This window comes from Phoca vitulina, unplaced genomic scaffold, assembly GCF_004348235.1.
Source record: "Phoca vitulina isolate PV1807 unplaced genomic scaffold, GSC_HSeal_1.0 scaffold30, whole genome shotgun sequence".
Taxonomy (NCBI): domain Eukaryota; kingdom Metazoa; phylum Chordata; class Mammalia; order Carnivora; family Phocidae; genus Phoca; species Phoca vitulina.
In genome coordinates, this window is record NW_022589733.1 from 12,081,407 (window position 1) to 12,153,495 (window position 72,089).

Here is a 72,089-nt window from a genome sequence, read left to right on the forward strand (position 1 = left end):
TATTTTGAGGGTGGTCACAAAAATGTCCTGAACTCTCCTAGCATAGCTCTCTCAATGACATCAGGAAACACGTGACTTTTTATTTTGAATGAAGGATTCTGTGTAAAAATCTAGACACCTAACTTCTCTATAGATTCTCAATTTACATGGTAGAATAACTCAATAGCAAAACTTGCTCCTAGGGAAATCTGAGCCTCTGGCCATAGACAAATTGAAAACTTACTTGTTCTTCTGTATTTCTCATTGACTGACCCTGCAGCTTGTGGGTTTTTTGGTTGTTGTTGTTTGGGGTTTTTTTTGGTTCATTTTTGGTTTGCATTTGAACTGAATAATTCCATGAGCTTAAATTTGTATTAATGGTATGATTATTACTGTTGTCATATTTATTTAGTACAACATATTTCTAACATGAATAGTTAATAGCTGAATTGACATTTTTGAAAATATCCTTAAGAGAAGACAGCCTTTTATGAAGGAGAGAGGATCATTCTGTTATATCACAGTAATAAAAATTCCTTGAGAATGTAATGTGATACTCTACTTTTTATGACATCCTTAACACCCTTTCTTGCTGAGGCTTTTGCAGGGAAGAGGGAATAGAGAGAAGACTAAGGTGAAGGTTAGGCATACAGGGGAGTCACCCAGTGAGCATGAATTAGAGAAAAGATGGAATCACAAACAGTGGCGTGCTTCCAACTGTGAATGGTCAGGATTATTGGATACCAAGTCACTGAATACACCTAATTCATTGATCAAAAAAGCAATTGGTCTTTGCAACCTTGTGAATATCAGAAATGGGATTTTAAAAGTGATTGCTGTGTGTATTCTGTGGCCCGACTCAAAATTCATTTAACATAAACTTCCTGAGGATCCTTTAACGTCCAAGAACAGTGCTAAGGCTGAGCAGACAAAGAGAGAAGTCAGGCTTACAAGCAGCTCAGTTTGGTGAGGTCAACAACATAAATAAGTATCTGAGAGATGTATGTTGTAAAAAGGAACCAATCCAAAAACATATTTTCTCCTTTATGGAAATCAAGGTGGAAAAAGCTAATGCCTAAGTAGCTTTTTTAAAGGGGAAGTAGAATTCCGTGTAGGTGAGCAAGATGGGACAAAATGTCTTTGACATTATGGACATTGTATGGCAAATAGTCCTTCAGGTATCCAGGGAATTATTAAAGATAAAGAGAGGTTCTCAAAATGAATATAGCAATCCTCATATGGCAGAAGTAGACCTCTACTTCTGGACTTTAGTTTCTGGGCTTGGGTCATCCGTACCCTGCTTCTTCCTTATCCTCAATGTCCAGGTTCTAAACCATCATTTCTATCTTGATAAGCTTACATTTTCCATGCTGATTGTAAGTGCATGAATTTGAGCATAAGATCTTCCAAAATGCCCAGCAGAGCACCCCAGATATTTACTGGGTACCACATCTAATTGTGCATTTTATAGATTTTGTATTTGATTTGAGAGCTTTTTTCTGAAAGTGGTAGTAGATGGTCTTGAGAAATGAGTGCCTTATTTTTTTTAAGTCCCAAAGTAGTCTATAGGTGAGGATGTCCTTGCCAAGATTCCTCACAATCCAAGGAAGAAGCTATACCATCAAGAAACTCCAGGTCAAAAATCACACTGGGGAAAAGACATGTCAATATCGTCGGCCGGTGTGAGAAATACGCTTGGCTTCATTAGGGTAGGAAATTTATGTCTCCTGAGTAAATCCCTGCTCTGTTTTGGCCACCTTGTAAAGACTGTCAGAGCCGCTTTCACCTCAGGGTTTGTCTTGTGTTTACTTGTGGATACACTCCACATAATCACCATCAGCTGCTGTCTCCGTCTTACCGCAGGCGGCCTCCAGAGGAAAATGCAGCCGTTTCCCCTTATCCGCAGTTTCGCTTTCCGGAAGCCAATGATCCTCCTTCTGACGAATCACCAGAAGGTGGATAGCAGCCTGACTCTACCCACAATTCCTGGGTCTCTCCCCACGCCTGGTCTCCTCAAGCGGGCGTTTCATTATCTGCCAACCTCAGACCAACGAGCGGTGAGTACAGCGCCGTGAGATATTCTGAGAGAGACCACATTCACATAACTTTTATTGTAGTACAGTGGACCTTTGAACATGGAGGTTAGGGGCACCGACTCTCGGCGCAGCCAAAAATCTGCCCATAACTTCTGACTCGCCTCAAACTTTACTAATAACCTCCTGTTGACCAGAAGCCTCACCGGTAATGTGAGTCGATTAACACGTATTTTGTATGTTATATGTTTTATATACCACAGTCTTACATTAGGTAAGCTAGAGAAAAAATGTAATTGAGAAAATCTTAAGAGAAAATACACTTACTATACTGTAAAAAAATTCATGTATAAATGGACCCATGCAATTCAAACCCGTGTTGTTTAAGGGCCAGCTGTATATCGTTATAATTGCTCTATTTTATTATGTTTTTGTTGTTAATCTCTTACTGTTCCTAATACATAAATTAAATTTTATCCTAGGCATATATGGGAAAAACAGTACATATGGGGGTACTATCCATGGTTTCAGGCATCCACGGGGGGTTTTGGAAGGTATCCCCCATGGATAATAACTGTATAGCATTGGTCTGAACGCCTTGCTTGAATCCATTTTTGTCTGGCACTCCGTATTGTCTTTGTTCATTCCTCCTGACAAAACATTTTTTGCTCTCCCTTTTTAACTCCTACCTCAATATTCAGACTTTTATTTGACATTATCTTCCCAGGTATATACAACCTCAGCTGCCCTCTGAATGTGAGTTTTCTTCTAGCAGGTCTACCGCGTATTTCCTCCCACCATTTAATCAAGGTTTATAAGCAGAAATTGGGCTGCTGCCACAGATGTAACTATCCAGGGACCAAAATGCCTTCCAGGTGGAGCCATTTAACGTTAGAGAACATGGGTATTGTTATTGACTATTGATCTCTATACGAAAGGAAATATTTTTGCCTTGACCAAGCTAGCATAAGTGGGTTTAGGCCCTGGTTGGAGCTGGGCATGCAAACTCGCAAACCTTCAAGGGATGATGTGATGATTTTTAAAGGATATTTGTAATGATATACAATGTCGTCAAGATCTGGTCCCCATTATTTGTGTTGGTTTTTCTTTTTATTCTTCTGTGCATTCATCTACCCCTCTTGGTCCTGCTTTTAGATGCTATTATTTCCTGGAAGAACTATCACTTAGATCAAAATATTTGAATTCTTTATGATATTCCTAATCATTCTCAGAACAAGCATGAAAGCCTGGTTATGCTCCCTTTTCTAGTGGAATACAGCGGCTGGTACCCGCGAGAAATACAAAGCCTAGACCATCAAGATTGGGACAGGATGCATTCATGTGACAGTCACATAATGAGTTGTGAAATCAGGATTTTTAATGAAACTCCATTGTCTGCTATACAGATTAGAGTATGTCATCCTCCTGAACAAGCAGAAACATTTCCAGATTGATTGAGCCGTCTTTACTGAAGCAGTATCTCCATTTATTTTGCTGGGGCCTTTAACCCCTAAGAATAGTAGCTGATTGTAATTGCATAAATGGCATAATATTTTAGAGACCTCTGGAGAACTTGTGTGGAACTGAAGCCTTTTTTGAGCACAGCCTGTCATTGTACGTAGTTTTTATTCATTTTCCCGATTTCATTAGTAAGGATATTTGTATGGAAATGGATTAAGGTTTATAGGTTTATTTTATTGTGCTGTAGATTCTGCTGTAATTATACCATTGATGGATTATATTAAACTGCTTTGTGGGAAGCTTTCAAAACACATCAGACTCCGGAAGTGCTTTTGATCTACAAAATCTGCTTTTTTGTCCCACCTGGAGTTACTGAGAGTCTGCTCCTACTTAGCTCGCCCACACCTTCCAACTCCTATCATTTTTAGGCTTAAAGGGTGCTAACTTAGCTGTGGTAAATATACTTGAAAGACCCTCCAATCCCAAGGGTATAAATGTTCATAAAAAAACAAGCAAAATTGAATAAGGAGAAAAAGAATGAATAACAAGTTTAGTGAGTCTTACTGTATTTTTTTATACTTACCTATGACATTTTGAATATAAAATTTTCTGGGATGTAGAAGCATTTTCATGAATGTTTGAATCACAGAGGGGTAAAGGTGTTGCTGTGAATTCTGCTTAATTTTTTTCCTAAGGTAGAAATGACAGAGGACAATTTGAACAAATATTTTTTACCAAGGAGTTACTTAACTGGACTCTAGGTCATCCATGTATATCATCAGATTCTAACTTTGCAGCTTCAAAATGCAGAGTTTCTTCCCTGTTTTTCCTTAGTTTAGAAGACTGGGGCATAAATGTTTATCAGCCCATAAGTTTTTAAAATCTAGGACCAGACTTTTAGGATATCTGAACATAAGGGTCCAAGTCTCTGGACAGTGTTTTATTAAAAAGGAAGTGAGCCTACAGTCTTACTAGTGAGGCAAAGTAGAATTCAATAGCAAAGAGTCCTCTCTGAGCACTGAATTCTATATCCATTGCCTATCCCATATTTCCACGTAGATATCACATACGCATCTGACACTTAACCAGTTCAAAAACAATGAAAGTATCTTGGTTTCTGCACAAAGACCTCCTACCTTTATAACCCCCAAATAGTTTCTTGTCAGGTTTGTCCCATCTTAAGGGGATCACCATATCTCACGCCAAAAACACACAAGCATCTTTTGTCACTCAGATATTTTATCCAATCCAAAATCAAGTCCTCTCAATTTGCTCTAATTTAAAAATTGATCTCAAATTGAGCAAGTTTCCCAGCTTCAGAATAAACACCCTAGTCTAAGCAACAATGATTTTCCTCTTGGATTACTGAAACAACATCCTTCCTAGCATGTCTTCCTACCTTTACTCTTGTATGTCTCTGGTACATTCTCCACCTGGAAGCCAGAATGATCTTTTAAAATTGAAAATCAAAACATATCAGTCTCCATTCAAAGCTTTCTAGTGGTGTGCCATGATAGTCAAAATTTATTCCAGACCTTGCCCTGGAGCCTGTTCACCTCCATTATCTTTTTGCCCTGCCTCCCTTCCTGACCACATCCTCAACCCTTCTCTCCTTTGCTTATTGTTCCTCAGAAACACTGGACTTCTTGCCATTGCTAGCACACGCTCAACTCATCTGTGTCATAGCAGTTTATATATTCTTTTCTCTCTCCCTGGAATGTTATTTCTCGACATCTGTGTCTTGCTTCCCATTCATTCATGTCCCTCTGCAAATATCTTCTGCTCACAAGTGTCTTTTATAATCACCCTATCTAAAATGACTGCTTCTCTCCTCCTTTTATCTTATTCCCTATTTTTTACTTCACAACAATGACCTCTGTCTATTTCATTTCACATTTAGTCATGTCCTTTTTATTCCTATTTCTCATACTAAATTGTAAAATTCTGGGAAGATGGAGATTTTTCCCTTTATTCACTGGTGTTTGCTGGTTTGTAGCATAGTGTCTGGCACATGACAGGCGCTCAATAAGCGTTTGATGACTTTATGACCAAATGAATGAATGAAACAGAGGTTAAGATTGAGTCCTGAGGAATTTGAGGAAAGGTAAATAAAGAGGAAGGGCTAGGAAGATCTGAGAAAAAACCTGGAGAGCTACTAAACGTGGTAGACCCTTGACTTCTTTTCCATGAATATGTATTCCAGTGAGATATTCAGTGCTTCTTAGAAAAACAAACAAGTCATCAAACTGGCATCTGGGACGGGAATGGGGGGAAAAGCAAAGGAGAAGTGGAATCATTTAGAAGCTGCAGACTGTTCCTTTAGCAAATGACTGAATGCTAAATTTAATTGGATGTGCTCCACTAGAGAAAATAGTCTACTCATTAAAACATCAATACTTGAAGTTCCAAGCAATCTGGCATCTTTTTTGAATTACAATATGTGCAAAAGAAAGACTCCTACAATATTTTATCCTAATAATAGTTTTTATCCATAATTTGTATTGGGTGTGCAATCTGTGGAGATGAGAATTTTCTAGACATTGATCATCTGATTTTGAATCAATGTTATAAGCACATTCATATTTGTAAAACTGATAGATTGTTATATTCTAATCCCCTGAGTTTAAATTAATTCCAAACACACAAGCTTTCATATACTTTTTATTTTGATTTGGAACTCAAAGGAAAAGATTAGCTTTGTATAGTGGAAAGAATGTAAGCAGTCCAAAACCCTGAGATTTTATCCTAGATTTAAACTTCAGTAACTCCTTAACCATAGGCTAGTTCTTCAAGCTCAGTTTCCCCATATACAGTTTAGAGATTATTCCCACGTCTGTTTTGAATATCAAATGATACAACATTTATGCCTGAATTTTATAAATTTAAAAATATCATTAGGAATATCATAACAACAAATATTAAAGTTAATACAGAAGTAATCTTAATAACTTTGATTTAATAGATTTTTTTATTTATATGCCAGTTTGGCAGTAAAATGTAAACTTCATCCTATGGTCTTCAACATCCTATACAACAGGGCTCCTGACTGACTCTTACCCACAAAACACTGAACTTGTCTCATTCGTCTTGCCTTCCTTCTAACATGCCAGGCTCATTCCACCTTGAAGTTTCCCATTTGTTGTTCCTTTTTCCTGGAAGTTTCTTCCTCCAGATCGCTTGGTCCTTTGCCACATATAGGATACATTTCAAATGATAGTCCCCAGAAAGACCTTACTTGACAACTCCATGTAAAGAACCAGCTTCTTTTATATGTACCTTCACAAATAGTTGCTTCCTAGCAAATTTCCAAGTTGTCTTGACTTAACAGCTCTTATACACTAAATGAATTTATGTATTTGTGTATTTATTGATTTTCTCATTCTGCCATGCCTTACTTCCTTTTATAAAGAAATATAAGTTTCATGAGAGCAGGAACTATTGTTCATTAGTCTTAGATCCATGGTTATAGAAGGAAGGAAGAAAAGAGGGAAGGAAGAGAGAAGGAAGAAATGGGAAGAATGAAAAAAAAAAAAACTTTAAATTGGAAAATCTTTATGAAGACTTTATGACTTTATTTGGCATATCGTGAATCCCTAATAAGTGATAGTTGTAATGGTTATGGCTGTTTTTGCCACTGTTGTTAGCATTGCATACATTCAGTCCTCAGGAGATCGGAAATATATATATACACATACATATTTTTTTTTTTTAGAGAGGAAGATCTTAAGATTTAGCGAGGGCATCATTGTTCCTAGAAAATTCATAATGCCATATTTAGCACTTAGCTGTTGCCCATTTACCAGTGGACTCATCAGCAGTTTCATGGGAAACATTATCAGAAGCACTTGGGGGACTTAATAACCTGAAATTTGATGAAGAAAATTAATTTGTAAAACCTAGGTTTTCTGAACCGTTAAGTCAAGGTATAACCCTTTGACTTTGAAAATTTCAAAATGTATTTGTTCTGTTAAGCATTTCATGGCTTATATATTCCAAATAGATATTGAGATTATTGAGGCATTTTGGTTAGAGAAAGATCTATTAATATTCTCTATTAATATTCAATTGTCAGTGAGATTGACCATTAATCCCCTAGGTGTCACCATGGATGTTGAAAAAAGAAGTTTAAAAAATTGTTTTACTAGACATAAATTCTACATCATTTATCCTATGAATAAGGCATCATAAGATTTATGGCAAAACAATTTTTAAAATTAATTTGTGGGGATGCCTGGGTGGCTAAGTCAGTTAAGCATCTGCCTTCAGCTCAGGTCATGATCCCAGGGTCCTGGGATCCAGTCCCACATCTGGGTTCTTGCTCAGCGGTGAGCCTGCTTCTACCTTTGCCTGCTGCTTCCCCTGCTTGTGTTCTTTCTTTCTTACTGACAAATAAATAAATAAAATCTTAAAAAAATAAAAGTAATTTGTAGAAGGATGATAAAATAATAGAAGAAAAACCCCAAAATAAGAATCTAGCTTTAACATAATAACAATGATAATAATAATCATTAAAAAATAATAATTACCATTATAGTTATTATTCATGTTGTTTTGGAAAATTGAAACTATTGATCAGGGAGAGATTTGATAGCAAGAATGTTCCTGCTTCTTATGTAATCCTCCATGTTCTAGGCATGCATGACAGGCAGAAAATAGCATTAAAAATTAAGAATAAAATAAATACTTCATTTTCAACATTGCTTTATTCAAAACCTCTCTTTGTCTTAACAGGTTAGGTTTTCCTGATGGCTCAGTATAGGCTGAGCAATTGGAAGAGGTTCAAGATGTATTTTAATAGGGCATGTCTGAGAAGTAGCAATTTACAAATGAAATACTTATTGTAAGTATTAGGAGGTTTAATTTGAAAGGAAACTATTCTTAAGAGAATCATCTTGAATCATTATCTTGTAGTGCTAAGTGTACTGTGCTATATATATTTTCAAGCTAAGTAATAACCCAATTAATATTTGAAATTCTTGAAAACCGTTCTGGTGACTGCACTCAAAATGTGGCCCATGCAGGAAGTAATTCCGGTGAAGTCAGAGGAAGACATTGCTTTGTGACCTGTTTTTACTAAGCTTTAGGTGCTTTGTATTCTACTGATTTGGTAGTTAATCATTCATCTTCTCTTTTGCCAATTACCTCCATAATTATTTTTTTCCTTTATAAGCCTCCTTCTTTTATCAGCTTCTCCATTCCAAAGATTTCATATATTTTCAGAAAATCATCCTTGAATAAAGCCTGTAGGAGATCCTTAAGCCACTCTTTCACTTGGGCTGATTTTTATTGTGTTTTTCTCATTAGCAGTCTTCCTTGAAGGATTAGAGTGAAAGAACCAGGTGTATTATTTCATATGACCTCATTTGTTGGAATTTGGTATTTGCATAATTACATTTGACTTATAGATAGAACTTTTGTTTATGGTTTTGAGACTTAGAGTTTTTTTTTTTTATTCCTTTTATTTTCTTTAGCCCCTATTCAAAAGTTAAAGACTAAGACATTACAGAGACAAAATGGACACTTTCTAGATTTCCATTAGAAATAAACAAGGACTTTGAATTACACAAAAGTTAACCTAAGCAGTCATTGGAAATCAAACCCAAAGTAAAACCTATTGTTTCGGATTGCAAAACGTTTAGTTAGAGGATGGTAAGTTTGTAAGTTTGAGCTTTTCTGTACTTCGTGATATGCATTTCTTGAAGCCTTAACATCTCTTTGTTCTTGGAACCCCTATATAAAAACAGTTATCAGTGCTATATGGTTGCCTGTTACTTTTTTTTGCAATAAATAAGTTTATAAAAGATTTGGGCATATGTATTTATTTATGGATTCTTCCCATGCGTGAATTTACCTGATGAGATAAAAATAAGGTCTCTGGCAGTCATTGGTGATACATATTTACACTACTGAAAGACATTTGGACCAGTTTGTAAATGTACACCTGACCATTTGTACATAGATGTATTCACTGCTATGAGAAATACTAAGTGTTTTGTGAACAAGTAACATGAATCCAGAATAGTCCATGGAAATAAGGAACGATCTGTGTTAAAATGGAGTTGAATACGTAGGATTATAGTAGTGGGGAAGAGGGGCATTTTGAACAATTTGGAAGGGTTTGTGATCTGCATAAAGCCTTGAGATAATACTTCAATAACTGGAAATAAGAAGGATGGAAAGATAACCAGGCTGAGGGAATGATATCAACAAAGGCACAGGGTATGAAACAAGCCCTTCCTTGAAATGTCACAAGTGGGAAATGAAGAAGCAATTGTTCCCAGCTAATATCATAAAGTTGGCACACTTTAACACCGTTTCTACAATCTATTATTTTAATTTGTTCTTCTTGTTCTTTGCTTTGTCAACTAAGAGTGTTATTACTGTTTTATGCATTTAATGGTTGCTTCAATTTGCTAACACACATTTGTAACTTACTATCTGAGACTTATCTGGAGTCTCTTTCCTTCTGCTTAAAGAACTTGCTTTACAATTTCTATTAGTGAAGTTCTGATGTGATGCATCGTCTGTTTTTGTCTGTTATGCCTTTTTTTTTTTATTATTCTTTATTCCTTAATTGGAGGAGTTTGTGTATTTATAATTTATAGAATCATTAATCTATTTGGGTATTTTCTGCTTTCTATTTATTCCTCCTATTGCAGCTTTTTACTCTTTCTGTCCTCCTACCCTCTCTAGCTCTCTCATTGAGAATGGCTTCAATCAGTTTTTCCCCTTACGAGTGTGGCATTAATGCCCACTGAATGACTAATCTAGAAATTACATATGCATCCTTAACTCACCAAATTGTAATGTCAATCAAGGCCAATATTTTCTCTTCTGAATAACAGAGAAATTCTCTAAAATTTACATATTTTACTCTCCTCCTAAATTATACGGTATTTCTTTTGTGTATTTTAATTAACTTAAACCCCACCAAATATTATTTTTGCTGTATACAATGTTTATATACACATTGATTGTCTGATCTTTATTCCATTATGTAACTCTATCTGGGATCATTTCCCATCTAACACATATCCTTTAGGGATTTACCTTTAGTGTAGGCCTGGGGATGGAGACTTCTCTTTTTCTGTGTCTATGTCTTAAATGCCTTTACTTCTGAAGAATATTTTCACTGAAAATTGAATCAGTGAAACAAGTGGGCTCTTGTTTTTTTTGCTTTTTGTGTTTTTTCACATTGAAGATATTCCACTTTCTCAGGCTTGCATTGTTCCTATGGAGAGGTTAGGTGTCAAACTTCTCCTTTGAAAGTAGTGTTTTATTTTTCTCCTGTTCTTTTTAAAAAAATTTGCGCTTTGTCTGCTTCATATACTGGTTTACTCTGATGTGTCAGGTCGTGGATTTATTTTGAATTATTTGGTTTGGAAAATTTTGAGGTTTTTGAAACTGAAAGTTAATTTTGTTTTTCTTTTTGCTCTGGAAAATTATCAGCTGTAATCTTTTCAGGATTTCTTCTGCTTTTATTTCCCACCCCCCTTTTCCTTCTAGTATTGTCCAACTTTTTTCACTGTTTTCTATGTCTCTTTCTATGTGTCTTGTCTTTCCATGCTGACATCCAGATACTTTTGACCTACTATATTCCATTTTACTAATTATGTTTTCTGCTCTACCTAACCTACCATCAGACATGTCCAGTGAATTATTAAATTTAATTATTTTTCATTTCTTAAATTTCTGTTTGCTATTTCACCTCTTATATTTTCCTGCCTCTGCACATATTTTCAGCTTTGTTGTTTATTTGTTTAAGTATAATTATCTTTTTTTTATAATGTTAGTTTGATGTTTTCAGTATTTAAACTGCAGTGTGAATCTCCTTTTGCTCTATTATTTTTCTTCTGGTTTTGCTCATATTGTCTTATTTCCTTTGTGACTGGTTAAGCTTTGTATGTTGGTCCTTGCCTTCAAAAACGTGTGCCAATTTCCTGAGGTCCAGAATAAATATCCTTTTTACAGAGAGAGGAAGTGTTTGATTCTGCTTGGTGTCTAGGAGACTGCCATTTTGGAGACTCTCTAAAATCAGGTTTATGGCTTGAGGTTCCCCTGCTCCACCTAGATTAGGTGTAAGCGTAATGAAAGCCATACTGTAGCTGACAGTTCTCAGGAACATTTTGTTTTCTTTCTGTTCAAGCTGGGCTCAACACCCAAGTACTTTTTTCCTTGGTTACTTATTTTTTTTTTAAGGAGGGAAGGAGAAGCATGGTTATTATGCTTGCCCATGCTGAAAGTTCAAGTTAATGCAAGGGAGGGTATTCTGTAAGTCTCCTACTTTTGATGAGGCTGGCCCTCAGCTTAGTGTTTCTCAGTACCTACGGATAGCACCTGGAAGTCCAGAGTGTGATACTGGCAGATGCCACCAGGCAAACATGGCTTTGTGCTTTAATGCTTTAGCTTACTATCTTTTCAGATCTCTAAATCTTTTAGGAGATGATTATATTTTTTATTCTAACGTTTGTGTTATTTTCATAGCAAGATGATTAAGACAGTTTTACCTTTACAGTTTTGCACTATAATTTTTTCTGACTTCTTACTCTTCCATTTCTGACCACCATTTCCTCAATTATTATTGCATGTTCTCAAATACTATGATGTGTCCTTTTACTTGAGGCTCATAGATTCTTTGCAAAAAATTAAAACAAAATAATGAGTTCTGTTGAATAACTATATTTTTAACTTTCTTATCATTTTGTATTTTGTCATTATTTCCTTTCCTCTTTTATCAGTGAAATGATACTAGTTCTTATGGTTTAATAAGCATTTCTTTCTACTACGTTATCTGTCCTTCCATGAGTTAGGGCATATTTGTGTGACTTATAATTTTTCACTGGCCAACAACTTATAATTTTCATACATGTATTTGTTTTAGAGCACTAAAATTGTTATATGCATATAGTAGGAAATCGGAGCAGTAGATAAAAAATAACCTATGATATTTTGGCACAACTCTTGTTACCATGTAGGAGTATTTCTTTTCACTTTAGCTGAGTAGACTTTTTATTATAAAGCTGTTAAGCATAATAAAGTGATACATCTCTCTAGTTAACATGGGCAAATGCTCATTTAGTAATGTTATCTCAACTGGTTTATTGCTGACATTTATTCGTGAGTGTGTAATATTGCATTAACTGGTAGGCTCGAGTTACAAGCTAATACTTTTGAGGATAGCTCATCTGTGTTTGACTTCTAGATCACCGTTATACCAGAGCAGTTTTCTCAAAGTGTTCCGAAGTCATGAATTCAGTAACGGTAATAACAGTAGGGCTTATTACATTACATAATACATATAAAACACTTAGACATGTTTCTGGAACATAGCCAGCACTCTGATGATGTTTGCCGTTTTTCATACTCAAATTTCAAATAAGCTGTGATATAATAATACACATAGTTGGAATGTTATATGCATTATTATTTCCCAGAAGTTTTAGGTAAGCAATATAGAAAACTAATAACACAAACCAGTTGACGTTCTTCCTTTTCTGGTATTTTAAGACTCATCAGATTAATAAAGTTAGACTTTGGGCGTTTAGAGCAGAATTATGTTTTGTGTGTATGGGAGGTATTTTCTTACTACAGCACAATTTTATCTGTTTTTCATAGTTTCTCAACACTGGTTCAGCTGAGAATCAGAAACTTCCTTTTCTTTTTAAAAAATGTTGTACATAAAATCTACGGTGATAATTAACTGCATCATCACACATTCCTATTTCTACTCTAAATTAAATTGATTCTTTTTTTCCGTATGTGGATGTGGTATATCTGTAGTTGTCTCAGTACACGCTCTGTGGACAGATTGATCACTTCTAAAGCCTCTTTTCTCACAGAAAGTACCTGCTCTGTAGATACTTGAAGTTTTTCAGTTTGCTGAATGGGCAACACAAGGTGGCGCCAGGGGAGCCTCTCCCACATTTATAGAGCATAGACAGTCCCACCTGGAAAGCATCTTAGAGGCCACTTTGTTTTTCAGGTAATGAAATGGAACCCCTGAGATTGTTCCCCCTATCACACCAAGTGACAGCACAGAGCTAGTCCCCTCCATCATCTGGAAGAGTCAGTCAGCCCCTATCTTGACAATTTTAGTTTGGTTATTTCATGTGTCTCATTGGGCTGTCTCATCAGTGATTCAAAGGACTCCTATAATCTCCCTGGATCTTGAATTCTGAATCATAATGACTTTCCCACAGTACTTACCCCTTTGAAGAGCTGTTCAAGTTTTTCTAAATTCTTCTTAGATTTTCTGCTACATTTACAGACACTTATTCTTATTTCCATTATTCATGAAGGCATGCAAACAGTTGGAAAATCTCAAAATGTGAGCCCAGTGATTTCTTTATTTTTAATTCCTGAGCATATTTGGATTAAATCCACCTTGAAATGCCCTCTAGACATTAATTTTCAGTAGTTGTCTTATAAAGGCTTTATTTTGCTTTTGTTCACAAACGGCGCAGATGTGAAATTTGGCTGGACCAATTAGAAAGACTTTGGCACCTAGAAGCAGAAATTCACTATTCAAATTGACTTAGATGAAAATGGAATATATTACCTCACAAAGCAATGAGTCTTGTTGAAGCATGACATATTAGGTGGGTATAGGTTAAGCTACAATAAAAACGAGACTCCAAAATACATGGTTAAACAAGATGGGAGATTCTGTTTATCAAGATGCAGGTGGACCATACCCAGGGGCTATTCAGGGCAGGTATGTGGTTCTGCTCTATGAAGTCATTCCCCCAAAAAGTTTTGGTTGTTGTTTTTCCAGCATCCTATATGATGTTATCATCATTCTTCTCATTTGACTCCCTATATATGTTCTAGCCCATAGGAGAGGGGAATAAGAAGGAAAAGAAGCCATTTCCTTTTAAAGGAGTGACATAGAAGTTGAGAACTGGTCAGTTGTGTTCACATTCTGTTTCCAAGGACTCATTCTCAAGATCATATCTAGCTGTGAAAATGATTGGCCTAATAAAATTAAAGTGAATTTTATTACTAAAAGGAAGGAGGGGAGAGTGGATACTGCAGAGGTTGGGGGTGGGAAGAATTAGCAGCACCAGCCACAAGCAGGTTTCCTGGTGTATTGATTTAGTAGCTCAGTTGTGTCAACTTTGTCCTTTTGAACTTTTCTACCATCAACAATGTGTCAGTTTTCCCTTATACCAGTTCCGCCCACTGTTCCAAGAAAGCCAGAGATGATCCAACTTCCCAGATATTCAGGGGCAAAAGGGGCTATTCTTTTCCTAGGATTTTATATCTGGAGTGATTTACCCTTGCCCAGAAGTCCTTCAGCAGACTCAAGGTTACATGCCCACTGATGGATCCACAAAGAGAATGAAAGCACTGTTTTTATTTAGAACAGCCAGTATTAACTGCTGAGCTGGGAGTAGTAGGTCATGACCCTGAAGCCACAGAGGTGAGAGAGATGTGTGAAAAAACCTGGAGTTCTAATGTCAAGGAAGAAGAGGGAGGGTGGATAGAAAGTAACCACTGCTTACTGAACAACTATGTTGTTGAGACCAATGAAAAGTACAGCTTTCCAGCTTAAAGTGGTTCCAGGAATCTTAAAATCACCACCCCCCACTCCGAACCAAACAAATAAAGAAATTAAAGTCCAGATAGTTTAAAGGACTTATGCAAGGTCATATGGCAAACTAATGATTGAACTGTATAATGTCATTCTTCCAAAAGCTCCCAAACAAACAAATGTGCATATAAATAAACAAAGCAACCCATTTTTCCACATATGTTTATGTTGATAAAGCAACAGCTATATAAATTTGTACACATGAATGAACAACTAGAATCCATTGTAACACTTTCTCAGAGGGGCTTTAAAAATAACAACTGTCTACAAATTGTAATTTTCCACTTCTGGTCTTCAAGAAAAGCAAATGCTCTTCCTCTGTGTGACTTCCATGAGGTCCAGACATTTGAAAGGTATGGTGATTTAAATCAAGCAGCCTTGATGCTGCAATTATTATGTAACAAGTTCTGTGTAGAAGAATGAAAGTGGAGGGGGGAGAAAATATTAGAAACAAGAATTCTACAGGAGGAAAATGAAGCCATAAAGTTAATATGGTTGCTGGAGAAACATGAGGAGGCAGAATAGATATTAGGGACTGTAGTGTAGAAAATATTTATGGGGACACCTGGGTGGCTCAGATGGTTAAGCGTCTGCCTTCGGCTCAGGTCATGATCCCAGGGTCCTGGGATCGAGTCCCGCATCGGGCTCCCTGCTAGGCAGGGAGCCTGCTTCTCCCTCTGCCGCTGCCTCTCTCTATCTCTCTCTCTGACGCTCATAAATAAATAAATAAAACAAAAAAAAAAATTAAAAAAAAATATTTATGAAGTAGATGGGTTTAGGTTTCCAGTTTGTACAGTCTGAATATCAGAATAGATATCAGAATATCAGAATAGAGCTGTCACTGTGGAGTGCTCAGCATGACAAGGACAAAGACAGGAGGACATTAAGACAGAGAGCAGTGAGAAGAAAGGACGCTGGCTCTAGGAGATGAACCAGAGAGCTAGACAATGGTACACAGGGACCCCACGGGACTCATCAAGTCAGTCTCTCAGATTTCTCTCTGAAGAGTGAGGGATACCTTTAGGAGATTTTTAGTAGGGGATGAAAATTAGATCATTAAAAAAGATGAATTGGACATGTGTGTGAATGATAAATTAGCAGGTGGAAAGAATGAAGTCAATGAAACCAATTAAGGAACCATTGCAGTAACCAAGGGGCAAGTTTTTGTTTTGTTTTGTTTTGTTTGCTTTTTAGTAAAGATTTAGAGGACTCTGACAGGCACAAGGGGGAAATAGAACACAAAGGAGCACATACTTAAAAGGTGGAAGTAGTAGGTCATACAATATATCTCCAGAGGTCAAAATTTGAAGAGATGTATGGACACATTTCAACTCAATATTTAAGACAGAACTCTCTCATACCTAGAGCTTTCCAAAACTGCAGTAAAGCTACCTAATTGGGTAATCTCCCTCATCACTGAAAGTTGTCAACCCAAGGTTGAAGGATACCTGGAAAAAGAAGTATTATCTTAACTTCTGTATCCAGTGTGATTGGGCAGAAAGGTAATCAAAATCTTTCATGTTAATCATGCAGATATTTCATGACTGCATTCTGGAAGTGTGTCCTTAGATGGAGAGCTTAATAAACACAGAAAAAATATTAACAAGAATCTATAAGAAAACACCCTGCAAGTTTACTAAACTTGAGAGAGAGAGAGAGGGAAGGAGAGAATGAGAGAGAAAGACTATAAGCTAGATGTAATGCGTGTATTTTAAATCAGTGGTTTTAATTGAGGACATTTTTTATTCCTTAGGGGTCATTAATTAATGTCTGGAGACATTTTTGCTTTTCACAACTGGGGAGGTGTTACTAACATCTGAGAGGAAGAGGCAAGAGAGTCCCCCAGTCCTCACGCCAGAGGAAAAGAAAAGCATTATCTGGCCTCGGATGTTAGCAGTACTAAGGTGAGAAACCCTGCTTTAAGTGAAAAGGTACACAGCCACTCAATCAACATTCTTGTTTGGTTTGAAATTTTGTATGCTGTTGGTCATATATTGTGCTGATTTACTGGTCCACGTGCAAGGGATGCAGGAGCTAGGTTATTTCCCCAGTGCATGTGGTAAGTAAAGCATCAGAAATAAAATGTGTCTAAGAGATTAGAATAAGACTACATTCTTCTCGCTGTGAATGACTTTTTATTCTATTTCATTATTAAAATAGGTTGTTCTTCTCAGAGGCATAATATTACTTAGTGTGACATCTCATTTAAAATTGTCCTTGAGAACTGCAGATAATAATATTGTACCTGGCTTCCTAATTTGACTCAGAAGCTAAAAACCAACTGCATTTGTTAAGCATTTTATTTAAAATTGGTTAATGTGTGAAAAAGTCATAAATTAGAGTGACACCTTTCAAAAAGGCCTATTTAAATCACACCACAATAAAAGTATGCCTTACGTTCACCAGCAAATGTGTTATTAATATAAACCTTGTCGACTATTCCCTAAGAACGACTTTCTGACTGAACATTGTCAAGCACCTAGAAATGATTGTGTAGCAAAGGAGAGACTTTCCCTGTGGTACAGTCATTAGAAAAGACCTTAGAAATTGCCCAGTTTTGAATGATGAACTAGAGCTCAAGAAGGGGAGTCTAAAGACTCTTATTTGGTATGAGCAGTTTATTTGTAGACTAGAATCCAGGCATTCTGACTCCCAGCCTGCTACAGTCCTGCCAGGACTTCAGGATATCTCCATTTAAGAAGAGAACCTGTGTTTCAAGGGATTATCTAATGCACATTCTCCCCAGCGTGGCATTTGTAGTCACTGGAACTGAATGATGGTGAAGAAGAAAAAAAATTGCCATGACCCAAATAAGGCTTGGAAATATTGCATGCTCAAGAGTATATTTGCTTCACAATTGCACATCTAAATTCATTTTAATCAAAAGCATAGTTAACTTAAGAGACACTCAACTTTGTCTACAGTAAATTGACTATGGAACTACAAGTTCATTGATCATCAGCTAATGTCCCATGGTCCGCAGCTTCATGCGAAACATAAAAACTGGCCAAACTCTAATGTTTTACACTTGGTCACTCTGTCTGACTTGACCTTCCCTTCTTTCCTTCGTGGTCTAGCCCCCACTTTCCCTGCAAGATCTCATATTGAGGCATATCCTCTGAGAAGCTTCCCTGTTCTTCCTCTGGTTTAGGTGACATTTCTCTACTTTTAACTATCCTGTGAAAATATCTATTACAAGACATTTCACACTATAATTTGTAATTGTGTTTTTTGTCCCACTAAAGGATATGGTCCTTGAATTGTTTTTCATCCCCAGCTTAGTGTCAATACTAAAGTAGATCCTTAATGAATGCAGTCTCAGTAAATAAAATTTGTAGTTTCTCTTCTAATATCTTTAAAAAAAGTACATTCCAAGCCTCCTTTGCAAATCTTATCTTTCCTTTCAGAAAATATTTCATTTTATTGTATTTAGGCCTTTCTGTTATTCTGTCAAAATTATGTTCAATTAATTGCACCATAGAATTTTTATCTGATGTCTTTCATATATACATTTACATATATGCATACACACAGATGCGTGCGTGCACACGCACACACACGCACGCACACACACACACACGGGCACACAGTAGATTGGGACAGAAGAGGCCATGCTGTTCATAGGTTATTACATTTGGTCAGGTTCAATGTATCACTAATAAATATGTGAAACTCTGAAGAAAGATGATGATAATTGGTATTGTGGACAGAATGTCTACTTTGTGCCAAGCAGTATCCAGACATTTACAGATTTTTACCCCCAGGTCTTATAACCATCTTAAAAGTTAGCCAAATAGTGAAGAACAAGTTCTTTGAATTTGGATCTTTGCTTTGAATTTTTGACCTTCGAATTTATATTCTGTCATTGATATTCTGAAATATCAGTGTACTCGCCAATAATAATAATAATATCAAAGGGTTGTCATAAAAATTAAATTAGTGCCTTAAAAATCCTAGTACATGGAAGGGTATCAGCATTTATTGAATATTTGTTTTGTCCCTTTTTCATTATTATTGTTACCTAGAGAATTTAAGACCAGTCAAAATCCTCTCTCTTAAATCCTTTATATTTGAGTTGAACAAATCAATTTTCATTTAATTATGTATTTTAAGAATATTCTATTTAATTGCCAAAACAACAGGAATTAGAGGAGTGGTTTGGTTGACTTTAATTTCACTAACCTGTTTCTCATTCTTTTCTTGAAGCAGGGATCTGTTTAAATTTTGTCAAATTTATGGTTCTTTGAAAAGATAGGTGTTCCTAATTCATCTGCCTCTGCGTGTCAGCCTATAGGACCTATCACTCTAATCCTGTAGTGCTTTGACAGGCTTACAATCTAAGAATGAAATGATTGAGGAGAGATAGGATGGATATGCTCAGTGGTGTAAACACAGGGATAAGGAAAAGCAGTGTGGCTCTGCCCTAAATGTGATAAATTTCAGTAGCTAGGCTTCAAATTTATTACGTTTAATTCTTTCCAGATTGATTTAAAGTAACTTTCTTTGTTCTGGTGTTTCCCCTCTAGCACCAATGGACTGACTCATGTATTATGACACTCCATTAAGTACTATGACATGGCATATGAACCCAGCTCCTGGACCTTCCACTTGACCAGTGCCCCACCCATACACCATAATGCAGGTGGCCAATGACTGCCCCCCTTTGCCTCACTTCTACTGTTTGTGGAGGTGTTTGAGTGGACATGTTTGTGAACATGTGGATTTATCATATGTTTTAAACTGTGGCTCTTACTCTTGAACTTGGATTTCACCTTTTGACCCTTGGCCCTCTCTATGGATTTAGCTTGTTCTCAATCAGAATGCTTTTGTGTAAAATACTTGTACCCAGCACTAGGTTATGGTCTCACTCTAGCCCCATGCAACACAAGGGGATTCTGAAGGATCACCCCGCCAATCCATGATGTTTCTCTGGTGTAGTACTCCAGCATGACAATGCATAAGTGCAAATCAAATATATCTTTAAAGACCTCTCTGAACAATTTAACAGCTTTCCCTGGAAGCCCAGTTCAGTATTTAACTGTCTTCCCTGCTCTCACAGACCTTCTTATCTCTAGTTTCAGGCTTTTCTGTAACTAATGTGTCACTGTCACCCTTCAAGGGAATATGGGAGAAATTAAGTAAGGGGCAGTATCCTGTAGTACAGTGGATCTCCAAGGGTGGTTTGTGGATCACTAGCAGCAACCATCTGGGAACTTGTTAGAAATGCAAATTTTTTACTCCCACCCCAGACCCACTGAATCAGAAATTCGTGTCTAACACTGTGTCCTTCAGAAAAGTCACTGGGTGATTCTAAGGCCTGCTAAAGTTTTAGAAACACTGATGTAGTGGCTACAAGTACAGATTCTTCATTCAAATAAACTCACCTCACTGATTTTAGCTGTGGGCTGTAGAAAGATATTAAACAACTTGGTACTACTGTTTTCTCATGCAAAATGCAGATAATAATGGAATTGACATTATAGGATGATGAAGCATAAATAATTAATATAGGTAATGCACTCAAAAATTTGCCTGCTACGTAGTAGAGTGTTCGATAATTATAGCAAAGACCAAGAGAAGGCATTGACAACAGATTGCAAATGTTAGGGAGGTGAATGAAATGCCAATATTCCTGAAATCTCTTCAGATTTTCACATTATTGTTAGTATTTTCAGTAATTCTGCTCTATTTACTTTCTGCCTAGAATGAGAGACATGATTTGTTTTTTTAGTTGTCAGATAGAACTGCCCCTTCATTTCAAGTGAAAGTTAGAATGAGAAAGAAGTGTGGGGTGGTTTTTTTTTTTTTTTTTTGGTTATTAAATATTACTCTGTCTTAGAAGTGGAAAGTAAAACTGCAATCATTGAGTGCTGGGTGTTATGGAATCAAGAGTCTTCTCTTTGGAAGAGCCCTAGAGATCAGCTATTGTAATAACCTGACAAACACATGAATTTCCTCAAAAGTATGTCCAACCAGACTTTATCATCCAACACATCTTTAGTGAGGGGAGTTTCTCCACATGACAAAGCAAGGTGTCACTCATCGGACCTTTTAAGTTGTCAGAATACAAGGAAACATCCATTCCCTTTAGTCTCTGTCCCTTCATATGCAATTTGCAGGACAAAGTACGAGTGAATTAACCTCCAAGATCCTCTGATGATCTCTACAAGGGAGATAAGCGTGTCAATCTTGCAAGCATATCCTAAGGATTCAGTGAGAAGACACACGTAGAGTAGAGCACTGAGATATTGCTCAATAAGTGATGTCTCTCTGAAGAGAAACTTCTGCAAGATAGTAGGCTACGACATGAGACCAAAAGTCTCTACTTCTCTAAGGCAGATGTTTGTGTTAGGCATGATTTTAATATGGGAGACCAGACATGGAAAAGGTAGTGAGTCTTACTGGAAGGGATTTAGGTTCAAGAAAAAGTTCGTAACGACCAATGTGTATTTTATAGCTACAATAGGTTTGTTTGCTGACAGTCCTTTCCTTGACAGCTCTCATCGCAATTTATGAGAGTGTCTTATTTTTGGCAATATTAGAATGTGATTTCCAAGTTTGCCTGCTTATTTAATCTTTCCTACTCCTTGATATAGTTCTTCCCACTTGTGTTTGCAAGTGTTTGGATGTCACCTTTTTGTTAATTAACTCCTTTATTTTTTCTGTCTCTTTTTTGTGTACTCTGCAGGTTGCCTTTTTTTTTTTTTTTTTGGTTTCCTAGTGACAGCTTCCTTTCAGTTCCTCTTCTCTGTTTGCCTTTCCTGAGAAGGAGCCAGTGTCAAAATGTTAGCTCAGTCGAGTTTCCCATTACCAGCTCTGCAAGTCCCCAGGCCCCTACTGTATTTAGCAGTCTAGGAGCTATTATAACCCAGACATCATTTTCAAATTGTCATGTAAATACATTCACAAGGCTCAAGAAAATAGGAAAAATACGGACACCTGTGAAATAATGATTGCTGTTGCCTTACCTCATGCCCACTCCGTGTTAGAGATATCCAGATCCTTTCTTTGGAAGCTGATACAGCTGTGCTGTGACTGTGAAATTAATCATCAGCTAGTAGGGTTAAGGACTTAAGGTGTGAAAATTGCTGGTTGACAAAAGCTGTGGCTCCATTACAACTTAAAACTGAAGGAGATAAAGTGAACTAGTCTCAAAACCTTCAGTTTATTAGTCTGTAAACAAATACCCCTGGAGGGTGTCTCATAGGGAAGTTAGTTGAGTAACAACAACAGCAACAAAATAAAAACGAAATAGGCAACTTCTACATGTAGTATCTTCTTAGAGCTTCAGTGTTTTTAAGCAGATATCTGGGCATTAATTGCCAGGCATTCATTTCTCAGAAAACAAGCTGGTTAGGTTAGCCGAGATGGAAATATGTGACCTGTCTCACGGTGGGACTTTGGGGAATTGGCCTTTCCCAACTGTGTGGTCCTGGTGAAGTTCAACAGACTAACTCATCTTTCCAGCTCAGCAATTGGTACCAGCAGGACATCTGACCAAAGAAACATGAATGAGACACTACTTGATATTTGATAAAATGATGTTCTATTCTGTGTTGAAAGTTGTTAAGATGCTTGGCTTACAGTTGTCAACAGTTATCTTTCCCTCTTCCTGGTGAATGCTTCTATCCAAAGAGAAGCCAATAGAGAGAGGGAAACACAGAGGACACTTGGAGAGAGAAATACAGGGCCCCTGATAAAATGGTCAGAGCCTTTGGGCTCCAGCCATACCTAAGCCAGCTTTGTCTCTGGACTTGAAAGTTTCATGAGTCAATAAATTCATTTTTATTTGAGCTCTCTCAGCTGGGTTTCTGACCCTTGCTACCAAAGACTTCTGACTAATATAGAAGCCCTATTAAGAGCTCTCTCAGTTCCAAGGTAAGCTATTCTTTTTTGAGTGCCTAAATATGATAAACCTATAACAGGCATTGGGGTACAAAGATATCTGACACACACCTTGACTTCAATGACCTGGTCCTCTTATTGCAAATATAGGGTATATTATACAAATAGACCCCTGGTGTACTGGAGGGTAAAAATAATGGTTAAATAAAGGAAAAGGAAATACGTACTAAGATCTGAGAAAACTGAGTTTAGCAAATGGAAGCTAAGAAATAAAACTATGACAGTGTTGCTTTACAAAAGGATTCAAAAAGCTTCATAAGTTAGTACAAGGAACTCTTCAAGGGGAACTAAACATTTATTTAAATGAACTGAGATGTTGGGATAAGACATAACTGAAATATCAGTTATAATGACTTGGATTAGTGGCAGGCATCATGATAATTATGATGGAAATTATATTTTACATTTTCTGGCTATCCACAGACTTCTGGATACCTGTACCCCTCAGTCTGCCCCATCTTCCTCTACCTTGGGAACTCCTATTGTTGTATTAAAAACTGCTCTTACATGTGCTCTCTTCTCTGAAAACTTGACCTAGTGAATTTTTGATCTTCTGAACCATTTAGCTGTTTACGTAATTTTTATGCATATAGGTTCCTACCCTCAAGGAGTTGATATTGTGTGTGCAGTTTCCTGATTTGCATTGAGTCTCCTCCTGTTTTTTATTTGGGGCACATATTTTACTTGGGATATTTTCTGTGCCTATAACCAGTTACTCTGTGCAGTTATTGCTTTAAAAAATTTTAATAGGTTATGATTGTTTTCACATATAGTGACTAAGCCAGTATATATTTGTCTTTTTGTTGGGTATTCATCTAAGCGGTGTGTCTCTTAGACCTTAACTAAAGAGGAAGCCTAACCATTCCTCTTGGTGATATTTCTCTTTCTCTCTCTCTCCTTTGGAGACCTCATGGAGAATAAGACCAATGAACTACGAAAGTTAGTGTTCATGACAAAGTCACATCTAGGCTAGACACAGTTTTATTTCCTGTTCACTCTATACATATCTCTTTCATTAACCGTATTCATCGACTTTTGAAAGTTCCAATGTATCTTAGCAGAGTTATCAAAGGCATTAAATAGTAAATAATTCATGTGGATTTTGCCCACTTTTGATGAAGATCTTTAAAAAGTGCACAGAATAGGGGCACCTGGGTGGCTCAGTCAGTTAAGCATCTGCCTTTGGCTCAGGTTCTGGTGTCAGGGTCCTGGGATCGAGCCCCACGTTGGGCTCCCTGCTCAGTAGGGAATCTGCTTCTCCTCCTCCTCTGCCTCACCCCCCCCCCGCTGGTGCTCTCTCTCTCTCTCAAAGAAATAAATAAGTATAATCTTTTTTAAAAAGTGCACAGAATACAAAAGGAGACAATGGTGGTACAAGAAGTAGAAAAAAGAATGAGATCCTGCTTGAGGAGAAGGGGAGATTAAGAGCAACAGAATTTGGAACACTTGCTCGAGCTGCTCTTTCCCACAGATACTGCCCCTTGGCTGATAACTCTTGAAGGTTTTAGGTTTTATGTTACCAAGGGATGCCCTATGCCTGATGACAGTCATGCATTCTTGATTAATTTATGCATCCATTCACTCATTCAGTAAATATTGAGTGCTAACGTCATACTAGGTACTACTGTAAACATTGAGATAGAGTCGTTAACAAGTTAGACATGGTTGCTTACGTCACCGCGCTTAAAATTCTAATAAGGAAGAGGATCTGTAAATAAGTAAACACGTAAATAAGGAAAGTAGTCTTTCGTTGCATATAAAAATATGTATTGCATTCTGTAAACAGAATAATGTGATGAAGACTACATATAAAATGGGAGAGGGCCCTCCAGGATGTGGTATTTAAGCTGATGTGCAAAGGGTGAGGAGGAGTCAGTAATTTCAACAGCCAGAATAAAAGCTATCTAAGAAAAGGTAACAGCAAGTACAAATGCACCACCATTGCAAAGGGGCTTGAAGCTCAAGAATCCAAAAGGAAGCCAATGGGCCTGCACTGTGCTCAGCCAGCAGGGTTGGCATTGGTGAGCTTGGGGACCTCATCCATGAGAGGCAAGATCTTGCATGGCTTTGAAAGCCTTGAGCAGAGTTTGATTTCAATTAAATGGTACTAGAAACATTAAACTTTTTAAAAGAATGGCATGAACAGTATTTTCAAAATATCACTGTGGTAATTCTGTGGAGGATGGTTCACGATAGGAGAAGTGGAAGAGGGGAGATTTGAGTTTCTTGGACAAAGGTGAGAATGGACAGTAGTGAATGTAAGTTTTCGAGGTAGATACGTTATGGGTTCAGTTTGGTAATCTTATCTGGTCCCTTTCCAATCTATTTAAACCTTAGAAAGTTTCTTGATGTTGAAATGTAAATATACAAGACTAATGATACAGCTGTACAACTAACAAGGTGTGTTCCTATTTAGGTAATGTCTTACACAGATATTAGCTATTGCTGTAACATAATTACCTACATAATTGCTCTTTTTGAGAAAAATAAGAATTGCCCTATGATACCAGGTGCCAGGCTTATAATTTCCTGTCTTTCAAGGTAGTAGAGCTTTGCCTCTGACAGAGTTCAGTCCTAAGAATAGGTACTGCTTCAAAAAAATGCTGTTCCAGGATATCCTCTATGCCAACCTCCTACCCTGAAATTCCAACCCTTTTTCTTTGATCTAGGATTATCCATGGTCCAGTGACTTCTAATGTCATTGCTGGCAATTAATAATTGCTGCTTTGGAGAGAGTTCTCTCCCAACTTACAGTGACCCTGCCTGCACTTCATGCTAATCCCCTCATCCCTTCAAGGATTCTGACCCCAGTCCATTTCCTCTGTTCGTCCTTTGTAGCTCAGAGTCCCCCAACACTACGGAAGCTGAGGCAGGTCAGATCTCAGCACTCATCTGCTCACTTGAACATGGGTCAACATTCTTGCCTCACAAACACCATTGCTACTGTTTGTCTTTCTTCTGAATGTCACTTTGGGGACTAAGTCTCCTGAAAATAGTTGGCCAGACCCTGCTTCACTTTGCTCTGTCGATATGTCTAAGAACACTTCCTGGAGTTAGTTTCATGTCCAGATGCAGATGGTAGTGGACTGACCTTTCTAAGGGAGAGGCTGTTCAATGAAAAGATAATATATACCATAGAGCTGTCACTAAGGCATAATTGTAACAACGACACAAAACTGAATTTATAGGACCCCAGATGTTCACATTTATTTCTAGTGTCTTAAGATGGAGCATTCTTCTACCTTTTCTGAATGGTGTACAGCCAAACCTTATTTTTTAGATCTTTTCTAGCTCTTACTGATGGAATGCCTTATGCCTTGGTCAAGTGTTGAAGAAATACTCATCATACCAAGCCACCGGCAGGGACTTTAAAATCATACTAAGGATTTGGAATTTATCTATTGATAATAGAAAACCTTTAAAAGGCTAAAATAAAAATGAGTTTATGTCCTTCGAAAAGTGTTCTAACTTTCTACCTGTTCACTCCTGTGTTTAAGGAGCTTTGAATTACATATGACAAAGCATCTAAGGGTTTGGCTGATAGCAGTTTTATTTTTTAAGGGAACAGTTCTTGGTATTAGTTATGCACTTTAATATCCATTAATGTTTGGTTATTTCTTTTTTTTTTTTTAAAGATTTTATTTATTTATGTGACAGAGAGAGACACAGCGAGAGAGGGAACACAAGCAGGGGAGTGGGAGAGGGAGAAGCAGGCTTCCCGCAGGGCAGGGAGCCCGATGCGGGGCTCGATCCCAGGACCCTGGGATCATGACCTGAGCTGAAGGCAGACGCTTAACGACTGAGCCACCCAGGCGCCCCAATGTTTGGTTATTTCTTTATACATTTTATTTATGTATTTCAGCCCTTTGAATTAAATTACTCAAAACCTCTATTAGTTTCACTTTGAGTTACTTGATCTGTCCAAAGCTGAGAAAGTTGTATTGAAGTCACATTCCATTTTCAAAGAGCTTTTACTTAATTTATTTTGATTCAGTATTTTGTTACCTAATGATTTATGACTCTTAAGTCCATTATGAATTGTACCTTTTATCAATATGAAATGATGTTTCCCTCCTATCTAATGCTGTTCAGCTTTGATTTTCATTTATTCTGAAATAATATCTCAATTATTTGCCAGTCATTTTAACATTTTTGTAACTAGCATATTTTTGGATTAGGCAAGTATATAATCTGAAAATGCTTAATGCAACTGACATGTTCAGAAACCATTTTCATCTTTTGTCATGATTAATATAGATCTCCAGAAATTAGGTGAAAAATTTTGATATATATATATGTGATATATATTTATTATATATGTGATTAGATATATATATTATATATCACATATATTATATATATATATATATAATCACATTTTCCTTCATCTTTAGTAAGTACTCTTCTGTAACATATAATCTTAGTGAAAAATTGAGCTAACAGAGGTATTGGCGAATTTGTATAGAACAACTATTTTCCTATTTCTATGTTAGTCAGAGGAGGGTAGACTATTCTGTAGTCATAGGATAAAAGGAACGAAGGAAGCAAGGAAGGAAAGGAGGGTGGGGGAAGGAGGAAAGGAAGAAAGGAAAGAAGGAAGGAAAAAAGGAAAAAAGGAAGGAAGGAAGAAGGAAAGATGAAAGAACCTCAGTGACTTAACACAGTAAAGGACTTTGTTGTTGTTATGGCACAGTGTGATTCAGAGTATTTCTCTTCCAAATGGTGACTCAGAGATCCAGGCTCGTCTTCCTCTTGTTGTTGTGCTACCGCCTGGGCTGTGTGGCTCCCAAGTTGCTAGAGAGCAGAGGACTCTATAATAAACAGGGCGACCACCCACCTTTCTTACTCTACATCCCCTTTACGTGTTTGCTTATTTCGTGGGAGAGCTTCTTAGTTTGTCTGCTCTGCTATTAATCCAATTTGATGCCATGTCGGTTCCTTTTTTGGTCTGTTTGCATACATAAATTCTTCTGTTGCATTTTCAGTTCCCTTACAGTTTTTTTCCCCCCTGCCATCATACAGCTGTCTTTTTTCCTCCTAATGGCACATTGTTATCCCATAGATGAAGTGCTGAAGAGAGAAATTTTATAGACTTTTATAGAGACTGAGGCATTTCAGATTCTTCGGAAAATGTCAGACATTTCCTTAAATTTTCTTCTAGTTTTAATTGTAGTTTTGGTTGAATGATAAGATCATCTGAGTCTTCATGATGACGTGCTGTTCTTTTTCTCAAGCTCAGAGAGCTCATTTTTTTCCCCATCTCCTGGCTCTGCAGAAATTGAGGAGTGATCCAAACTGACTCAATTGTGTGTACAGGTGTGTGAATCAGTCTTGATTCTGATTTCATCAGATGCCTCTTTGCCCTGCTTCCTTCTCTCACCTCTGACTCCAGCTGAAGATAAAGTTCTCTGTGGCCCCACCTCCCTTTGTTCTGATGGCTTCTTGCCTCACTCATGAGTTTTGCTATCTTTCTTTGGGCTTCTTGGATGCCAATGTCATGTCACGACTCAGAATCGTGAGGTGTGAATACTCTTTAACATTACTTTTTTAAAAATGGGAAATAGGGGCACCTGGGTGGCTTAGTCGGTTAAGCATCTGCCTTTGGCTCAGGTCATGGTCTCAGGTCCTGGGATTGAGCCCTGCATCTATCAGGATCCCTGCTCAGCGGGGAGTCTGCTTCTCCCTCCCTCTCTGCCCCTGCTCCTGTGCTTTCTCTCTCTTGCTCAAAAATAAATAAATGCTTCATTCTCCAATTGCCAATTCTGAGAGTGTTTCTTTGTTTCCTTTGAAAGGTAAACAGATTTTAGAGAGTGAGATCTGGTTCCAGTTACCCATGTGCTACTTGACTTAATAAAACACACGTGTGGGGCGCCTGGGTGGCTCAGTCGGTTAAAGGTCCAACTCTTGGTTTTGGCTCAGGTCATGATCTCAAGGTTGTGAGATTGAGCCCCGTGTCAGGCTCCACGCTGGACAGGGAGTCTGCTTGGGATTCTCTCTCTCCCTCTCCTTTTGCCCCTCTCACTCTTGCTCTCTTGTTCTCTCTCAAATAAATAAATCTTAAAACACACACACACACACACACACACACACACACACTTGCATTGCCTTTTTCTTTCCTGTTTCCCTTTTATAGCCTTTTGTTCCTGTTCCCTGGTATTTCCTCTTAAATAAACTCCTTATACAGAGTTCCCCCTTTTCTAGCTCTGCTGAACCATGTTAAGACACTGGTTATTGTCACCTGATTATTTCTGGACCCCTCCCTCCCTTTTCAGATCTATAGTGAGGGTTGCTGGATTATGAACAGAGCCTTTTTGCTTTTTTTTTTCTTTCAGCTTACCAGTTAACCAATTAGAGTAGTTTTAGACATTGAAGTATAATATTATCCTGAATTTATTTCCTCATTCCCTAAAATGTTCAGCTAAGAATATATCAAAGGTAAAATCCCTAGTTGTAAATTTTGCCAGAACAATCTTTGCAATCTATTTGATGATTTTCTATTTCCCAATGTGATGAGCTGTCATCCATCTCCCCCTATATCATGCCTTGTCATTTTTGGTAATTAGTAGTTCATATTTTGATATAGAAAAAGAGGTAGAGGCAGTCCAGGGAGAAATAGTATACTGTAGTCATATCAAAACTAGTAACTACAGGGGTACCTGGGTGGCTCAGTTGGTTAAGCATTTGCCCTCAACTCAGGTCATGGTCCCAGGGTCCTGGGATCGAGCCCCGCATCCGGCTCCCTGCTCAGTGGGGAGCCTGCTTTTCCCTCTCCCTCTGCCCTCCACTCGTGCTCTCTCTCTCTCACTCTCTATCTCAAATAAAAAAGTATTAAAAAAAAAAAAAACCAAACTAGTAACTACATCCAAAAGGTACAATCAGAAAAAATTCTGATTGGTATAAACCTGGGGTCACTGACTCATAGGAAAAGAGAGAGATGGAGGGAGGGAGGGAGGGGAAGAGCGAGAGCGAGTGAGCGAGAGAGAGAGAGAACTAATATATCTGCTTTCTTTTCAGAGGAGAGGGTTTGCCTATAGTGACAAACCAGGAGAAATTGTTGGCCATCAACTCACATTGCAAACTGAGCTCTAGAGATGTTAGACAAAGCTCACAAAAACCTGGTTTGAAAGAATTTTACATTGTCTGCCTTAACTTTTGATTGTGTTATCAGTTTAATATGTTACATGTTTTCACAGGACGTAGGAAAGTTGAGATATGCCTACCCGGGATTGCTATTCAGATGCCACACTAAACTTTTAGAACCTGTAGTTATATTCTTCAGTAGTTTCTAACTCATAAGGAAATAATATTATCTTGCATTTTCCGGTTTGCTAAAGCAAATGAACCACATTGTTGACTTTCTGTGGTCTCCCTTTGAATGGGAAAAGCAATAAAAATGAGATAATGGTAATAATCACAGTTGCTGGAAGGTTCTCTCCACAGTGTATATAGAGAATATACACCCATAAATGAAAACCCATATGATCAGATCTTCTTCAAACAGGTCACTAATTAGCTTCTATAATTAACACCTTACTACAGTAGGGGGGAGCCAGGTAATTATCTGGTATATTCTGAAGGTGAGTCACCTCATCTTAAGTACCCATCATCCTAGAAATACAATTGCAGAATAACAACTTTTGCATGTTTAAAGGAGTCATAAAGCTCCCCAACAGTTCTAACTACAGCCGTGTGAAGTACCTTTTCCTGTCTGGATCAGCAAAGAGATTCTGGCGTGAATGCTTTATCATTTTGATCATGGTGTCAATGAACAACTTCTTTTATTTTTTTAAAAGACACTCATATTTCCTGATGCAAGAGGTTGAAATTATTTGAATGTAAGAATTTAGTCCTTTTCTTTTTGAAGTTGTCTCATATGTTTTTCTACTTCCTAAACTACTCAACTAGCATAGTATTTATCCCTTGTAATTGGCTACTTCCTACTTACAGAAGGCGTGTATGAGCTGAAGAGAGTACTCAATGAGAAATTATAAGGAAAAGGAACTATCAGAGTTCATGTCTTGCAATCTGTAGATTTATTAAAAGGCATGGAATTTTTTCTTGATATGGTGCTATCTATTAAGACACAGTGTCCTTATTCTTAATCTAAGGTCTTCGACTGTATTTTCTACATGTCTGTCTATCACTCTGTCTACCTGGATAGGGAAAAATACACACACACACATTCATGATATCTGTTCGAGGCTATTGAATTTCCTAAGTTACTATTATAGGAATGAAACTATTAGCTATCAATTAAAAAATCTTAACCTCGTATGGCAGGGCATTAAGTATGTTACCTATATTAACTCTAATCCTTATGAAAATTCTGTCATGATTCCTAGACTCATTTTTACACATCGGTAGTTGGAAGATTCATATATTCACAGTAGTCAAAATTCTGACCTATTCTGATAAACTTTAAAATACTGCTTATATTGCTACATATTGCTTTATATGCTGGTTTGCCAATAATATGATGGACATTTCCCCTAGGTACACACATGTGAATATATCAGGGCACTATTATGACAAAAACAAACAAACAAACTGTGAAGATAGTCACATTTGGTTATTGACTACACTAGGAGTGGGAAAACGATGGCCCATGGGTCAAGTTCAGCGAGCCACCTGTTTTTGTAAATAAAATTTCATCAGAACACATTCACACCCAATTGTTTACATATTGGCTATGTTTGCTCTCACATTACAATGACAGAGTTGAGTAATTGTGACAGAATTTATCAATTAGAATTTAGCCTTTTTTATAGGCTTAAGGACCATAAGCCTAAAAGATTTATTCTCTGTTGCTTTATAGACAGTTTGCCAACCCCTGGACTAGAACATTATTGTAGTAACTGCACTGATGTAAGGTTCTATCAAAGCAATGCATACGTTTCATTATCATTGAGTCACAGGGACCCAAAACGAGCATTAATTTTCTTTTTATTAGGTGAAATTCTTCCATGATCCCCAAGCTGCAGTTTTTCAGCTTTCCTTTTAAAACACAAAGTGACAATTATATTTTCTTAGTGTGTTTACCCTTTTGCAATATATTCCTCAAGTTGAACCCAAATCTGGTAGTAACAGTATGTGCATATCTTTGTCTTATCGCAAATTATCTTTAAATAGCGCCTCATTTATACAACATATCTAATCTATTACAGGGTCTTGTAAATTCTGCCTCTGAAAATTCAACATCTCTCATTTCACATTTTCATCCTTTGGTAACCTTATACCTTGAATATTATGGTAGTCTCTTACTAGTCACTTCTTTCTCCCCTTCCTCAAAATAGGCAGTTTTTAATTTCTCTGTTCCATCTTTCATGAAAATAACAGCAATAATAATAGTAATAATAATAATAGCAATAACAACAAAAATACTGACACGGCACTTACCATCTGCCAGCCACTTAGTTTATGTAGATATAAACATATTTGATATTCACAAGAACTCCATGAGATTTGATTATCATAATGACGATGAGGAAACTGAGGCCAAGAGGGGTTAAATAACTTGCACCAGAATAAGCATTTGAGCTAACAGTAGAATCTGTATCTTTCTCAGCAGTGATCCTCATGTCCTTTGTCTGCTTTTAAACATGACGTCTCTTTACAGAGACCTCTTAGATTGATTGTCTGGTCTGAGAATGGTTATGTTTGATTTAGGCCTTAGGAATATCCCCAGCCCCTCAACCCATCTTCCAAGGCATGACTTCAAGTCTCAGAGCCTTCATCTTTTTGGGGTCCATGATGGCAGTGGGAGTGTCTGATGGGCAGGCTTCATAGAGCCTTGAGTAGCCCAAGTGTTCTGAGGGCCTCTTTCCTATATGGTGGGCTCTGAGCTTAGGGCTGGTTGTGACTTCTTATTTCATTCTAAAAAGGAAATGTACCTGGTCTGTAATACATCTTGCCAACTAAATGTTATCTGCAACTCTAACATTATCCTTCATTTCTTCTGAACTATGCCTTGTTCACATCAATGCTCAGTACACTTCCTGAACTTTGGTTTTCTAAATACTGGTTTTGTGGCTCATTTGATTTCCCCTGTCTAGGTTGCCTTGTTTTTGTTTCTCAACCTTTTTTACGTGAGAACTGACGTTACAATCAGCAGAGGGAAAGGCAGTGGAAAGCTTGGAAGTGCGTGCTCAGCAGTCATAAGGTCAGAGTTTCTACCTTATTCAACGGCACTCCATGACCTGGTAGCCCTAAGTAAGAAACTTGTCAGCTTTGAGCCTCAGTTTCTTCTGCCAGCAAACAGAGATCATAACAGTAGCTACCTATAAAATACTATTATAGACACTTAATGGGAGAATCCATGGAAAATGCTTAATATATGGCCTGGCACATAGTGAGCACTCAGTTTTGGTATGAATGCACATAATCTTCTGAACAAATAAAAAAAAAGATACCCCTCTAGGATAAAGACTGGCACACTTTTTCTGTAGAGATCCAGATAGTAAATATATTAGGTTTTTTGGGCTGAGAAGCAAAATGGAGGATATTATGTAGACATTTATATAACATTTAAAATTTTAAATCATTCTTAGCTCATGGGCCATACAAAAATAAATGGTGGGGTAGATTTGACCCACAGGCTATAATTTGCCAACTTCTGTTCAAGGAGAGAAATAGCAAATATAGCTAACACTTATTATATTCTTAATTTGGATAGTTAATTTTTTCCTTTTTTTTTTTCTTTCTAACTAAATTAAAAACTCTTTGGGTCATAATTCTTGTTTTGCCAAAATTGTTTTTCTGTCGTTTTCATTGCTCTTTATCTTTCCAAAAGGTATATTGCGGTATAGAGTAATTATATGTGTGTGTGTGTATGTGTGTATAGATAGCTGTGTATAAATATGTATATAATTATAAAGTGATATATATATATAGAATGCTCTATAGTGAGAGATATATATGTGTGTGTATATATATATGTGTACATACACACACACACACACACAAAAGATAATTTGTATATTCTAGGCACCAAGAAAAGTTTCCTTATAATAAATAATGATTCATCAGATTACCAGATCCGTTCCTTAGCTCTGTTGCTTACATTCTCCTATTTGTGTTTATATTACTGGAGGCCCATATTTCTGTTTTTTTAAATGTGATTTGCTGTGACCAGGGCTCAAACCTGCATTTTCAATCACCATTGCTCATAGGATTTGATTGTTTAAAAAAATTAAATCACAATTACCTGGAGGGAAAACGGTTGATGAAAACACTAGGAACTAAAGTCTGGTAATTCTGTTTACTCCATCTTCCTTGCAGCATCCAGGAATCTCTTTTATGTCATGCTCTGAGGAGTTTTGTAAGGTTCTGTTACAAAAACTATCAGGCATATTTTAAGCGGTGTTTGACTGCTCTTCATCTAGGTGTGAAGGGGCTCTTCTTTTCTGACGTTTTTATATTTTTCTCACCAGTGAATCAGTAGTCACCAGTATTGAGCAGTCATAAATTTGATTATATTTACACATAAGTGCAATGTCCATAGTCACCTAAGTTTTTGAAAAGATTCTGTGGAGATTCAAATTTAAATGTAATGGCCTTTGAGGGACAGTCTGTTAAAGCCTTTAAACAAGGCTTTAAAGTAGTACTAGTAAGAAAATGGCCCAAGTTTTTGACCATGGCACTGAAATGAAGGTTGGTAAATCAAGTGCATTTCTTCCTGGAAGAAAGTAAAGCATCGCAGACATTTTTCTGACTTTCGCTCCCTTTCTCTTTCATGGGGATTTAGAAAGAAACATACTGCTTAGGGTGTCGAACCCTGAGATGGACACTTCTGATACATTATTCTGTCATCATTACAATTAGATATTTCAGTATATAAATGGAGGAGTGTTTGAGAGTGGGTACATTACTCCCTGAAAGTAACATAGCTACTCTGTGGCAAATCTATTAATTCTAGCCCACATGTATCTGGTTCCAATACCCATGTAAAGATCCAAATGTATTTTTTTATTGCAAAGTAATTTTAAAATCAGCACTCCAACTCTATTCTTTGAGCACAATGCAATAACATATATTATTATTTTATTAATAATTATTTCTGTTATTATCCACTATTATTTCACTAAATAAATACTTTAGTTTCTGAGGTTATCTGTGGTTTGGTAGGTTATAAAATGTTGGTAACATGAGCCATGGCAGAGAAACATGTCTTTTGTGAGAGCAGATATGCTGTTTTACTGCTTTTTGGTCCCCATTCGTTTAACTCAGTCTTGATATGTACTGACAGTATCCCTGATAGCATGGATCAGTCTATCTGGGAGACCAGCTCAATCCCTAAGTTTTTTGTTTTTTGTTTTTTTTTTTACTCTTTTTTTTTAAAATTACGTTATGTTAATCACCATACATTACATCATTAGTTTTTGATTGCGGTATAGAGTAATTATATTCATTGTTTGTGTATAACACCCAGTGCTCCATGCAGAATGTGCCCTCTTTAATACCCATCACCAGGCTAACCCATCCTCCCACCCCCCTCCCCTCTAGAACCCTCAGTTTGTTTTTCAGAGTCCATAGTCTCTCATGGTTCGTCTCCCCCTCTGATTTCCCCCCCCTTCATTCTTCCCCTCCTGCTATCTTCTTCTTCTTCTTTTTTTTTTAACATATAATGTATTATTTGCTTCAGAGGTACAGATCTGTTAAACAACAGTCTTGCACAATTCGCAGCGTTCACCATAGCACATACCCTCCCCAATGTCTATCACCCAGCCACCCCATCCCTCCCACCCCCCACCACTCCAGCAACCCTCAGTTTGTTTCCTGAGATTAAGAATTCCTCATATCAGTGAGGTCATATGATACATGTCTTTCTCTGATTGACTTATTTCGCTCAGCGTAATACCCTCCAGTTCCATCAGTCGTTGCAAATGGCAAGATTTCATTCTTTTTGATGGCTGCATAATATTCCATTGTATATGTATGCATATATATATATATATATATATATATGCATATATATACCACATCTTCTTTATCCATTCATCTGTTGATGGACATATTGGCTCTTTCCACAGTTTGGCTATTGTGGACATTGCTGCTATAAGTATTTTTCTTGGCTTTACACCATGCTCACTTTTTCACTCTTCATGTGCTCTCTTTCTGGCTCTGTTTGGTTCCATGGCCTCAACTAGATATGCTACATATTCCCAATGGAGTAATATAACATTCCCCCAAATTAGCTTCCCCAAATGGGACATCTGAATTCTGCTCCAAAACATGTGCCATATCCAGAGGAACCATCTCTGGTTCTTATAGTGGGCAAGGAAGAATAGCATAGCATGCTCATCCTGTCTTCATTTAAAATTTTTATTTTGTTCATCATGAATTTTTGCATTAGTTTTGAATTGATAAAATATTCCATTACCTATTATTTATCTTGATTACTGAGTTTTTTGGCATCCCCCTAAATTCTGTCCTCACTGTGGTGAGTGCTTCATCTGCTTTACCCTAATCCCGTTCCTGTCTGGATTAACAGGTCTTAAAGGCATTCTGGGTTTCAATGCTTGGTCCAACACTTCCTGGCTGAGTTCCCTTGACCAGGTTACTTAACTTCTCAGCATCACTTTTCTCTCTTACAAATTGAAGATGATAACAACAAGCTGGCCAATATGAATGTTGTGCATTTTAAAGAGATACTATATGGGAAGTATTTAGAGTGCTATTAAGATATTCACTATTATTAATAGACTTGAAATGTTGCTGATAAAAAAGTTTAAAAATAGAAATATATCTTCATATATAACTCATTTACTGATTAAGTATCTCTAGTGTGGGGCCCCAAATCAGTATTTGAGGAAGTAACACAAGATGAAGTATCTCCTTGTGTCATTTTAATGATCAGCTTTACTGGAAACTCCTCTGGAAGATGAGCTTCCTCAACTCCTCTTATTTTTAGTCACTTCTCACTCTCTTCAATATCCTAGCCTAGGTTTGGATGGTAATTTCTTCATGTCTATATGGATTCAAGAATATTCTGTATGGCTTCCCTCCCTCTGAAATTACAGCACTGTAGAAAATAGAACAAGGTAATTATTTGAAAACACATCAGATAATATCATCACTTTACTTGAAAACCTTGAGACTCAAAGGTAGCATGAGACAGAAACTTTGAACTCTTAGCGAGTACACGTAGTCCTTAATCATGTGGACATGGCAAAATCTCTAGATTCATCTGTCTATGCAGTTTTAGATGAAGATTTGGAACACCGTTTCCCAACATGGTGTTCATGTTTCTGTGTATTTGTAAACATTGTTCTATCTGCTTAAAACCCTGCCCCGACCTGTCTCTGCTAATTCTTCCTCTATGTTCTCACCCTTCAAAACTTAGCTCCAGTGTAACCACATCTGAGAGTTTCCCTAACCGCAGTCCCTGGAACAGGTGCATCTTGTCTCTGGCAATGATGGTTTATGAACATGGTTTCATAGGGTCTACACTGGATGTCCCAAGAAACATAAAATAATATGCTCCAGCCACTTGACTGTGAATTCTTTAATGTCACCTGTCCTGAAATTATAATCTCTAGTCCCTTATATATACCCTGCTCATGCTTGGTACCCTTAAAAATATTTTGAATAAATGAATGGACAAATGAATGGATGGAGAGAATAAGTCATCCACACTAAAACAATTCAGAAACCCAAGGTGTGTTTATAAAATGCAGGCTAATCATACCTAGATTTTGTTACCAGGAAATAGATAAGTAGCTTAATTTTATTCCTTTCTCTCCTCCATCCTCATAATCAATCTGTCATCAAGGCAGGATGGTTTTTTCCTCCAAATAAATATCTCATAAAATCACCTACTTCTTATTATTTTCACCCAGACCCCAAAGTAGTCATTTCAGAGTACATGCTGGACACCTCACTCCTTTAGGGATGAAGATAAAACTGAAGATTGACTTCCAGGCTTTCTCTAGTCCAGGTCCACCTGTGTATGCAACCTTATCATGGCAGATGATATTTTATCAAAGATGATGCCACAACATGCCCCATCCCACATAATATTCTTATAATGTGATATTTACACTCTCACAGAGTCATGCAATTTATGCATCCTTCCCTTGGAACTAGAATAGCTTTGTGGCCAGACTGACCAAAAGAGTAATACCAAACTAATGCCGGGTCATAAAAATTGCCAAGCACTTTCACCTTGTTCTCTTGAACACCCACTCTTGATACCCAGTTGTCATGATAGGAGGAAGCTAAGTAGACATGGAGATACTACATTAATGTGTTCCACCTGATGGCCCCAGCTGAGCTCTCAGCTGACAGCTAGTGATGCCTGTTGGATATACATGATGCTTCCAGCACCCCCTGCTTGTTGAATCATATCTTTAAGGCACCTCTGCTTCAGCCACATGGAACAGAGAGGCTGTCCTTACTGAGCCCTAACTAAACTGCAGGTTCATTATCAAAATAAATATTATTGTTGTTTTAAGCCACTAAGCTTCCCGGTGATCTGTTAGACTGCAGTAGATTCTAGAAGGCCCATCGGCTGCCATATTCTTTCCCCTTCTTCTCTGTTTTGTTTACACTGGCATTCCTTTGGATCTTCATGCCTTCCCCGTTCTCTCTTTCTCATACTGTTTTCTCTGCCTAGGATGCTCTGTCTCACTTCATTTTAATTTTTACAGTTAATTCTCATTTATCCTTTATGTCTTTGCTCAAACACCCTTTCTTTCTTCAAGAGAGTTTTTGGACTTCCAGCTTAGCTCTTAGTCCTTCTTTCCTGTCCTAATCACAGTTATAATTTTTTTATTTGGTATAATAATTTGATTATGATCTCTCTCATAAACTAGACTAAAAGCCCTTGAGGGTGAATCCCTTTGCTTATATTAGTGTATCTCAGAACTTGTCATCACTTTCCAAATTCTCTATGAGTATTTGTCAAATTGATGATGGAATAATTTAGTAGTAATTCAAAACTATTTAACTAGTTTGTAAGCTGCCTCATGCAGTGTTCCAGAGACTAGGGATTTTGCTGTGAACCAGGAATACCAGGCCCTGGCCTTTATGGGGCTTATACTGTAGTAGGGCAGAGAGAGAGATTTTATTATATATAAATATACTATATATTAAAATTAAAATTAAAATATATATAATTAAAAAGATATATGTATATATTTAGCTAGGGATCTGAGGAAACATGAATTACAGTAAAAGGGAAAAGCAAGTGACGAACCCCTAAAGTAGGAGCAAACTCAACATTAAAAAAAAAAAAAAAAGATAATTGGGCCAGAATAACCAAAGAATGAAATTGAGAGAGAAAGATGAGATCAGCCAGTTAATGTACTCCACATTATTGGCAGTTTTGTAGCTTGTTTTTTTCTAAGTGTGATGGGTTACTGATGAGTTTTGAATAGGGCATCTTGATGTTGTTTGCTCATGTTTTAAAATGTTTCTGTGTGGAAAATACACTTTTTTTGGGTGGGAGGAATGGAAGCAAGCAAACTAGAGGTTGTGATTGTGGTCTAGACCAGAGCTAGCGGTGGCTTGAATTGGAAATTTTATAAGACTGTTGAAAAGTGTGCAAAGGCTGGACCTTTTTAAAAAGTAAAACCAATGATTGGACAGGAAGAAGTAAAACTGTCACCATTTGTGGATGACATGATTTTTTATATGGAAAACCCAAAACACTCTACCAAAAAATGGTTAGACTAATAAACAAATTCAGTAAACTTGCAAGGTATAAAATCAATATACAAAAATCTGTTGCATTTCTATACGCTAGCAATGAACTTTAAGAGAAATTGAGAAAACAATCCCATTTGCAATTGCATCAAAAAGAATAAAATATCTATGAATAAATTTAAGGAGGTGAAAGACCTATACACTGAAGACTATAAGATGTTGATGAAAGCAATTGAAGAAGACACAAATAAATAGGAAGACGTTCCATGCTCATAAATTGGAAGAATTAACATTGTTAAAATGTTCATACTACCCAAAGCAATCTACAGATTCAGTGAAATCCCTATCAAAACTCCAATGGCATTTTTCATATAAATAGAACAAACACTCCTAAAATTTCTATGGAACCATAAAAGACCCCAAAATAGCCAAAGCAATCTTGAGAAAGAAAAAAGCTGGAGGCATCACATTCCCTAATTTCAAACTATACTACAAAACTGTACTAATCAAAACAGTATGATATTGACATAAAAACAGACACATAGATCAATGGGACAAAATAAGAGATCCCAGAAATAAACCCATGTATATGTGGCAAATTAATTTACAATAAAGAAGAAAAGAATACACAGTGGAGAAAGGACAGTCTCTTCAATAAATGGTGTGGGGAAAATTGGACAGCGATGTGCAGAAGAATGAAAATAGACTCCTATGTTACACCATATGCAAAAATTAAAGTGGATTAAAAACTTGAATGTAAGTTCTGAAACCATAAAACTTCTGGGAAAAAAACCACACAGGTGATAAGCTACTTGATGTCAGTCTAGGCAACAATCTTTTAGAACTGACTGCAAAAGCAAAGACAACAAAAGAAAAAAATAAGTAAGTGGGACTACATTAAACTAAAGAGCTTCTACACAACAAAGGAAGGCATCAAAAAAATGAAGCAGCAACCTACTGAATGGGAGAAAATATTTGCAAATCATATGTCTGATAAAGGGTTAATATCCAAAATACATAAAGAACTCATACAAGACTATAGCAAAAAGAAAGAAAAAAAATCTGATTAAAACTGGGCAAAGGACCTGAATAGACATTTTTCGAAAGACATACAGATGGCCAATAGGCACATGAAAAGATGCTCCGCAATCACTAATCGTTAGGAAAATGCAAATCATAACTACAATGAGATACCACCTCACACCTGTTAGAATGGCTATTATCAAAAAGACATGAAATAACAAGTGTTGGTGAGGGTGTGGAGAAGAGAGGGATTCTCATGGTATTGGTGAAAATGTAGATTGGTTTAGCCAGTATGGAGGTTCCTTAAAGGATTAAAAATAGAAATATCATATGATCCAGCAATTCCACTACTAGATATTTATCTAAAGAAAACAAAAACATTAATTCAAAAAGATATATGCACCCCTATGTTCACAGCATCATTATCAATAATAGCCAAGATATGGAAACAATGTAAGTGTCCATTAATGCATGAATGGATAAATAAGATGTAGTATATATACACAATGGAATACTACTCAGCCATAAAAAAGAATGAGGTCTTGTTATTTGCAACTACATGAGTGGACCTTGAAGGAATTATGCTAAGTAAAATAAGACAGAGAAAGACAAATACTATATGATTTCACTTAGATGTGAAATCTGAAAAACAAAACAATTGAACAAACAAAACAAAACCATACTCATAGGTACAGAGAATAGAGTGGTGGTTGCAAGAGGGGAGGGTTGTTGAGCATGAGTGAAACTGGTGAATGGGGTCAAGAGGCACCACCTTCCAATTATAAAATAAATAAACATGGAAATGTAATGTGCAGCATGGTGATGAAAATCAATAATATTTTAGTATTCACTTGAATGTTGGCAAGACAGTAAGTCCTAAAAGTTCTCATCATAAGAAAAAAAAATTGTAACTTTGTGTGTTGAGGATGATAACTAGCCTTATTGTGGCGATCATTTCCCAGTATATCTGACTATAAAATCATTACATTGTACCCCTAAAAGTAATAAAATGTTATATGTCAATTATGCCTCAATAATAAAAAAAGAAGATTAAACCAATGGATCTTGCTGAGCAAATGAATGAATGTCCTCGTGTGTTTTGACATCTCCACACCTTTTCTCCTTCTTCTGCATTTCTCTTTACTCTCACTTTTCTCTCATTATTCTGCAGTCCCCAAGAACTCTAGCCAAATATGCAGGTCCTCTGTAGTTTTTCATATGCATTTGGTACTTAATGACAAAATTAAAGTCATTGGAGTTGAGAATGAATCACCATTTGCGGGGGTCTAAGTTCTTTAAATCTGCAATTCTTTTCCTTGTTGTAATAAAGAAGAAATCCTACTTGGGTACTTCTGTTAATATGTATGATTGCATTCTTCCTTCTCACCCATACAAGATTAAATGCAATCTCTTCCCCTAATACACAAGTGCCTATGCAGCTTTACAGGTGAATTAATTGTTCGTTTCATTTGATTTTCTTCAAATGAGCTCTAGTTTATTTCTCCTCAATTTGTCTTTGGCAGATTTATTTTAAGTCTTTTATTTCAGTTTCTAAAGTATTTATCCTCTGGGTCTATTCTATTTCCTGTATGATGGGAGACTAATTATTCTTCTCCTAATGAATGTTCTAAATGTATCCCATATGGTGGCATATGTGTTTTCAGACCAAAGATGCTTTGGGATAAAATAAGTAAATTCCTCTCGTGGGGTTTCCTTACAAACTTCGCTTTGTAACAGTGTTAAGTTCCAAGATTCATAGACTCCAGGTTGCTATAGAGATCATCTTCTTCCCCCGACCTTCCTCATTTTTCAGATAGGAGCAGAAGCCTAGGAGCTACTTAGCTGGATTATGAGAGAGCGGAAGACTGGGGATCAAGAAGCGTGAGCTCTATTCCCAACTCTACCACTGACATTTTAAAATGTCTTTTGTATTACAGTCACTTGATTTCCAGATGAGAAAACTGGTTCAAAGAGGGAAGGGGGATATACATTCCTAAGGGGAGTCTTGTCTAGTCCTCCCATCCCAACTCAGGCTTCTTTCCTTCAAAGTAATTATCTTTGTTTGTAAATAATATAAATCAAGTAATTATACTAATGAAAGTCTGAATCCCTTTTGCTCAAACAGTGTGTATGTTTTTGTTCACCTTACCGCATAGATAGTAGGCACTAAATAAATATTTGTTGAATGAGTGAATGAATCCATTATATAGTATTATTAAATACCTATTAGTTGTATAGCAGAAGAGCAAGCATTTTATGTATATAAATTAGCTTAATTTTCATAGGAAGCCAGTATATTGGAAATAATAATGTCTTTGACAAATGAGAAACTGAGGCTCCGAAAGTTTAAATAAATTGGCACTAGCCAACTTCCAGAACTATAACATGAATCTAAGTCATTGCATTTCAAAATCCGAGGTCTTTCCACAACACCAAAACAGTAGTTAAAATTCTTTGCTATGTATCAACTACTGTTGCTAATGGCGTTAACATGTTTTATGTCATTAATTTTTCAAAACGACTGTCAAAGTGAAGTGCATTTTTTACCTATCAAGAAACCAAAAATTGAGATTTATGAGTCTTTTTGTCAAGGTCACATAGTAAGTGGGTGAGGACTTGAATCCTTACCTATTGTTCATCTGAAATTCATATTTAATTGAGTGTTGTGTAATTTTATTTCCTAAATCTGGCAATCCTATCCATTAGGGATCCTTTCCCCATAATGTTTTTAAGATCTCATAGGCTTGTGTACGTAAAAATTGGACAAGCGTTATTTTGTTATTTAGTTTGTATAGATAGCCGCCTATCATGTTCCAAGAGTCATCAAAGAAAGTATGTACTGGGCTATTAATTTTTATTTTTTTAAAAGATTTTATTTATTTATTTATTTATCTGAGAGAGAGAGAGCAAGTCCACACATGAGTGGGGCAGGGGCAGAGGAAGAGGGAAAAGCAGACTCCTGGCTGAGCAGGGAGCCTGACATGAGGCTCAGTCCCAGGACCCTGAGATCATGACCTGAGCTGAAGGCAGACGCTTAACCGACTGAGCCATCCAGGTGCCCCTAGGCTATTCATTTTTAGATGCCTAATTATACGTCAGTGATTTTTCCCTCCTCAAGTATTTACTGTTGATACACACGGATGGACTTTGTAGTGGGGATGGAGGGAGGGAGACGAGATAGGAGATACTAATTTTTATTTCTAAAAGTGCCATTGATTTCCTCTTGTTCAATACCCATTTTAGGCTCCATGTTTTAATAAAATCGTATAACTTTTCCTGCTGTGAATTATGTGATTTGGAGGAGAAAATGCAATTAATTTTATTTTTAGGACTTTAATTTGATAAGAGACATGTTAACTATATCATATCATGCAAGTTTCTGTCCATTTGTTGCACAGCGATTATGTATGAGCAATATTTAAAAGTGCATATTTATGCAATTTGGGTACCATAAATTTACTATAGAAGGAAAATGGAATGTAAGAGAAAGAAACGCTGCTTATTGTGGGCTTACTACATGCCAGGCAATGGATTCATCATTTTTGAGTTATTTGTTTTCATATCATAGCCATAAGGGCCATATGATAACCTTTATGTTGTAGATCAAGAAAATGAACTCATGAGAACTTAAGTAGCTTGCCCAAGGTTCTGTATACAGTAAGCACTAAAGCAGAGTTTAAATCTAAGTCTACCTTTACCTGAATCTAAAGCCTCTTACTAATTTATTTGGATGAAAAGCTCATAGCAGACTTGAAATGCTTAAACTTCTCTATAGCAAATCTTTTATATTTAAGTAGAAAACATTTCAGAAAGAAAATAGCAGCTATATTCCTACCACCCAAAATTAACAACTGTAAAAATATTTGCTTATATGCTTCCTGTGTTTTTGTTGCTGCAAATGTTTCTTTTAAGGAAAAAATATTTCTACTTGTTTTTATAAAATGAAAAATATATAGTATAAAAATTCAAGAAATGCAAAACACTGCCAAAAGAAAATTTAAACAATCACATGAAATCCTACTATTAAACATTAGGTGCCCATAATTCCAAACATCCTTTTTGTATACATAGAAATGGAAGGAGGAGAGGGAAAAGGGAAAGAAAAGGGAAGAAATGTATAGGAATGAGAGAAATGGTCAGGGAAATGTAAATATAATTAGTTCTACAAAAATGGAATCAGGGGCACCTGGGTGGCTTAGGTCTCTTGATTTTAGCTCAGGTCATGGTTTAGTGGTTATGAGATCAAGCCCTGCATCAGGCTCCATGCTCAGTGGAGAGTCTGCTTGAGACTGTCTCTCCCACTCCTTTGCCCCTCCCGCCCATGCATGCGTGCTCTCTCTCTAAAATAAATAACTCTAAAAAAAAGGAATCATATAAAAATGCTTTCTATTAAAAACTATTAAATTGAATATTGCTTGGCTATTACATAAGTAAAATAAACAGAAGTAGATCTGGAAAGATTAACAGAATTCAGTGAAGTGTTTCTTTACCACAAGTGATGTTATTTACTCAAACATGCTCTTAACCTAAAATAATAGAGATATTGTAGAAGGAATATTGAACACTGTACTTATTTTTAATGATGCATTTTAATTTTAAACAGCACAATAGCTCTTTTGACAGATGAAGACATGAGAGCTTTTTATTTTACCCATTCTCCAATTGTGTGTGTGTGTGTGTGTGTTTATAAACCTGGAAAATACAAAAATAATGGTAGGCCTTTCACCTTTTTATATATCCACAATTCATATAGTTTTTGTTAGTTTCGGTGTTATCATTATACTTACATAGTCTTCATGTTTACCACTGGGCTTTTTATGATAGATTTTTCATTTTTAGATTGTTTATTTTGATTCTCCTTTTAATTGGTAGGACTTTGTCAAGTGATTTTTCAAAGATCTCAGAAATTCTCTGCTGATTCTATTCTTTAATGATTGAGGTGTTTGCTTGTTCCCTTTAGAGTATGAATGTATTTAGGCTAAGTTTCATCTTCTGAATGTCACTCTCATTCCCTCAAAAATATAAGTATGTTTTGTCGATATTGCCACTTATTTTTTTTCTAGAAGTGAATATAGCTGTGCAAATGGCTGAAACCAGCATAATTTTTCCTTCATGTAGGGTGTTTTTTGTTTTGTTTTGTTTTTTTGCGGGGGGGACGGGCAGAGGGAGAGGGAGAGAAAGAATCCCAAGCAGGCTCCATGCTCAGCACAGAACCCGATGTGGGGCTCGATCTCACGACCCTGAGATCATGACCTGAGCTGAAATTAAGAGTCAGATGCCCAACCAACCAAGACACCCAGATGAATTCTTTTATTCTCAGAGTTAGACAATTTATCTAGGATATATATTGATCCTAAACTTTTGGTATTCTAAAACACTTGGTGTTCTTTTGTTCTGTGTGTTCAAGTAGTCTTTCTTTTCAACCATATGTCTTGCATTATATGATTAAATAAATTGTCTGCTCTGTATATAGATATTTTACTTTGGTGATACTTGTTACCTCATGTTGAGTCACAACATCTTCCAAATCTATTAAGTTATCTCTAATTGTTTTACTCACATTTCATCTGTATTCACTATGATTATCCCAGTGTCTGTAATTCAGGTTTAGAGTCTATATTCTATTCTTTGCATATTTTAAAGTTTATTAGCTGCATAATGAAAACATTTGATCTCTAGTGTGTTTCCTTCAACCTACAATTTTCCTTTTTGTTTATTTGATGGCTAGGACACTATGGAATTCAAGTTCTTAATAAGTTATTCTATGACATAAAGCAATTTTAAGGAGTTGTGAAAAGGGTTTAATTCCAGATTGTCCTCTTTTATTCTTATTTGCATGGCACATTCCCTTTTCCTCCCATATTTTGTTTTCAGTTTTAGATGTAGATTTGCCATATAGTTCATTTTCACCTAATTAGTTTTGAGTGACTCTGTAGACATACATTTGTTTTGATAGAACAGGAAGAGTCAGGTGACCCACACTATATCTGAGAATAGTTTTTTGGTTTTGAGCAACTCCTTGAGGGCTTTTCATGTGTTTCATCAGCTTTTCTATACCAAAGCTTAGGATGGGGTGATAGTGGGCAAGTGGTGTTAGGGGAGCATAGACAAGTATAGACTTTGTTAAAGTGCATTAATTTTGTTCTTTTCTGAGAGTGTTGGTGATGCAAGAGTATATATTATGCCCAAGGTCAACTTCAATATATGAGGCTAGGAATTTATAATTTTTACCCATTGTGGTCATTTCTCTCTTCAGTGTGTTCACTTTTCCTGTGCCACTCTTTTTGCCTTAGTTGTGGTTTCTCTGACTTCTTGATTAGCAGGAGAAACAGGAAGATAAGACTACCTCCTAATTTGTGAGAATTCCTAGGATACTGTCAACTCACCCCTTTGTTTTATAGGTAATATCCAAATTCTGCGCTTCATTCAGGTTCTTTTCTTTCCCCAGGCACCAATTGCTGAAAGTTATTGTATGAAGTTCTCTCTCTCTCTCTCTCTATTTTTCCTGTTGGTAAAGTTTCCCCAGGTATTAATGATGATAATGAAGGGGTTCAGAATGAACCTCCCCCAAATCCAAAGTGTGCCACTTTGAGCTGAACTAAAACATTACTTTGAGCTGAAGTCGATCAAGGCCCAAAAGACTCCAGAAAAGCTTTTACTTCCCCCTTAACTGCTAACAGCATGTAGATAGAGGGCCTGGTCCAGGAAGAGAGCTATCCCTGGGGATGACTACAAAAGAATATGGGCTAGTTGTGGTAAATTGGGGGTAAGCTTGGCAGGGCCTCGAGATCAAATTCCTCTCTGTGTCCTACTGTCTCTGCATGGCATGTGGCATGGCAAACATTTGTTTTCAAAATATTTGCTCTTTCCATCTTCCTACCAAGAAGTCTTAGGCCCCTATCCTCTTCTCCTTAGCTTAGGTTGGCATAGAAGTCCCAATTGCCTGCCTGCCTGGGGGTCTTATATTCTTACGGCGTTCCCATATATGTGTAATTAATTTTTTTCTGTTAATCTGTCTTATATCAATTTAATAAGCCAGCCAGAAGAATCTAGGAAAGTAGAGGAAAATTGTTTTTCTTCTTTGCAATGATGATGATATAAGACATTAGGGGATAAAATTCTTTGAGTTTTAATATTTATATAAAATGTGAATTTTAAAACTTGTTATTATGTCTCTCTACTCAAGATGACAATTCATGTGTCCTACCTCTGCACCCCTAACTCAGCCAAAAAGTCTATTTCACTAGCTTCTTAATCAAATTCTGTTGTTAATACATATTTGTTCATCTCTTGTCACCAGTAAATTGGGAGCTCTTTGGAGATAGAGTATGTTCCTTCTCTTCCTTTGTTCATCTTTTATTCATAGCATCTAGTCCATTGCTCAATGTGTTTAAAATAAATGAATAGGTGAATGAATTTACATGGTGCCCGATCTATGTTCACAATAAGACTAATTTTTTTAATAGATGGGCTTTCTAAAAATAATATAGAGATTTTTCAGGGAGTTACCTACGGGTAAAAATACACAAGCTGAAGACGGAATGTGCATCTGGAAGAGCTGTGTGAGAAGATTTTCTACGCAGTTGAAATTGGACATCATATTCTCCAGTTAGGATTTTACCAAGAAGCACTTACTTAGAAATTACCAAAAAAAAAAAAAAAAAGTTTTCCACAGAATTTCCAGCTCGATGTCCTTACATGATGAATTCTTTTAAATATTCTAGAATCTTCTAGTACAAGGTGGTGATTCCTCTGTAAGAATGATTCAGTTAAATTTCTTCCACACCATCTCTTTCTTCCTGGACTTTTTCCCAGTGATTTTACTCTAAGAATAAGAGCAACAACAATAATATCACTGATACAGCGATAGCAACAGAAACAAGAAAATAAATACGCCAGCCTTATTAAAAAACCTTTATGGCATTTCTCTTTTGAATCTGAAACTCTGGCATTGTCTGTGACTGTTTTGAAGGCAATGTGAGAGTTCATTCAGATGCATTTTTAAGCTTATGGTTATTAACTTTCCAAACTTGAAAGCATCCCTGGTGGTCTCTTCAATAGCTGTGTCCTCTACCTGACTTTCAGTCTTTGCCTGCAAACAATCATGGGAGTGCAGACCATTTTAAAGTAAAATCAGTTTGGCAGAAAGGTTTGTTTCCCCTTCTTTTGTTGCCTTGATACACTACTAGTTTCAAATGCTTAATTTAAACTTGAAAGAATATTCCTGAAGTCCTTGCTTTACATTTCTAGAGATCCAGTGGTGTACCAGGTCCTGAGGTAATAATCTATTCATAGATTTATAGGAACAGTGAATAACTTAGTAGGATAAACTTAGACTAGGTCAGGAGTTTTAAAAAAAAAACATTCTGAGAATTCTGGGAACATGCATATACCTCTCTTCACTTTTTATATGGCTAACAACTAAGCATTTAATAAGAATAATAATTATTTTTGAGTGTGCCATGTCTGAGTCTGGTTGATACTCTAAACACTGTATGACGCCAGGTACATATTGCTTTTTTATTTTTCTGAGATGGAAAATTGAAGCTCAGAGTTGACGCAACCAAATTCGTAGTGTGTAAAACTAGAATTTGAACTGAGCTCTTTCTGGTCCTATCACCATTATGAAACAGTATCCCTGTGCTTAGGCTGAGCTGACTGCAAAATTTAGAATATAAGAAGAAAATGTCTAGCATTTACATGAAGACAAGAACAAATGAAAAGATCAGGAGGAATTCCACATCACGAGTGGAATGTTTTGATAAAGCAGTTCATAGAAAAAGAAAAAAAAGTACAGGAAGGTAAGGGAGATCTGGAGTTAGGAGTTTCAGTTATTTTTTTTTCAGCTTTATTGAGATCTATTCGACGTAAACGTTTTGTAAGTTTAAGGTTTACAATGTGATGGTTTGATACACGCATGTATTGCAAAATGACTATTACAATAAGGTGAAGGGGGGGCAAAAGGTATCACCCCCAAATATGCCTCTTTGGTATAAGGTTTATCTTGAACTGATTATTATTATTTTTTAAGATTTTTATTTATTTATTTGAGAGAGAGAGCATGCACAGGGGTAGGGGTAGAGTGAGAGGGAGAGGGAGAGAGAGATTCTGTACTGAGTATAGAGCCCAATGTGGGGCTTGATCTCATAACCCTGAGATCACGACCTGAGTCAAAACCAAGAGTTGGACACTTAACTGACTGCACCACCCAGGTGCTCCTTGAGTTGATTACTTTTAAGAAACAGCAGGCCCAGGAGTAGCTCTGAAAACCCAGTAGAAGTTACCCTTTCTAAGAGACATTTACATTTACAAGGGAAATCTCCATTTGGACGGGTGCCTTTCTCTCTGTACCAGGAAGAGAAGGATGACTCTAAATCTCTGGAAACACTTATTAATGGAGAAGACAATGACTTAAATCTGCATAGTTGTTTACTGTGCTTTTCCTGGTAACTCCCATAACTGTCTCCCCCACCCCCAACATGTTCTTTTGTTTTTAGCTGGAGGTGGTGTTTAAGGGGATGGCTTGGGCCGTTACAGTTTTCCTGGGTGTAGGCCATGTGTACAGGAGGTATACAGGTTATTGAACTTATGTTTGTTTTTCTCCTTTTGATCTTTTTTTTTAATTTATTTTTTATTTTATTACAGGGCTGTCTCAGTCAAGAACCACGCGGAGTAGAGGGAAAATTATTTTCAGTTAACACCTCCATCACCTTACATAATTATTTGTGTGTGTGTGTGGTGGAAGCATTTAAAATCTCTTCTCTCAGCAACTTTCAAGTATATAATACAGCATTGTTAACTATAGTCATCATGCTATATATTAGATCTCAGAACTCAATCATCTTATAATTGGAATTTTGTACCCTCTGACCAACATCTCCCCATTTCCCCTACTCCACAGCCCCTGCCAACCACTGTTCTCCTCTATGTTATGAGTCTGGCTTATAATTAGATGGTCTCTTTTGAGAGGATGACATTTGAACAGAGAATTGAAGGATGTGAGTCAGTTAGTGCAGGTATATAGAGGAAGAGCGTTAGAGATAGAATTAGCATTTGGTGCAAAGGATTCAAGGCTGGAGCAGGCGTGGTGAAGTCATGAAACAATAAAGAGCCAAGTAGAGCTGGAGCCATGTGGTCCGGTAGGGAAGGACCTTGGTCAGACATAAAGTTAGATAACAGAGGCCAGATGACATATCATAAACTGTAAAACAGAATAGATATTAGGTGCGAAGTCCTAGTAGAGCTTGTGCTGAACTAGAGAGTGCATACCCAAACGAAGGGCCTTTGGGTTGTATTTTATAATAAACACAGTACTGACCAGCACAACACAGTAAAGGACGGTATTCAACTAGTGGGACAATAATTTGCAATTCCTAATTTAATTCAGCAGCTTCCATTTATAGAAGAAGACGCTGGGCCCGTAAAAGTTTAGTGCCACAGCTAGCATTTGTCAAAATTTTATTTTCTAAATCCCTATCCATTTTCCCCTTCCTCTACAAAATGTGTTGTGACTTGGCAAAGTTTTAGAAAAGGGGTTTGAACATAAGCTAGGAGAAACTCAGTCTCCAGGGAAAGCTTGGAGTGATTTAGAAATCATGAAATATCATTGCATAATCTGAAAGAACAGGTTTGCTTTCAAAAGCTGGTTTGTTAAATTCAGAGAAATATCCCTAAATCCTCATGGTAAAGTATAGATTGCACCACCAGTTGAATTTTCATCAAAGGAACTTGGTGAATGACTTTTGGATCAAATTAATCCTTTCCTTTTTCCATCCAGTTCTGTGGGAACTATCATTTTAGATGATAAGGATTCTTCTTCTCTCCTAGTATGCATTTATATCTTTCATCCTTTAGAACGTATTGGGGTGAGAGGAAATTTCCCCTTCTACACTCAGTTCTTCTGGCTGGATTGATAATTGACACAGGACAAAGTAACAGAAGAAAAAAAAACCCCAAAAAGCAAAGTTTAATTAAATGTGTATGGAGGTTCAGAAATAAACTTGAGACCCAAAGAAATGACCAAGGCATATAGCTTTTATACATTTTAGACAAAGAAATATAAATATGTGAGGAATTGACAGGATAAATAAAACTTATGTTTGTGAGCTCAGTTAGTATGGAATTCCAAACAGAAGTTTGTTGAGGTAGTAAATGAATAAAAGTAACAAAGTTTATTTATGTAGTCCTCTTCAGCCCTGAATTCCCATCACTGGTCATAAGGATGCTTCTCTCAGTCTCCAAGTGAAGGAGGGGCACCCTTCACATGAGGGATTTATTTCCTGCATTCAGGGAGACAAAGGGTCAAGATGCCCTTGTATCAGCTGCTTTTCCAGTAGCTTTAATTCAAGTTATCATTATGCCATTGTAGCATATTTTAGGATGGTTTTCCCTGGGCCCCCATAAACATTAAGACTTAGGAATGCAGAAAGGGTCTTTCTGTCAGTGCCTGCATCATGTGATATTTAAGTTATTATCCGTGAAACATCATGGTGAAATGTAGAGAGTGTACCATGGGACATGTTCTAGGATCCAGTGAGTTCATATGTCTTTTTTTTCCTTTTGCTCACAAAGAATAAGATAAGATAAAATAAGCAATATGAAAGCTCCTGACACATAGTAACTGATTTTAATAACTCCCTAATTATTCCCATATCCTCTTTTTTCCCCCATATCCTCTTTAACAATTATAGTAAAGGTGCATTGTAGGCCTCACTAAATCATAATTTCCCTTACATGTTTCCATATGCCATGTAATGTATGAAGCAGAATGTCTAACATAACAGCTGAGGCATGGCTAATTCAATGGATGGATGGATGAGTGAATGGATAGATGTATGGATGGACATATGAATACATTAGTAAATCAATAGATTGAATTGCTTTTGAGAATTGAACAATTTAGTTAATCTTGATGGACATCTAATATTTAATCTGGTCAATGACAATATCTAAAATCACCTCTAGCTCTGAAAGTGTATGGCCTATAAATTTTGTTTATTTTGTACATTTTGTTTATTTTGGTCACGTCATGTTAAATAGTACTTCTTTATATGCAAAAGTTAGATATATTAGTAATTGCATACATAAGATTATATGATTATGGGGCTCTTCTGATTCACAAATGTTGAATTAGGTTAAATTCCTTTTAGGGATACATTGATATATAATATATTGCTATATTTTTATTAGAGTCTTATGTCTTTTTTTTTTTTTTTTTTAAGTAATCTCTGCACCCAACATGGGGCTTGAAATCATGACCTCAAGATTAAGAGTTGCATGCTCCACCAACTGAACCAGCCAGGCACCCCTAGAGTTTTATGTCTTCACCAAAAAACAGTACTGGGACTGATAGGAACATTTGAGAACAATAATGAGAAGTCCTTATTTTATAATTGAGGGCACTGAGGCCTGGAGTGATCAAAAACAATCTTAGTTTGATATTGTTCATTGTTACCTAAGGTTCTATTAAACTTACTGATTTTTGGCAAACAAAATCAGGAAAGAGTTTTAAAGTCAATGGGACTGAGGTCAAACATTACATTTGGATGAATGGAAACCTAAGATACTGAAGTTTCCTAAAGCTATACACCCTTTGTAAAAGTCACTACATACTCTTCTAAAGAGCTTCAACCAAAAATTCTAAAATCTTTGCAGATTTTGCTTTACCTGATGTGTTAAATTTAAAAATTAATCCAATGCCCTTAAATCTATGTTTCTTGTTTTACAAAATAGTTTATTGATTAGTCAAGGTCTAAACAAAGCTTCCTACATGACTCATTGATCAAAATAAGATCCAAGAGCTCATTAACTTTGTTGTCAGATACTTTCATTTATTCATAAGCTTCTTTCTTCCCACTAACCTTTTCACAATAATAAAAGCAAAAGAGCTTATGTACTTTTATGTTTCACCAAGCATATATCAGTCACCATTACGTTCTTTTCCAAAGGAGATTTTGGAGAAAATGTACATTCCAAAGTATCTTATTTGGAGGATGAAATCTCATAGACATCAAACTATTTAATAGATTATTGTAGTTTTACTAAGAGAAAATGTAGTCACTTAATGTTTCTATTTTGATATCATTAATTACTAGCATAATCCAACCCTAACAGAAAACTCCAGCTCAATAAGGGAGTGAAGGATCTTCTGGAAAATGTTCTTTGGTTATTCCTGATGGTGAGGGGACTCATTGGTAGAAACTTTCAAACTTTATCACTAAAATTTGAATCAGCTGGTGATTAACCTTGTCTCGTTATTTATTCACAGCTTCTACGTACAGAACCTATGTTCAATTTGGGTAAATGGTCCCATATTTGCATTCATGGATTTGAATGTATATTTACAATATGTCATCTTTTGCTGGAGTGACTATATAATTTATCATCCAGACCAGAATACTTTTGAGAGTGAAAGATAGTCCTATTAATAATTATGCTGGAACAAGCATCTCCTATACAACAGGGACTTATGATCACCTTGCATTTCGTTGGGTAAATGACAGGTCTTACCATAACTGCCCTCTCCCATACATGAGCCCTTTTTCTCACCAAAGAGTATTTTGCACATTATTATTCCAGGATGACTTTCAGTACAAACTCTTTTCCTCCAGACTTTCTAATTCTATGCATCTCAGGTTCCACTTTTGCAATGAAGTTCCCTGGTCCCCTAGCTCTCATTGATTAATCTTCCTGAGCAGTACTTAGAGTTTGCACTGCACATCATCATTGGCTCTAAAATTGTTTGCTCTTGTTTCATATATATGTAAGTTTTATCTTCCCAAAAATGCCACAGGTTTGTCAGAAGCAGGGAGGAATGCCTTATACTATTTTCTCTCCAGGAGACTTAACATATAAATCGGCAGTTAACACCACAATCACATATCAAAACATTAAACTGGACATGCTAAATTTTTTTCTCCCCCACATACCTCCACCTTTCCCATTGCACTCCAGCTGCAGTGGCCTGCTTACCATTTCTTTCAGTATACCAGGCACGTTGAATCTGTAGTGCCCATTCAGTTAGCCTTTCATGTATTTTCCTTCCTTTATTTACAGGTTGGGTTTCATACTTCAGGTGCCTGCTCCAAAGTTACTTCTTTAGAAGAGTTCCTTGGAACTACCTATATTATGTCTTCTTTCCATCCCATTAGCCTTATTCCGTCAGCTACGCTCCTTGCTTTATCCCTCTACATTATTACTATATTTCTCTTTCTCTTACTTCTTTTCTAACTTCAAATACACACAAAGATGTCACTGTTCTCCCCAATAATAAGTATGCTTCATGTCTTGTTCATCTATTATCAACATCTAGAGGTGTGTTAGGAACATAGAAAGTCCTCAACAAATTTACGTATCTGTTGAAAGAGTGTAGAGGGAAAGAAAACTATACCCAAATAAACAGTAGCAGTGGGAAGTAAGGAAAGTATGGAGCAGTTTATTTGAGAAAGAATACGAATCATACCTTTTAGAATGCGGAACCTCTACTTTTGTACTTGAACTCAGATCTGTCTTTTGACCTCATCTCCTATGAAGTTCCTACTAGCTTCGCTATGCTGAATGATCACCAAGGCTAACATAAATTCTGAGAAATTTTCCATTTCTAGAAATTCTTCAGTATATCTCTCCCATGAGGAGTTGAATGGAAACTAAGTGCTGTTCTGAAATTTGTTCTCAGTTGGAAAACCAAAAATAAGCAAATATGAATATCGTGCAGAGTTGTTTTTTTTTTCCCATGAGATACTAGGTTTGGAAAGAAAGGGCGTGGAAGCAACATATAACAGCTGTGTTAGGTACCTTGCATATCACTACTCCTTACAAGACAAATTTAGCTTCTGTTGCTTTGAAATAACCATACATGGGCCAATGAAAATGGTAAGCTACAAAGTATTTTAATGGATTTTCACTTTTGTGCTGTCAGTATAGATAAAATTTAACTGCATCCTGTAAGATCCTCTCCTAAAGATGTAGCAGCACATGTAAAATTTGTTTGGTCATCAACCCCCCCTATTTTTTTTTTTTTAAATTACCCTTGCCATTTTGAGAGTCACTCTTTCCCATCTGTGTTTATATGGTCAGAATAGAAGCTGCCGCCTTTTGATATGATCCCAGGAGTAAAGACATGGCTCGGGCTCAGCTCATTATCATAGCTCAAGGTGTACATCTGATCAAACCCAGACCAATGAGAACCTTTCTCATGGTTTTGTTAAATTTGAGCTGGAAGGAATAAGCCCTTTCCTCCTTGGCCACAGAAGTCTAGAAATTAATAAGACTTAAATTACCCTTTATATGTGGAAAGGTGGTATTCACTTTTTTCTCTAAAAATCAAAGATAGCAAACCAAACTAAAAAAACAAACCAACAAAAGCACATAAAACCCACCCATACAAAAAAACAACAACAGAAGTGTGAAATAGAGTTTGATTATATTTGAGTGCCTGATTCTAGTTGCCCAATATAAATTCTAAAACCACCCTTTCCTTTGCCTTAATTAAATGATTCAGGAAATTCTTTTCCAGCACTTTGTGCATGTTTGATTTTCTCTTGCTCATTTTTGGGCTCTTAAACTCTACTTTAAGTTGTTAACATCTTTGTGGGGGGGGTGCTTTTCTCCTGTGATGCCTCTCTTGAAGTCCCAGATCAAATTACTCTCTCCCTCTTCTCTATCATTTATTCAATTTCATGTTCTTACTTCTATAATTTCATGTCTCCGTGCAGTGCATTTTTTTCCATGTGTGTTTCCACTGCTGTATTCTATGTTTTGTGAAGGAGAGAAGTTCTGTTTTTAACCATCACTGCTAGAACCCAGCACTTTAATCTCAAATATTAGGTTCTCAGTAAGTGTTTGAGGTCATAAATGACCTTGGAAATTGGGCTCTTTTTAGCTAAGAAAGTAAGGGAAGTCCACTGATGTCACTGCTGATATTTGACAGAAATGATAATTCAAAAGCACATAAATGGTGTATTACATATTTGATGTTTGCTAAGAGAGTAGACTTAAACCTTCTCATTACAAGAAAAAAATTGTGTATGTATAGTGACGCTGTGGTGATCATTTTGCAATATATCTAAATATTGAATCATTACGTTGTGTGCCTCAAATTTATATTATATGTCAATTATACCTCAACTTAAATATATGTGTGTGTGTGTGGAGAGAGAGAGGGAGACAGGGAAGAAAACAAGCTAAAAAAGGGAAAACACAATATGATCCCAGTTTTGAAAAAGAAACGAAGTATAATATTATTGTAAGTGGACAGCATATAGATTAATGATTTTCTTCATTGTATTTATCTATTCTCAAATTATTATGTATTGTATAATTTTAGAAGTTTGAAAGTAAAACATCTCTCTGTCACGGGATGATGAAAAGACCTTTTGGAACACACTGTTCACCATAACTATGCATAAGTGTTTGTTAATTTCTGGCTAGTGACCCATTATTCTAAATGGAGAGGAAAACTTCTTCTGTCTGCTCCTCTGCAAAGTGTTGACTTTCCACAGCTTTTGCATTGTCTGAAATTTGAATAAACTTCACACCTCCAAGGTGGGGGAAATAAGTAAATAAGCTTCAACAAAATGACATTGATATGGAGGCAAATGCTTTCCTGTTATAGGATATACAACTTTTTGGTCGATTCCAGTCTTTTACTTTTGCAACCTCAGCTACACTCTCTTTCTGTAGGTCTTTCTGTTCATCAGAATCACTCTTATCTTTCTCTGCTCTTCTTTTGGGTATTTTATTATAATCTCTTAATTAAATGACACTCAAGATTAATTTGAATTTGAAAAAGAGGGGTGTGCAATAGTATTATATATCAAAATGTTCCACATCTAAATATTGCTCTGCTTAACTCACTTTGCTTCTCATGCTACATAATTTAATTTTTAATATGAGTAATGTATTTACTTATTGTTTATTTTACAATTTTCTTTCTATGAAATATTGAGGATAAGAATAATAAGAAAGGCTTACATGGATTGGCAGTGCTCATTCTAATGGATCATTTGATTTCAGGTTTAGTAACATAAATGTTTATGCAAAATTGCACATATATTACACATTTTTATAAACTATAATTTCATCATCTAGCTTGGTCTCAGGGAGGGACATTTAAAATATATTTTTGTGAAAATTATATTTAAATTGAAAAAAGAATGCAGGGGAAAAATAGAATAATGCTTCTGTTGTTTTAATTATGCCAGTAGGAGAAGATTCAAGTAGAGTGTGCATTGAAACGGGCTTAGTACAATGTAATTATCTTGGCCCTGGCTGAGGTAGAGATTGTTCTGCCTAAAGTTCATTAGATAAGAATCACCCATGGTTAATTCCAGCTGAATTTTAAGAAAAATAAGGTCTCTAGATGCACACGTTTTCTGATACTGGAAATGGATTTACATTTGTTTGTAAATGGAGTTACATTTGTTTGAATTTATATTTTTTTCTGTGTCTAAAGTTCAACCTTGCAGCTATTTTAACTATTCAGAAAAATATAATAACAAGACCAAATATTTAATCTCTATACTAGAAAAACTTTATTACACATGAGAAGTCAAAATTTTTCCCTTGTCTTCAATTTCCATATAACTTATCTTAGGCTATTATGGAAGTTAAGCATACAATTAATTATATAATTAGCATAAATGGTATGATGTTGACCCTGAACTGGATGCTAAAGACACTTTTTTAGTTCTCCATCATAAAGACAAATTTCATAATCTCTAACTTAGCATTCCAGGGTTATTTTCTGACTCTCCACTTTGATTTCTCATTTATGACTTCACACTATATAGATCAAACATATTGAGCTCATTACATTTCCCCAAATATATCTTAATTTGTGTGTGTGTGTGTGTGTGTGTGCGCGCGCACGCACACGCACAGCCTATTTTTCTCACCCTTCAAAAACTGGGACACATTATTTTTAAAGGTAGGTGGGTTTCTATTAGGTGGACAAGAGCCTGACTTTAAGCATCTAATACCCTAAATTTAATCTTAGCTCTGTCACGATCAGCTTTTAGGCTATGGACAAGTTGCATAATTTCTTTGTATCTCAGTTTCTTCATGAATAAAATGATGATACTGTAGCATCTAATTGGGAAAGTAACTGTATGTCTATACAGATATGTTTTCTTCACACAATTTCAGGTATTTAGGGGATGTTTGTGTAAAGACTGCCAAAAAAAAAAAGTGGAATTAATATAATTTTCTCTATACTGTTATTTCTCTGGCCTGATGATACATATGTTAATCTTAAAAATAAAACTATCAGTAATTTTGCCAGCAAAAATGGGTTTATTCAAGAATAGCAGAGAATTGCAATCTGGGACATGCAAGCTATGACAAAACCATAGACAAGTCCTGAAAACAAAGGAGAGAAAGCTCTTTTATAGAAGAGAGGGGGGAGTTGGGAAGGCTTTCATAAACAAAAAGTCCATTGGGGTAAACTGGGAGATTGAAGTATCGTTGGCTTCTCATTGGCTGAATTGTGACACTCTCGCATTGGCTGGCCTGTTGCCGAGGCAGGAGAAAATCTTTCTTTTTCCCACTTGGGTAGTAAAATGGCTAAAATAGTATGGACTTGCAAGGTACCTCTCTTACTGTTGGGGGCCACAGTTGATGAGTGATGGGATGAGAAAAAGAGCCCCCTGCTGACCTCCCAACTCCATTTTAAACAAGGTTTCCTTCTGTTAATTTTCACACATGGATAGGAAAAAAAGGATAATTTTAGTGAGAAATGATATGTGTGTATATCTTTATTAAGGACTTCAACTGAGAAAACATCAACTGAGAAAACAGCACTGGGATTTTTGCTGTATTTCCAGTAGTCACCAGGAATACCTCTTACTGCTCACACACTAGACTGAAGATGGCACATCATCAGATTCACCTGGTAACTTAAAAAAAATACAATGTCCATGTTCCATACTCCTCTGAACCCCATAAGCTGTTGATTCTGAAGGTCTAGAGTAAATCTGCAATGTCAGGTAATTCTAATTTGCAGTCAAATTGGAATGGTCACCATGAGTATCTCCTATCCTTCCTTCTCCTCTTTTTAATCTTAATGGTATCTCTTATTATATTCAATTATTATATTCTGTCCTTTCTGAAAAGCTAAGTGAAGGCATCCCAACTTTGTCCCTGTTGCTATGCATTCATTCACTTATTCTTTTTTTTTTAAAGATTTTATGTATTTATTTGACAGAGAGAGAGACACAGCGAGAGAGGGAACACAAGCAGGGGGAGTGGGAGAGGGAGAAGCAGGCTTCCCGCAGAGCAGGGAGCCAGATGCAGGGCTCGATCCCAGGACCCCGGGATCATGACCTGAGCCGAGGGCAGACGCATAACGACTGAGCCACCCAGGTGCCCCTCACTTACTCTTTTTTAATAAAGATACATTTTTTTTAAGATTATTTATTCGTTTGAGAGAGAAAGAGAGAAATAGTGAGCATTGAACAGCTGGGAGGAGCAGAGGGAGAGGGAGAAGCAGGCTCCCCACTGAGCAGGGAGCCTGATGCGGGGCTCAATCCCAGGACCTTGAGATCAGGACCTGAACCGAAGGCACCTTCTTAATGGACTGAGCCACCCAGGCATCCCCATTCACTTATTCTTGCCACAAATCCTGACTGAATGACTTTTGTGTGCCCAACACTGTTCTGCCTGCTAGGGGCATTGTTTCCTGTTTGGTCTCAAGGCAGTACTGCTAAGTAACAGAGATTCAGACTGCCTGAGTCTTAATCCTGGGTGAATCCGATGTGCCAGTTGCTTTTTCATGGTGGGCAGTAGATGCACAGTGGCCTTTCAGTTTCTGGAATATTCCACATGGTTCAGAAATGCTTCTACCTCTGCCAGACATGCTTTGCTCTTGGTTTTCTTGGACCATTTCCATTCTTAATTTCCACATACAAACTTAACTATCACTTTCGCAAGAAACTTTCTCCAGTCACCTTATCAAATCTTATTTCTCTGCTTTTTCTCAAGCATCCAGTTTTTGCCTTTCATAGAACTTATCACATGTTATAATTTTTCAGTTGTTTACTTTTTATATGTTGTCTCCCTGACTGCTGAGATTGCTATTAATAAAATAATAACATGTTTGTGAACTTATCAAGTGACAATACAATAAAAATCCCATGTTAAACCTCACAAAGAATCTGGGAAGCATTTGGAATATTCCAGAAGCTGAAAGGCCACTGTGCACCTGCTGTCCACCGTGAGAAAGCAGTTGGCTCTTTCAAGAGGGTTATTGCCCAAGGCTCGAAGGTTGCTGAAGCATCTGCATCCCCTAAAGCCATTCTCTGCCCCTGGGTATGACAGCTGTCCCCTGAAGTGGTGGCCAGTGTTCCTGCCAAAGGCACATCAGGGTTCTCTGCTTAAGCTGTGACAAGCGTGGCTAAAGCTACCCACCCATGACATGATCTCTCGGGCAGTTACTTGCCTAGAACTTCTTCCTCGTTTTGATCCCGTGTCTCCTTTTATGTAAAAACTTCACGTGATGCCATGAGTCCAAAGCTGTGCCTCTTTACATTTGAAATGTCTTATAGAAGTTCTATTGAATCATTTCTTTTAGACTAATTTTTAGGCACATGTTGTTGCCCCATGGTTAAGAGTTGAAATCCAGGTCCTATTACAATTTACACTTCACTTGGCAACTTAATTGCTATATGAGTGTGTATATATATATATATATATATATATATATATATATATTTAAATGTTGCATTAAAAATTAAACACAAACTTAGAGGCTTAAAAGAGCAGCCAATTTTATTAGTTCACACTTCTATCATTCAGAAGTCTGGACACAGTATGACTAGAATCTCAGCCCAGGGTTGATTTCAACAAAGCTGAAATCAAGAACTCAGCTGGACCCTCATCCAGCTGAGCTAGAGCTCAAGGCAGTCCAAGGTAGTCCAAGCTCACATGATTATGGCAGAATTCAGTTCTTTGCATTGTAGTACTGAGTTTCCCATTTCCTTGTTGGCCGTCAGCCATGGGCTGCTCTCAGCAACTATAGACAGTCCTTTCTGTGTGGCGCCCTCAGTCTTCAAGCCAGCAACAGAGAATCTCCCTCATGTTGAATCCTTCTCACTCTGGGAATGCTTTCTTCAAGCAGAGCCTAGTACTGTTGAAGGGCTCACGTTATTAGGTCATGCCAACAAGAAAATTTTCCTTTCTTAAGTTCAAATGTGCTGGATAACATAACCTAACCCTGAAGTGACTATCCCGTCAAATACAGCATGCCCAGCCACACTCGAAGGGAGCTGCAGAAACATTGGGGGCTATCTTAGAATTCTACCTAGTGCACCTGTCAAGACTTTAAGCCATAGATTCCTTCTCTGCGAATCAAGGATGATAATAGGACTTGTCTTTGAATTGCTATAACGAATAAACAGAATGATTGATGTAAAGTGTTTGCTCTGGACACTAGCATGTGAAAGCTCTTTTAAAATATCAGTACTGTTACACTGTTACTTCTACTACAAACACCACCAACATCTCCAATGCTGTATTCCTTAGGCATAAGTCTGTGTGGTCTGGGGCAGATGGCATATCCTTTATATTCATTTTCTCCCCCTTTTCTTCACTCTAAGATGATTATTTGACAAAGAGACCAAAGACCTCTTGGCTCCCTGGGAGGGAGATCCCTGGAAGATTTTCTTCCTCATGTTTCACTTAGGATATGATTCCTGGAGTGAATACAATGAGGCTTCTGTATGTATCCATTTTTCTCCAACACACACACACACACACACACACCCCAGATGAACTCTTCAAAGAGAGACAAGTGATCATTTAATATGTGTTTTACAGCTAGATAAAACTGCATTTATACCCTGGCTCTATTAGGATATGTAACTTCAGGAAGCCTCTACTTCTTTACCTATAATAAAGTTATATTAGTGATGCCCACTGTACTGAATGGTGTTAGCACTGAACTACTCTATACTGACTTCAGATAAATCATAGCTATTGTTAGTAATACAAATATAGCACAATTTATCATACCACTTATGAAAACTACTCATGTTGAAAATTTTCAACCTCAAACACCAAAAAAACCCACATTTAATGTGCTATTTTACTTCGTTTTTCTAAGCTGGAGACAAAAGGCAAACATGACTAATTGTTCATTCTTGCTTCTATTCTGTCCAATTTATTCTGGGTGAAACTTTAAACCCTTTTCATCATAGGACATGAAGAGTGCTATATAGGTGTGGATTTTGATGGGTGTGACATCTGTGGGCGTTCCAGTTACTTTTCCTTACCCTGAGCATTCAGGCTGATTGAGTCATGAACGGTAGTGGGCTGATCACTTCGATTCATGACATCTCTTGTTTCTCCACCTGAACCCTGCTACTCCAGATGTGGTGTCCCTACAAAGAACAAGGAAAGTGACTCAGTTGCAACCAACAGTATCAATAAATGCCTTTCATAAAATGGAAACTAAAATAGGGGGAGATCTGTCTGCTGCCTTAACACCTTAAAGAGCTTGAAATGGATTTGGTGACATTTGATGTTTCACTTACTGGTATATTATCTCCAAGGTTGAGCCATTTTTATTGTGTTTAAGGATAATATTGTCATTTCGCTTTTCCCTTCTTTTCTTTTTGAATGACATAGTATTATTTTCCAGAATTCCAAGTGCATTCCAAGTAAAGCCATGCTCCATTGAAGGGTGACTTGTGTTGTTTGATATAGACATTTTGATTGTACACTTAAAGCATTTAATATTCCATTTTTGACTAAACAGAAATAGAGTTTATTCACTCAAGAAATACTGACTGAACACCTAGTTTTTGCCCAGCACACAGTTAGACACTGAAGATACAGATAGTTGGCATAGAGTTGTGTTAAAAGAATAGTCGGGAGCCAGACTGTCCAGAATTAGCACTTACTAGTTGGAGGGGCCTTGGGCAAACTACCTAATATCATTTTACTTCAGTTTGTTTATCTGTATAATGTAGATAATAATAGCACATGTCATAAGGTTGTAATGAAGAATATTCAAGTTAATATTTGTAGAATATTTTTTTAAAGATTTTATTTATTTATTTATTTATTTGATAGCAAGAGAGAGTACGAGTGGGAGGAGGGGTAGAGGGACAAGCAGACTCCCTGCTGAGTGTAGAGCCAGACGCAGGGCTTGATCACAAGGCCATGAGATCATGACCTGAGCAGAAGTCAGATGCTTAACTGACTGAGCCACCCAGGCATCCCTTGTAAAATATTTTAAAACACTGCCTAGCACATAACTTACTTCTATATAAGTTTTAAAAGCCATACTAAAACTGGAACATTGACTTTCATGTAGTTCACAGTCTTTGGGGGGGGGACCCCTAAATGACTGTACTTCATTGTATGTTATTAATAATTAAATCTTCATCAAAGACACGTAGTGTAACACCTAATACAATTGGGACAGAGAGGTGTGAGGAGAATAAGAAAGCCTTCAAGGAAAGATGGTGCTTGATTTAAATTTTGAAGACTGAGTAGGAACTGATGAAGAATGGGGGAGAGAGATTTCCAGGCACTGTGTTCTACATTGAACAACACAGCCCAGGGATGAGAGCCATGAGGCTATGGAGGAGGGAGTCATGGGCAATAAGGATGGTGGGGATGTGTGTTGATTGTTTTGTTGTTGTTGTTGTTGTTTGTCTCTTTCCTTCCTGTGATGGTAGCAAAGCGTCCCTGAAGTACTAGGACCAGAAGTAGTTGAAATTACAGAGATCAGGCATACTATGTTAGGAGAGTTGTATCAGGAAGCATAAGGAGGAAAGAGGCTAAAGGTAGGGGAACTGTCCAGGAGCCTAAAGCAATAGGCATGGGCCTGATGAGTCAACAGCAGTGGGGTCAAGGTGGGAAAACAGATACTGTACTTGACTGATGAGAAGTGAGCAGCAGAGAGGAAATACGTTTGGGCCACTGGGTGAAGAAACACAAGGAAATTGATTTAGTAACCCTTAGTCATTCCTGGTGTAGTTCATCCATTCACATTGCATGTCAAAGAGAAAAAAAAAGTCATTATTTTTTGGCAGTTTTGAAGGCAAATGTTGCATCAGCAGAAGTTCATGAATCAGTGGTATGCAACATTAGACTAAGGGCACTTGCCTTTATAATTAGAGAATTAGAGAAGAGTGGAGTTATAAAGCTTCTAATCCACACTTCCATGGATCAGAGCGATTAAGGATTTAGATGAGATTTAGGTACTTTGTTAGCTTCAGCACAACTAAAAGTGCATGAACTCTGTAATTAGTTAGACCTGATTTGAATGAGTCGATAGATCTTGTTATCCTGGGAAAGTCACAGTTTTGTTTCTGTTTTCTCATCTGTAAAATTTACTTGGTTAATTGGCATTAGTCAGGCTTTGTCATTTGCTTGATGGCCACACAAAAGAAGAGACACAATAACAAAGAGGGATGCTACTGATGGGCCCAACATCATGGCTCATACTTAGTAAGGCTGATCTAGCTAACTTTGGAATGTTCAAGTTACCAGCAAGAGACCAATGCTAAGCATTACTCCTCAAGGTGCCAACCATCTACAGCATATCAATTTGGGTCCCTTTTACCATGGAAGAGACAGTGGCTCATTCACATAGGAATAGATACTTCTGGGTATTGGTTTGCTTTTCCTGCCCACAAGAATTACTTGTATAGTAATTCTACCCTTATGTATATATCTAAGTGAAACTCTTACACATGTATATTAAAAGACATAAGTATGAGCCCCATTGTTCATACAAAATATTAGAAACAACACCTTACTGCCTATCATTAGGAGAGTGGATGAATAAATAGACTGTAATATAGTAATACAGTTGAAGGTGATATAGCAGTCAAAAACAGCAAAATGGATAAATGTTATAGAAAATATTATGTGAAAAACATTACATTGATAATAATACAATTTTTTTATGAAATTAAAAGTAGCTGAGAGGATACATGTGTATAACAAAATAGGAACTATAGTTAGTATTATATAACTATGTAGCTAAGTAACTATACATATATATGTATACACACATCTTTAGGAATAAAACTATTTGAAAAAAGGAAGGAAATTACAAATACATGATTGAGAATGAAAATTTCTCAGGAGAGTCTTGAAGATAAGATGGTGAATCATTTGGTTAGATGTAGGCTATATTACAAGTCAGAGCTTTATTTCAGATGGTAGATTCATGGTACTCATAACGTGATTCAAACCAACTAAGTCAGTAACTAAAAAAAAAAAAATGAATGAGGATCATGCCTAAATTGATGGTGTCATCATCAAGAATTATAATAAGTGTATTATCATCACAAATTATAATTAATTCAATTTCATGCAGTGAAGTCCAATGTGTGTGTGTACACGAGTGTGTGTGTGTGTGTGTATCCATGTGTGTTTATGCTTGCAGAGAATTAAAGTCAATGGTGAATCAGAAAAGTGTTTCCTTAGAATAAATATGCTTTTGGTATTTGTGTGTTTGTGATGGTTCTCAGATGTGTACACAGTGTTTGGCAAGCCTCTTCTCAAAAGGTGGAAACCAGTTCCCCCGCCCTTGAGTGTGTCCCAGGCTTTGTGTCTTGCTTCTTATGAATGAAATGTGGTAGTAGTGATGGCAAGTGACTTTTAAAACATGACATAAAATGCGTAACAGCTTTTGACTTTCTCCTTTGGAACACTTGGTGGGAGAGAAGCCAGGCTTCCATACCATGAGACAGAGTTGCCACATTTAGCAGATAAAAGTACAGGACACAGTTACATTGAATTTCAGATAAACAAAGCATGTATTCTTTTTTTTTTTTCTTTTAGTATAATTATGTCCCTTGCAATGTTGGGGACATACTTACACTAAAATTTTTGTTTGTTTGTTTGCCTGAAATCCAAATTTACCTAAGCATCCTATTCTTTATTTTAGGACACTCATAACAATCAAGAGGTCTATAGGGCAAGGATTGGGGTTCCCTGCCAAAAGCCATCAGAGAGAACCATCTTGGAGGCTGATCCTCCAGCCCCAGTCAAGCCTTTGGATGACTGCAGTTCTGGCTGATGCTTTGACATAAATGTCCTGAAAGACCCTCAGCCAGAATAACTCAGACAAGCCGCTCTTGAAGTACTGAACCACAGACACTGCAGAATAAGAAATACATGTTGTTTTATATTGCTAAGTTTTGAGGTAATTTGTTCCATAGTAATATATAACTTCTAAAGCAAATATCTCACCAATCATGGTTTCTAGAATTATAATCCAAAGAGGAGGGAACTGACATAGATCACTTGTTTTAAGATATTTCTCTCAATATTTAATTGTTTGGTTTGTTTTAACCCCCACATCACTAGCCTTACATGGTAATTAATTCATGGAATTCTGACTTCTTTAAAAAATAGTCAGTTTTCAGGGTTCACTAAAACTGTCCTGTCCTGAAACAAATCAGAGTCCTTTTTATCTTCACACAGCCACGTTTTATTTTCGTAATTCTGATTGAGATCTCAAGAGAATAGTAAAAGGGTGTGCATTTTGATGGAAAGTAAAAGCTGTCATTTTATAAATGAGAGTGCTTCTATTTCTTAAAGTGAGAAAAATAACTTCCTTTCCCTACTCCCAGTAGGATTATATGGGTCAATTAGTTTTCTCTGCTTCATCATAAGCAGGTTCTGTGACCACTTTTTCTCTTTGTTGATTACTTGGCAGTTTCTTTTTTTTCTATAATATGCCACATTCCATCATTTACCTTTGAATCCTACATAAATATTTGTCTCTAGAGATTCACCTTTTGTCTCGTTTCCATGTTTAACATCTGTGTGAGTATCTACTGCACCGAAAATCCACCACCGTTGTTTGTGCTTTGTACTCCACCCCTCCTGCCCCACCGCCCCCTGCTGGCCCTTATACTCCAAAAAGAAATAAACTATGATTGTGGTTTGTGTGGGAGAGTGAGAACAAGATGATATGTATCCTGATGTTTAGGAGTCCTTGGTTATAACTTGCAAATACCCCTATCCTCCTCTTGAAACAGTTTACCAGCTTAAACTTCCCCAAGAGATTTCTTTGCCATAATAATTCTTCATTAATAAGATGGCAGCATAATGGAAAAAGTACACACTGCAGGGCTACTTAGAGGTAAATGGAACAGCAAATGTGACTTCTCATACCATGCAGAATTCAGCGTGGAACACATGGTGGAAAATGCATCAACTTTCCTCCTAAAGAATACACAGCTGTTAATGAACTGCAGGACATTTCCTCCTATAGTATTTTACTCTTGATTCGTTTACTTCTTGGTATACTAGAAAGTGTACTGCCATGGCAGTCAGAAGACCTGGCATCATCCCTGGTTTTGCCACATTTAACCATCTGGTTTTTGAGAATCAATTCAAATATCCTCTTGGCTCTAGCAACTAAGTTGACCCTATATTCAACTTCTACTCCCCTTTCCGTAATCCCTATTTTATTTTTGTTTCCTATGGTTTTGACTTTTAATTTCTAGCTCAATATTCTATTATTTAATGAATGTCTTCTTATTTTAAACCAACTCAAATCCTTTGTTGGTCAAATATTGAAAATACGAAAAAAATGGGAGTGGCTGCTATCCTTATAATTTGAGGCTCTAACCTGGAGGAGAATCTAGACAATGTCTATCAATTATAGTGCAAAATACTAATTTTCACAATTATATAAAGTAGACATCTTTTGGCCATTTTTGTTTACTTGGTTGTTCAGTGTCCCTTCCTTTTGGCGGACATTAACATATGATACAGAAATCATTATACTTCTTGCCCACTCCCCTATACCTGCCTCCACCACAGGCCTCCCTGTCCCTGATATTTTCATCTTTTTCTTTTCAGACCTCTCACCAGCTCACTAGCCCATATACCATTGTCCATGATTCCATAAATGCTCCCCACCTCAGGCTCTTCCTTCAACATAAAGTGCAGAACCAGGCACAACTCCTGAACCTCTGCCTACTGAAAAAATTTCCCCTTGATACTTTCTCTCAAGATTATGCCTGATTATAAATAACTTCAACATGCCTGACATCAGTTTTTGGCTTGCATACCACATACTGAACTGATCCATCCCAAAAATGTATAGAAGTTGTTTCCTTCCTTTGGTGGTTGTTGAGGATCCTCTCTTTTGGTCACAGGTTTTAATTGAGGGACGGATGCTGGAGGGACTTTTGAGATGGGGATTTGGGCTACTGGCTCATTCAGCCTGCCCATGCTCTATGGTCCTGCTTAAGCTTGACCCTGGATATACCATTTTCATCTTTGATAAATTACTCCTGCACCTGTTCAACTTTATTGCTTGCTAGGTCTAACAGAACACAACTCATGATGGGCAGTTGCAGACATATGGTTACTTAATGTCCCATGATCATGTATTCTGTCTCTACCAAGGCCTGTTTGCGGGCTAGGAGCTGTTTACAAAGGTGGCATAATTTCCTACTGCAGGTGGCATGGCCTCCAGAGCTGTGGTTTTCCCCCTGGGACCTGCCAGAACCTCCACCCTGCACCCTCTCTCAGCCCTGATATCTCTGCTACTGCGGGCTCTGCTGCGCCATATGGCACAAGGAATAGGCTTGCTTCCACCATAGCCTGGAGCTCCTGGAGAACCATTGTGTGCTCTAGGCCTCATTCAAAACTGAGAGTTTGAAGCAATGAGGCTAAAGCAGTAATTCAAGGTAATTCCAGTATCTTAAAGTAATTCCAGAATCTGAAGAAACTTCCCAGGTATTGCATTTCGTTCTTTATGGTAGGGGATATAAGATGCTGCAGTCAGTCTTATTTTTCAGAGACATTTCCATATCCCCCTGATCGCCAGACCCTTAAAAACTGTATTGATGTGGCAAACCCCTGAAGTGCATTATGTTACAAATATAAAAACTGGCTCAAGTACAGGAACTAAGCAAAGGATTTTATTTTATTTTATTTTATTTTATTTTACTTTATTTTACTTTAAGCAACTGCCCTCAGCCTCCTGCTTATCCATTCCCACTTTATTTTGATTTTACATTAAGAGGCACTCTTGTTGGCTCCCCATCTGTTTAGTTCCTATGTGTGCTGTGTTTTATGAAACATCTTCACAACTCTGTGCGGGTCAAGACCTCTTGGCTGCTACTCACACCTTAGCAGTTTTTATGTAGTTATGAACCCCTGGGATCTGGAATAAGCAATGCCAGCTGGCCCCTATTGCTTTGGTACCCCCATGTCCACATTGCTATTAATGCGCCAGTTCTGTGATAGCCTCTTACTCAATCCTGCCTTGCAGAGGAGGAGCTCTACTAACCTTTTTCTTGATGTTTGTTGTCTGTCACCAGAGCATTACAGCCTAGTGAATAGTGTCATTTTGGCCTTTCCAAGAAAGGTCATACTTCTGTCTTTACATAATGTATCCACTGCACCATGTTTACTTACCTGAACCTTTTTTCCTTTCCCCCTTCACTATCTGAAAGGGCATTTTGGCATTGCCACTTTGCTTAGAATGGGTCACCACTTTCCGCTGCTTCTAGAAGACTCTTCCGGCATGTTCCACCATTTCCTAAGGTTTTGCCAGAGTGTTAGATCCCACCTCTCAATCCTGCCTTATTGTTCTGGTCCCCTCGATCAAGTACCCTCAAAATCCAAGCTGCTAACTCACCCCCACTTCGTATACTTTTTAAAAACCTGAATTATTGATCTGGTCAGCATATTCTTATCTGCTGGAGCATTCCCCGAAGTTACCACTGAGAGGAGTGATCTGTGCCCCTATGGACCACCCAGAAATGGGTCCTTGTTGCCATCCTGAAAAGATGATATCATGTCAAAACCTGTATTGCCATCTACTTTCTCATACCTCTCCTGGCATCTCCTCTGGGAATTAGATCTTGAGACAGAAGGTCTCAATATAGCAGCAATCAAGAGAGACATTTGGAAATCTCATGCTTTGATGGTGGAGATCAAGAGCTTGGTTGCAGTTATAGTGCTTATGAAAGATGTCTGGGGTGGGGAAGCAGGATTGGTCATAGAAAGTCCACATGGTGATATAGGTCTGATTCTTATAATAGCAAAGTGTAGAAGAAGTGGGATTGAACAGGGAAAGCCTCTGATGGAGATGCAGAAAAGTGATGGAAGTAGGCTTTCTTGTTGTGTTCCTGATTTTTAAAGAAATGCTTCTAAGGTTTCCACATTTAGGCTATGAGCCATGTGTTTTGTTTTGTATTTCTTTTTCTAAGAAACTCATCATGCATAGAAGTACGGAGGTTTGTGCCTTTTTGAAAAAACACGATACTGAAAAATATCACAAATAACTGCTGATTATTATGGAATTCTTTATTGCATAACAATTTATTCTAATTTGATGAGATGATAAATTGCATTTATCAATTTTATGATATTAACCCATTCTTGCATACCTGGAATAAATCCAACTTGGTCATAGTCCATCATGTTTTGTTTATTTTTTAATACATGTATAGATTGATTTTGATATTTTGTTTATAAATTCTATTATATTCATGAGTAAAAGAGGCATTTGGTTCTCATTTCTTGTAATGGCTTCGTCCAATTTTGGTATTGCGATTAGCTGGCTTTGTATAGACTTGGGAAGTATATTGTCTTTTCTCTTTTCCAGTAGAGCTTGTCTGAAATTGGAATGAAAATTTCCTAGAGAGTTGGGTAAAACTCACTTGTAAAAAACAATTTGGCCTCATGTCTTGTTTATGGGGAGATTTCAAACCAGTATTTTAAATTATGTAATTGTTATAACTCTGTTTGAAACTTTTTATATTTTCTTGGTAGTTTATATTTTTTTTCTGTAAGAGTAGTCATTTCATCTAAATTTTCACATTTTGACATGTAGTTGTTGATACTATGTCTTATCTTTTTAATCTCTCTTTTATTGTATTTTTTAAAAATTATTTTTTAAATATTTTTTAAAATAATTTTAAAAATTATTATTATAGTATTTATGTTATAGTGTGGTTATATCTTCTGTGCTTTCTTCTTGATCACTTTTGCCAGAAGTATATCTATTTTATTGATTTGTTCTTTCTTTTTTTTTTTCTGTTATGTTATGTTAGTCACCATACATTACATCATTAGTTTTTGATGTAGCGTTCCATGATTCATTGTTTGCGTAGAACACTGAGTGCTCCATGCTGATTTGTTATTTCTTTTTTTTTTTTTTTTTTTTAAAGATTTGATTTATTTGACAGAGAGAGAGACAGAGAGAAAGGAAGCACAAGCAGGGGGAGTGGGAGAGCAGGGAGCCCGATGTGGGGCTTGATCCCAGGACCCCAGGATCATGACCTGAGCCAAAGGCAGATGCTTAACAACTGAGCCACCCAGGCGCCCCTGATTTGTTATTTCTTAAGAACCAATTATTGTCCTTTTTCCATCTCTCATTGTTTTATCTTTCTTTGGATTTATCGTGCTGGCCATTTTCTAACTTCTGAATCATTAATTTTAAGGCTTTCTTACTATTTTGT